The 71,584-nt window shown below is 28.7% G+C and overlaps 2 protein-coding genes across 2 annotated transcripts; both read left to right on the forward strand.

The window, feature by feature from the left end:
- Positions 1–39,083: 39,083 nt before the first annotated feature.
- Positions 39,084–42,604, forward strand: LOC127286402 (putative RNA-binding protein EEED8.10). The gene is made up of 8 exons (XM_051312813.1): positions 39,084–39,336; positions 39,401–39,489; positions 39,618–39,748; positions 39,944–40,173; positions 40,460–40,956; positions 41,171–41,438; positions 41,611–41,992; positions 42,185–42,604. Exons 1-8 carry the CDS (start codon positions 39,306–39,308, stop codon positions 42,237–42,239), a joined length of 1,683 nt encoding a protein of 560 aa, XP_051168770.1. The 5' UTR covers positions 39,084–39,305; the 3' UTR covers positions 42,240–42,604.
- LOC127286405 (uncharacterized) lies at positions 42,443–46,747 on the forward strand. The gene is made up of 4 exons (XM_051312822.1): positions 42,443–42,600; positions 43,191–43,487; positions 44,386–44,580; positions 45,376–46,747. The coding sequence occupies exons 2-4, from the start codon at positions 43,227–43,229 to the stop codon at positions 45,427–45,429; spliced, it is 510 nt and encodes a 169-aa protein (XP_051168779.1). The 5' UTR covers positions 42,443–42,600; positions 43,191–43,226; the 3' UTR covers positions 45,430–46,747.
- Positions 46,748–71,584: the final 24,837 nt, after the last annotated feature.

Raw genomic sequence — 71,584 nt, forward strand, 5'->3', positions numbered from 1 at the left:
TAATGTAAATAAAAATTCTACTAAATAAACATTTGTTCAAATAGATACGAATTCTGTTTAATGAAAATTTGGTTAAAAAAATTGAAATAAAAAGTCTGTTAAATAAAAATTCAATTAATAGAATTTACATTCTTAAATTCTATATATTTATCTATAAATAAATCAATAAAAAATGAAATTAACTTTTCAAAAATCCAATAAGAATATAAAATGTTGTTTGTTCAAAAAATCAATAACACTTCAATTTCAATAAAAATCTATCACACACACAAAGTAGAAAATTTGGATTTCAATAAATTTTTTAAAAATTCATAAGTATGTTTTACAAATAACATAACGAGAGAAGATTGTACTGGCGAAGTACAATATGTAACCTTGAAGATTTTCCTTGTCTCTACATATATGGAGTGGAATAAAAATCGAATAAAAGGGAGAATCAGAGGGGGGAGGGGGGGGTTAAAAAAGAAAAAAAAGGGATCGTCAAGGCAGTCCTCGACCTCAATTTTCGAAACGGTTCTGACTTCGAGGAGGCGAGACAAGGGGGTACATTCATTCAGCCATTTCAGGGTAGTATGGCTTCCGAAATAAATGACCGAGCATCGAGCAGGCATTCATAGACGGGCACCAAGTGCTTTGCTCTAGTGCTTTTGGAATTCCGATTGGTGCCCTCCGCCAACGATAGAAGTAGGTGGTATAGGTACACTGTTGGTGGAATGTATTTATATATATATATATATATATATATATATATATGTTGGATGCTATATACGAAGAGATGTATTTCAGGAGGGAAATCTTCTTTCACGTGTCACGTGGTGAGCGATCGACCGTATCGCAGGTGAGTGCTTGATGGTCGTCGCGTAGAGCTATAGCAATGATTTATTTATACCGTATGAACGTCAAGCCATCACGTTTATATTATTAATGAACTGTGAAGACCTCGGTGCCATTATTGGATTTTCTGGACGTGAACTACATCAAAAGAAAACTCAAAATTCAATTAGTTTCGACTTTTTGAGTAATTTTCATTTAATTACAATTTTGTTATTTTATATACATATATATATATATATATATATATATAGTATACCTTCAGAAAAAATCATCTATTATAACTGTACAAATTTTAATACAGACATTTATTTATATATTTAATATAATGAATTTAATTAAAATAATTTCAACTTATTATAAAAATATGGGGTAAAATTCCTGAAGTATGTATACCACACAGAAAAAAACTGAACTCAGAATGAGCCGCCTAGGCTTTTTTTTTTTTTTAAAAAAAATTTGCACCATTCGAATGAACAGAAAAACATATAAAAAATTTTACCTTTTTATACAATATAGTTATCCCGAGGTGAAATTTGAATCCTCTTTAGCTTCCCTTAGAACCTAAATAGGCCCTCTTTACGATCTTGTAGACTCCCGTAGGCCCTCCTTTGAATCCAAACGTGGAAGAAAGGTAAATTTGCGACTGGTTGAGGAAGCTAAAGAGGGTCTAGTTCGATTAAAAAAGTACAAAAAAATGCAAAAAAAAACTCTTTTAATTATTTTGATTAAAGCAAAATGAATTTTTTCTTTACACAATATTTCTTTAATTACCCTTTAAAAACTGGAATTAACATATTTTGAAGCGTTTTCAAAAAATTAATAGAATTAGAGCAATTTCAAAATTTTCAATATTTTAATCAATTTTTAGACCCTACTTTAAATCCAAACATGGAAGAAAGGGAAATTTGCGACTAGTTGAGGAAGCTAAAGAGGGTCTGTTTAACTCTACTTTACTCCTTGTAAATTAGGGCTTAAATTTCGCCTCGGGATAATTTTTTAAAAAATCTACTGTTCATATTTTTGACCTCATTATATTAAATCTGTCAAACTGTACTTAACTGCGCAATTCATTCCAAAAATATCAGGGGAATAATAATACCGCAGAATCTTCTTAAAGAAGTTTATTTATTAATATACAAAAGAACATTCTACCTTATGTAAATTATTTTTGTCTCACGATTGTGTTTCTAATGGTTTGTCATTAACACAAAAAGGTTTCTATAAGAACAGATTTGATTGGCTGGAAATGAATCTCGAAATTAAGGAAATTTTCTCTTCTATCTAATGTAAATAATATGAATAATATTCTCGAGGGAGATGGGGTTTTAAATTGAAAATGCCGTCTCATCTCTCCTGTCAGTTCAGAGTGTTTCTGCTGGTACAGAACTGAACGCACCTGCTTTCACCACCATTGACGGGTTGAAATATAGAGGTCCCTGAGGAGTGTCCGAAACAGGACACCTGGAATTACCTTCGTCCCTAAAATTCTCAATGGACGAGAAAACCCTCGATGTGGGGGAGGGTGTCACTGTCTTCGCATTCTCTTTTCTGTCATTGCTATTCTATTCAATGTGACAAACCTAAGAAACTAATGCCCCTTTACGATTTTAAGCAAAACTTTTGACTTTAAAAAAAAAAGAGAGAGAGAGAGAGAGAGAGAGAAGAACTTTTGCGGTCCTTGGGATGCAAGTATACGTTGCGTATTTCTTATACATATATACTAGTACCTTCATTTGCATGAAAAAAGATTTTGTTTCTATAGGGAGGACGATTCTCTTCTGAGATGTCTCAGGATTAAGAATATTTTCAAGTGATTTTTCAAAGCTTTCACTCAAGATACTTAGTTTATAATTCAAGGATCATTGAATTTTGCGGATCATTAAAATAATACGTATTATTATAATCTCTAAAATTCATTAATTACGAATTTCCAATGGATTATCAAAAATTTTATATATTTAAAATTCACAATAATAACGAATTTTAAAACTGTATAATTTTTATTTAAGCAAATAAGTTTTATTTAACAGAATTTTTTATGTCCAATTCTCAACTTAACATTATAATTGTTCTTTAATTGGTTTTCTATTCATTCTTATACACGGAAAGAAAGTTTGTAGCAATATTTGATATTATGGTGTTACTTTTTAGCATATTTGGTTACAATTGCGGAACATTTTGGCATGATAACGATTTTCGATACTACATATTTTTAAGAATGATTGAGATTAAAATAAGAATATTTAATATAATTGGAAAGAAAATTTGATATAATATTTACGAAATCTGAAATCTTTTTATTGAAATACAAAAATGTTAAATTTTAATAAGCTCTTTATCAATTTTTCTAACCAAACAATTTTTCATTTCCACACGCATAGAAAAAGTTTGCTGTGTGGTAACGAATTCTTTCGCTATCACAGCAAACTTTGCTGATTAATATACAAGGTCAATGAATAAATTTTAGTTTAAATTTTCGGTTTATGTCGTAAATTTCTATTTTGAAAAATTCTCGAAATTAACAAAATTTGTATTTTAACAAAAATTTAATTTAACTTTAATTAAAGTTCCTATTCGACAGAACGTTTGTTTAGCCGAATTTCCATTAAGCAGATTATTCATTTATAGATGAATCTTCATTTAATAGAATTTTTTAATTTTTTGAATGGTAAATTTTTCTTATTAGCAAATCTTCATTTGTCCAAAATTTCACTGAGATGAATTATTTGATAGAATTCCATTTATCCGAGAAAACATTCGTCAGAAACATTTTGGAGAGAAATTTAAAAATGAAGTTATCATAATTTAAAAATTCTGTTAAATGAGAATTCTGTCGAATAAAAATTTGTAAAATAAAAGATCTATTTAATGAAAATTCGATTAAATTAAAGTTAAATAGAAATATCGATAGAAATAATTCTATTAAGTGAATAATGAAATAAATATAGACATTCGCATTCGATTTATAGAAAGAATAAAATTCTATTAATTATGTTATGTTAATAAATTATGTTTAATAAAAAAATTTCGATATGAAAATTCAGTTGAATATATAAAAATTCACTGAATTTTTATTTAACAAATATTAAATTGGGTATCCATTAAATTCTAAAATACACTTTAATGAAAATACAATTAAATAAAAGCTTTATTATACAAATTTTGTTAAACTTACTTTAGTTTAAAAATATTATTACATCGAATCAACAAAAATATATATTTGAAATAAATTTAAATATGTTTAGCAAACATAATATGTTTGGACCAAAAATATCGTTTTATCGCAAGTGTAGAAATTCGAAACATGTGAAAATACGGATTTATAATGTTTAATGAAATATTTTTTATCCTTTTTCTTCAATATTTATTAACAAAAATCTATTCTATTAATATCAGTGACTATCGTTGTATTTCAAAAATATTTATTCTTTAATTATATAAATTATTGTATTTTATTGTAAAAAAATACATACATTTTTAATCTCGTTTAAATTCTTTTATTTTTAAATTAATTCTAACAATTATTTTTAGAAAATAATCGTTATTTCATGTGTTCATGACAACTTCAACATAAAAGAATAAGAAACGGAAGCAAAGAGAAAATAGAATTTAATTCTTAAGAATGATTTCGTTATCAATTGTAAACGAGGAATTGTTAACAATATTGATCGAATTGTTGAATAAAATCGATAAAGAGAGAACTGACTGTGATAGGTTTGGTGAAGTCAGCCAACATAAGAAGCATGCCGCGAAGGCAGAATCCTCGCCTTGACTAACTCGACACAATGACAAAGTAACTCTCCTTTGATGCTATATGTATATATGGGGGGGGGGAGAAAGCTTAAACCCACCGCGTCATCTCGCAGCACAATGGCGCTTAGACATGGCGCATGATATTTTAATAAGTCCTCGGGGTCAGGAACGCAGAAGATATATATATATATATATACTATTTTTAAGTAACAACCACAAGAAGGCGCGTTTTTAGAAAAGAAAAAAAATGTCCTCTTTTTTCTGCAATGTAACGTCCGAAATCGATTATACAACCCAATAATGATGGATGTCAATGATTGTAAAGCATTCAAATTTGTCATCAAAAAATTTTCCACCTCTCATAAATAAAATGCAAAATGCTTCGTCATTTTTCATACAAACATTTTTATTTTTCATTTTTTTCAATTTTCCCTTATATATTCCTTATATAATTTTCATCGCGTAATCACAAATAATATTGCACGCTTATTTCACACACTATAATTGAAATGCTTTTTAAATTTTCTTTTTTAATTTCATCAAATCTTCAAATACTATATAATTAGCTTTTTATATTTTGGGGATGTTGACAGTAAAATTATATGGGTTATTATTTGAGTGCGCGAAGCAAAAATTTTTTTTTTTTTTTTTTTGTAATTTTTTGTATATAGTAATTTTAGATTTAGAATATTTATTTAAATAATAATTGTAAAAGAAAAGTCATCAATATCTCTTCTAATTAATTATTATATTATTATAATTGATTAAATTTTTTTTTGACCATAAAAATGTTGATAATAACGTAGAAAATGAAATAAAGAAACAAATTTAGAAATTTTCCGTAGAGGAAAAAAAATTTTGAAAAAGAAATTTATATAATTCTATAATGCAGCCATCAAGCTTGTTATGAAATTCCAACTAATTCTTTTCGTCAAATTTAATTATCAATCAACGTCTCTCACTCTATGTACACGGAGAGAATCCTATTTTTCAGTGTAAAAAAAATATATCTTACTAAGAATGACAAATTTCAGAGTAGATTATGAAGTATCGAAATGCAGAGGGGATTTTTTGGTTTTTAATCATGGTGGCCTCTGAACACAGGACGTGGGTCATCAATAAAAATCATCTAGGATTATAGAGGGATGATCACCGGAATCTCCGTGGCCGATGAAACTTGTTTATTTTTGCGTTGTGTCGTATATATGCTGACCGGGAATAGACGCATCATAGGACAGTTTCAAGCTTTGACTATATTTTACTTCCAATAGCTTCGGGGGATGCTGGATGTGGAAAAGAGGGTGGCTTCAAAAGGGACGAAAAACCAGGTGTCACTCTTGTAGTGACGATACAAAAGAGGTGATGGATGTCTAGTATAAGCTTCCCTTCGTAATCGCGACCTCGGCACCTCAGGTGTTACACGCGGTCCACGCCTCGTTATCTTTTCGTTTCGAAAGAAAAAGTAACACTTTTTTTATTTTTTTTTTTTTATTATTTTATTTCCTCTCCCTCTCTTATTTGAAACGATTATAAGAGCTATCTCTCCGTTAAATCCTCTCCTTTAACGCGCGCAGTCTTCTTAATGATAGTCTACGATCGATGAGCAAACCTATATATACACACTGATTTATCCCCTTAAGGTTTCTTTCAATTTCTCTTGAAAATAATAATGTGTATATACTTTACAAACTCATTTTTTTTATTATTAAAGCGTAAAAATAATCCTAAACAGGAAATACGATATAACTTGTTATAAGATTTTCTATAAACATCGTCACAGAAGCGACGATAATGTTACTACGGATAACGAATTAATCGCAAACTTTATGAGGCATAGTTATTTTACGAAGAAAAAAATAAATCGTTTTTTCTAGAAAAACAAATCGTTTTTTTTGAGAAAAACAAATCGTTTTAGGGAAAAGAAAAATAAATCGTTTTAGAAACGCTTTATTGGAAATTTTTTAACAAAATTTGTTGCATCTGCCAATAATAACAAATGTAAACCGAAATTCTTTAAAATAATTTACTTAAATTATTCTTAAATATATAGAACAAAAAAAAGGCAACAAAACTAATATAAAAGTAACGAGGGAGAATTTACTCTGGAGATCAATTACGTATCTTTTTCCGGATTCCACATTCCGTATTCCGATTTTCACATTCCGGATCCCACATTTCACATTCCGTATTCCAAATTTCAGATCCCACTTTCAAAATTCCGTATTCCGGATCCTATAATCCACATTCTACTTTCAGAATGTGGGATATATGTGGAATCCAGAATGTAGAATACAGAAATTGTTGATTCAAATACAGTTTATTTAATTATAACAAAAATTATTTGATTCAAGTAAATTTTAATTTGGTAATTAATATAGTCAACCGATTATTTGAATCAAATAATTTTCTTTCAGTGTATTAATAAAAATTAAGTTTACGAGTTCACAATAAACGAACATCACTCCCCCGCGGTATTTAATTTTTGAAAAATATATCCAATAACCCATTAAGAAATATTTGCGGTCAAAGAAATGAATTTTTTTTCTTATGTACTAAAGAAAAATTAATGATGTAAAATGAAAATCAATTTAAGAAATATCCATGACTCGATAAGTTTTGTCGCAATCTTTTGAAGCGCACGTACCAATTATACGGTGCTGGTTACAATTTTCAATATACAGTGAAACCAATGAGATTTGTATGCTATTCCTGCGGTCATAGGAAAAAAAAGAAACCATCAAAATTCCAAGAATGATCATAACATCCCCGAAACTGAATGGGTCAAAAAACCGGTGACTTTTAGTTGAAATCTTTTCTGGTTACGGCTGAGCGTATATATATACATACACATACATACATATAATATTTATGTATGTATTTTTGGCCGGATGCCGCCAGTCAATCTCGCGCCAGGGGGTTGGCAAGGTGCGAAAGATTTTCAACGCATTTTCCCGGTACTCGTCTTTTTTTTTCATCACAAGTCCCCGAGAGTTCACCAGTCACACTTTTTCGGCAATTCCCTCTCTTACCTGAATGAGAGGCATAATTGCAGGTAAACCCATACTAGATTTATATTTCCGTTCATAGTTCTCCAATATATGCTATATACTATTTTATTGCTTTTTAAGCAAGTGAATTCAAGGCGGTCTTCAATCTACCTCAATTTCCATTCTTATTTTCTCGTAAAAAAAAGGAAACTACACACTGTGAGTATATAGTACAGAAAAAAAGGAAACGAAACTCGAATCTTTTGTAGTTTATATAGTTTTTTTTTCTCAAAAGTATATACACATGTCTTTCGGATTCTAAACAAACTTATATAATGTTCGAAAAACTGTTCTTAAATGTTTTCCGACAAATTTTTGTGTTTGAATTTTAACATCTGCAAATCGATTTCCTCCTCCTTAGCACGTATAGTAATTATATTGAATATATATATATATATATATATATATAATTTTGAAAAATGTAGAAAAAAAATATTGCGAATTAATTAAATAATTCTTGATTTTGTATATAGAAAATTTAATAAATTTATAACAGCAATCAATAATTCTTTACAGTTAAAATAATCCTATACTGATATTTTATCAAGGGGACTAAATTGCAAGAATTTAAAAAGAAATTTCATTTTTGAGTTGTACGCATAAAATATCTATAATCTGAAATATTTCAAAATTAGAAAAATTAACATACAATAGAACTTTTTAATCGAATTTTTAAAAAACAAAATTAAAAATTTTTAATTCTGTCAAATAAAAATACACTGAATATGCTTTTATTTATAATGTAGAATTTACCAGGGAATTTACGGGACGCATGCATAAGCTCTAAAAATAATTTTTTAGAATTATGATTTGATAGAATCTTATTATGTTAGAATATTAATTTTGCAGAATATTTATTTGTTCGAATATTAATGTTTTAGAAAATGCAAATAGTCGAAAATCAATTTGATAGAATTTTTATTTAGACGAAATTTAATTTGCCCAATTATAGATCGAATCTCAATTTGATCGAAACTTTATCTTGTAGAACATTAATTTGTCAAAATTATAATTTAAAAGAATATTAATTTGCCAGAAATAATTCGACGGAAACTTCAAAATTAACCAATCACAATTTTCTTGATAATTTCTGATTGATCAAATTTGAAGTTTCCGCCGAATTATTTCTGGCAAATTGATTAATATTAAATATTAATGAAATAATTAATATTTTCAAAGTACACAATTTTTATAAAGAAGAATATTTATTTAGCCAAAATTTTATTTAATAGCATTTTTATATAACAAAACCTTTATTTAATTTTTAGAAGTGAGAATTTTCATACTTAAAAATTGTTAATTAACTAAATTCTTATTTAACATAATTTTTATTGGACAAAATTTTTATTTAACTAAATTTTAATTAAAAATTTTAATATAACCGAATATTTATTTATATCAGAATTTCAATTCACTGAATTTTTATTTGTCTGAATTTTCATTTGCACGAAATGTCATTTGACATAAATAATTGAAAATAAAACACAGTAGGGGAAGGTGGTGGAATTGGATCCCCTTAAGGACAATGATTAAAAAAACCAACTTATTGTTATAATAAAATAATGTTTTGGCAGGGACTGACACGGAAACGAAACAAAACGCCAAATCAATTTTGTGTAGTATCGTGTTCAATCACAAACACATTTAATAATTTATAATGTTTTCGTGTCCTGACCGGACACTTTTAAAAAAATTAAATGTTTTCGTGTCCGGACACGACACTTTTGAAATTTTAAAATGTTTTCGTGTCCGGACACGACACTTTTAGAATAATTAAATGTTTTCGTGTCCTGACCGGACACTTTTGATAAAATTAAATGTATTCGAGTCCAGACACGCCACTTTTAAAATAATTAAATGTTTTCGTGTCCTGACCGGACACTTTTGAAAAAATTAAATGTTTTCGTGTCAGGATCGGACACGACACTATTAAAATTTTTAAATGTTTTCGTGTCCGGATATAACCCACTTTCTCATTGTAAAATATTCTCATGAACAAATTTACTTGTTACGCCATATTAGATCCGCTACTCTGATTGACCGCCATCTTCTTTTGTTATAAATTAAATAATATTAAGTAATTTTTGTCAAAAATCGCGTTTGCGTATAACTTTCTCCTTTCAGTGACTAAACATAAAACATTAAGAAAGAATTATGTCTCGTGTTTAAACACGAAACGTTATTTAACACGAAAACATTTCTTTATATCAAAAGTGTCAGATACAAACACGAAACGATATTCGATGAGAAAATGTGTCGTGTTCTGACACGAAAACATTTATTTATTTCAAAAGTGTCGGGTCTGGACACGAAACATTATTTGACGAGAAAATGTGTCGTGTCCAAACACGAAACGATAATCAATGTAGAAATGTGTCGTGTCAGGACACGAAACATTATTCGATGAGAAAATGTGTCGTGTCAGGACTCAACACATTAGTCAATAGGGAAATGTTTCGTGTCAGGACACAACACATTAGTTAATGTATAAATGTGTTGTGTACACAACAGAAACGAAAACGACACGAATGATTCGGGCAGGTCCCTGTGTTTTGGTCATTTTTTACTCCTTTTTTGTTATTTATCTTTTATTATAATTAATTAGAAATTAAGAACAAAAAAATAAGTTTGCAAAAAAAATGTTTTCTAAAAAAATGCATTTTCTCCCATTACCCCACCTGCGTGGGGTATTGGGAGCTCTCACTTGAAATTTCCAATAAAATGATATAATTTTTATTTTCTTTAGATATTTTTCTTATTTTGTCAATAGTTCTCGACAGATGAACATTTTACAAAATATTTAAAACATAAAAAAGACCTACAGCTTCTTTAGTATTGGAATATCTAATAATAACACATTTTAAACAATAAAACACAAATATTGATTCTTAGCAATTAAATATGCAACAATATCAAATTTTATAAATGAATATTGTTTAATTTTCAAAAAAAAAATAAGAAAAGCCATATCGAGATAACGAAACTCTGCTGGCTGGCACAATTTTCCCATTACCCCAAAGAATTTTCACAGGCTTGGGGTGACCCAAAGTTTATTTTCGTATGACATTTCAAAGTTTCTGTGTACTTGAAATTTAAAAGCTCCCATTACCCCACCTTCCCCTAATCCTATTTTATATAAGTTTTCTTTGTCCGTAACAATCAGAAATTTGTTTTTTGTTAATTTTTAAATCCGCACCAAAAATTTTATTTCATGCTTGTTCCGATAAAAGAAAGTTTTATTAAATAAGAATTTTATCAAATGACAATTTATGAGAATGAAAATTTAATGAAATAAAAACATTGTTTAATTTGAATGTTTGGTATTGAAATAATGTAAAAATAGAAAATTAATTCAACAGCTTATGTAAGCCATATAGTGAAGAGGTAATATATATTTTCTTTTTAGACCCGAGACATTTTCGAGAAATAAAAAAATTGACCATGAATTTGGAACCCGCATGTTCTATTGTAAAAGACAAGTCCATATAAAATTTATGACTCAAAAAACGTGATTTCGATTGGGTGCAGAATCAAACTTTTATTTCCGAGGATTACACGAGAATTTACTGCGAGTAATCTTCAAAGGTGGTCTTGAAAAGGTGAATTCTATATATATATAAAAGGAGAATAAGAATTATGTCTCACTTTTTGGGGTGGGAGCTACATTCAATGTTATTTTTCTATTCGACTTTCCGCAACACACACACATACATATATATATAGGGAAGAGGGATAATATATATGATTCGCGATCAGAAGAAGCGTTGACTTTACTCTTTTTTTGTGTCTGTAATAGTGAACTCGTGGTCAATAAAGAAGCATTAACTGTATATATGATATAGCAACATGCTATCAAAAATGTGATTTTATTATTTATTATTATAAAATTAAAAATTTTTATATTTCCCTATATAACCAATATCGAAACATTAAAAAAAGAAAATGAAAAAAGTTCAAAATTTGTTTCTTCTTCAATATATAAGAAAAGTCATGAAAATATAAAAGTCACAAGCAAAAAATAAAATAAGAAAAATTGCATTAGGTATAAAAAAAATGAATCAAATAACAAAAAAAAAAATTCTAAACAAAATAGATATAAAAAATAATTTTGAAAATCCTAGCAATTTATTTTCCTAATCTGTATGGTAAAAAAAAAACAAAAAAACATTTGTCGAGTCATCAACTTGTTCATATACAGCTATTGAAACATTTTTCTTTTCTTTGCTGGTTGGTAATATGAAATGTAAACATTTCCAACAAGAATGAAGAACCTGAGGAGGAGAGTATACGATTTGAATTCACACAGAAAAAGTTTGCCAAACGGAGGTTATTTTTTCAAGCACGAGACGCAATGTTATAAAGAGAGATAGAGGGAGACGAGGGGTTGTTATTGAAAGGTGCACGCACATGTAGTTCCCCTCCCCCCATGATGCCGCACGAGACTCGAGATACTTTGTTCACGAAAAATGTCTTTAACAAAGGATTTTTGAGACATGAAGGTTACACCTGGACAAAAAGGCATTTCTCTCGGTCTCGGGTCAATTTAATCGTAGGTGGCGTGAAGATTGAACGATGCTCGTGGGGACAGAGAAAGAGAGAGACAGATTCTTTTGAAAAGATTTTGTCGAGCCAGGGTTCAATATGAAAACCCGCAGTGCTTCTGATGCACATACATACGCACGCGGTGGAACCTCCAAGGATGCTGCGCGTGTCTTTGCACCTGGCAAATTCACGACTTCTTCTTTTTCTTCTCATTCCAATCTTTACTCGACTCTCTTTGTCGCGTTTATATATATATATATTCTCTCTTTTTCTCGATGACTTTAGTGCCTTTGTCCCGCGCCGAAAGTGCCACGCGACCATCCGATGAGGATCGAAACGCGTTTATAATTTATCGACCATTCCCTCTTACTTTGAATCTCTCCAAATATATATCTTCAAAATATAACTCGATGAAAAAGAATTTTTATCTTTCATCATATTATAATCCATGAAAATCATCTAAGTATATAGCCCTCTTATAACACATCTCTAAAAATTATTTTTCAAAATTTTTAATATTGTCCATAAATTTTATATTTTGACGCTCAGTACTGTATTTTATTTTATTTTTAGGATTGGATTTATAATTTTTAGTATCACCTTTTTTTCATTCGTAGAGTAATTCTTCAAAGATAAACTTCTCTAAAGTTGAATCAGTGATATTTCACTCATAAAATAATTGGAATTTAGCACTTCAATAAAATTTTTACTGAAATTCAGTTATGTTTCAATGGAAATTAGTAGATTTCTTTACTGATTGAAACAGTCAAATCTATTTTACCGATTAATGATAATGCAGATTTGACTGTTTAAATCAGTAACAATTTTACTGATTTTCAGTGAAATGTTTCTAAATTTTAGTGAAAATTTTATTGAAGTGATTTATTTGCTAAATTCCATTTCGTCAGTGAAATCTCATTGATTTAAATTTAGAGAGAACGATGCAATTTTTAATTTTTAAATTGTCCGGTGGAAAAAAATATTGTGAACAAATTAGACTTGTTTGAACTACGTTGAAATTTATTTGATCTACACTGAGAAAAAATTTATTTAATTCAAATAATCGATCATCCATTATTTGACTATTATCAAATAAATATTTGAAATAAATAAATTGTATTTGAATCAATAATTTCTGGAATTTTAAACAAATACCATTTAATTGACTCGAATAAAAATTATTTGGTTTAAGTAAATATTTATTTGATAATATTCATGTAACCAATTATTTGAAATCAAATAAATTTTTTTCAGTTGTGATATTATTTTAAACAAAAAAGTTAAAATAACAAGTTTCAAGCAAATCTGATATTTTCAGAAAAAAAATTTGCTACTTTGAATTTTTATAATCTGAATTTAAAATTGAAATCAACAACCTAAAAAAAACATTTTAATATGCAAAATTATTCAAAAATTGCTTTGTTACCGTAAAGGGTTAACAAAAGCAATAATGGTTCTTCTAAATAATTCTTTGTGAATCATAAAGTATATTGATGGTATATAAAAAGAATCTCAATTCGGGAAATTTTCCCTACACGGAGAAAAATGGAAAAATGAATAAAGTAACTTTTACTATACTTTAAAAGTAAAACCGGAACTATCCAGAAATGCGCAGAAACTGCGGACAGTTTCGGTTTTACTTTTAAAGTAGTAAAAGTTACTTTATTCGTTTTTCCATTTTCTCCGTATAATTTAGTAAAGAATTTTCATTGAATTAAAAAATGATTTTTCACCTTAATAACAAAAAATTTGTTACTTGCAATTGTATAAAAAGCGAGGTTACTACTTTTCTCAAAAATAAACACTTCACTGTTTTCTTAAAGCAAATAATTGATACCGTATTGGATCAAATTGATAACAATATTTGGAATTATTATGTTTTATCCTGATATTCAAAAATAATTGTATAAAATAGAAAAATATATTATTCATATTTCCTTTATATATAAAGTAGAAAATCTCACCTATTTCAAATATGAGAAAGACATTTAAAAATTATTCTTCACATTTCCCCTCGCAAATGATAAATAATGTTAACCACATTCAACTTTTTAACATATCTGAGACGTCGTGCGATATGCTTTGAAGAAAATTCCAGCATTACTTTTGAATATATGTAAATTCGAGCTATTCTATTTTTCTGGACGTCCAGCGTCTATTCTGACGTGTCCAGATTTGCAAAAGCGTGTATTTATATACATATAAAAATATAACTCAAAATCGTGAGAGGAAAAACGAAGAAAACCAGGATGGAAAAAACGTCAAGAAATCTACATCGTCTAGGCTGTCCAGCACACGGGAAAGAGAAGTTTTGCTATATACGCTTCGGCAGTTACTTTTGATACAATGTTAAGGTGGGTCATGTTCAGGGTACTTCATTTCCGTTTTTAGAGGTCTCTCACCGTGCTATATACGATTCAACTGTGTGGCCGCTACTATCATCCATTGAGTGTAAGCGGGACAATGGATTGTTGAATCCGCAGCCATGGTGAAATCCTGTACTGAACAGGAACACGTATCAAAAATTCCATTCATTCACAAGTTTTCCTTCTAAAATCTTATAAAAACGAATCATTCCAAAAATTTTTTTTATTAATTATTATCAATAAAAGAATAAACCATATTATTCTTGATAATAACAATTAGGAGTAATCGAAAATGATTGCGATTTTATCGGAAGATTGAGAAAAAAAAAAAGTTTTGCGCAAGAAATTGTAGGATAAAAGGAAGCAAAAGTTGGTACTTGGTGAGATGGCATCTGACTCAATATGAAACCGGGCAACAGGCACGGGGTGAATGAGTGACCTTGGTAAAATATCGCGGCCACGAGCGAAGCCGTTGAGCCGCGGGAACAAAGAGATTCTGTCGTCCTTTGTCAGGCAGGGTTCCTGCATCTACCACACTTTCTCCTTTCTCACTCTCTCAGTCAGTCTCTTTAGTCGACAGTCGGTCTTCCATTTTTTTTTTTTTCTTTTTTTTTTGTCTAACAGGGTTAAAACTATAAAAGCCTGAATCGTCACCCCCAATTCAATGCGACAATCTTTTCTAACCCTATATTAAATTTTACACCGTACGTGTAAAAGAAAGTTATTTCCCCAAATGAATTCTTGTATAGAATATTTTTTAATATAAACAAAAGAATTAAATTCCGCAAATACACACAACTTTTTCATAATAATTACAGAACTGAGTATCATAATGAGGGCGCCACCGTCTTTGCACTTTTTCTGTGAAGGTTTGGCATTTGTTACAATGACTTTTTTTCGTTAAATTAAAAATAAAAGATATTTACTAAAATAGAAATATATATTATTTCAATTAATGTATTTTTCTTAAACGTATATATATATATATATATATATATATATATATATCTTGTAGAAAATATTAAGGGACATAGAGAAAGATAATTTGTTGATTATTTCAAAAAGGATTCAGAATAAACTTAAGGGATGAAGGATGCGCTGCCACTAAACAAGTTGGAAAAACACTTAAACTGGTGTCTAATGCTTTTAGCGAGACTTTTGTTTCCCCCATTTCCGTACAAATCAAGGCATTTGTCCTGAAACGGTAAATAAGTTTTTCTACCCTTGAAATAATCGGTGTGTGCACGCGCCATGGAACAGCACTCACTTATGCCAAGAGAGGGCGAGGGCTATAAGAAAATATGACGAAAAAGGACACAGACAGCAATATATATATATATATATATATATATATATATATATATATATATATATATATATATATATATATATATATATATGTAGTTGTCGAAAAATGTCAACATTAAAGGGTTAAAATTAATTTCTTTCAAAAATAATAATAATAGTAATTACCCCAACATTCAATCGATAACATTAATAATAATTAACCATAACTGAAATTTCAAATATCATTATAATTGAAATTAATTAACAGTTAACTTAAAAGTATTAAATTAATTTTAAAAATATAAATATCAAATTGATCAATTTTTAATTATAACTGTGAATATCATTTAAAGTATACCATTACTGGAAATAAATAACCAAAACTTAATAGAAAGTATAGAGGTATACAATTGATTGCAGCAACGATTAAAATTAAAGATTTGATTTTATACAATTAAAAATAACAAGTTATTTTATAATTAAAAATGTAACAATAGTACAAAATATAACATTTTGGATTTTAATAGTTTTACAAACTCAGCTAGAAACAATTTAAGATGAAGCTTTCTTAAATTAAGGTCAGTTATATCTCACTAAATGAAACTGTACATTAGTCATGAAAAAAAATATATAAAAATTAAAAAAATTCTCAAAAAGAATAATAATTTCTTTAAATTTCCCTTCTATTTTATAATAATTTTCAAGTAATGTGTAAAGTTTTAAGAAACGTCCGTGACTCATGGAGGGCAGCACCTACCATTCTGCGAAGCAGAGAAGACTTCTATTCTGTATATATATATATATATGGGGATATCCAAGTTTTTGGGATGGAGAAAAGAGGAGAAAGCTCTCCATCGCAGTCCGTCGCCTCGACCATCAGAGAGGGTTGGGAGTTGGGAGGGTAGTTTTCCGAGTGTTTTACGCATGTGCAAAACAGAACCACCCCCACGCGGTTCCCTCCATTTCAGCCCTGTGATTCCTCTCTCGCGCGCCACCCCTCTATTGATTTTGTTACATCCAGCCTCAACCCCGACGCGGCCTCAACGACCCTCGCGAAACAGGGACGTTGGTACGATACGCGCCGATGCGTACATGCCGGCATACGTATGTATGTATATTCAAAAGTAAAAAAAGAAAAACAATAAATATATCACTATTGCACGCGCAAATAATATACCTATACTTTATTATTATTATTATTTTTTTTTTTTGTTTAATGAGCATTTAAAAGATCACGATTTTAGAAAATTTAACTTTAAAATTATTTCAGATTATTTTAAAAAACAAAACACGATGAATATGAAATAGATAATTTAATCGAAAATTAAACATGCGAGTTAAATATACATTAATGAAAATAATATACACATGGTCAGTATGTTATAATTCCACTTCATTTTCGTCTCAGAGAAGAAAAAACAACAGGAAGCAAAACCCAATTTATATAATAATCAATCATTATTGGCAAAACCAATTCTAAACAAAATTAATCCAATGAAATAATTATATAATTTTATAAATGGTTTCTATATATTTTAGAATGTCCTAAAAATTATTTTATTCAAATAATGTGTTACTTGACTATTATATATTATCAAATAAATATTTACTTGAAATAAAGAATTTTCACTTGAATATAAATAAAGTATTGAACCATAATATCACAGAAAAAATTTTATATGATTTTCGTTGTGGGTAATTTTGTCCAATAGACAGAGGGCGCATAGACGATGGCGCCCTCAACTATGGTAAAATGTGTTACTTTGTTATTTTAACATCAATATTCTGGGTTACAATAACACTTTGTTTTTCCTGTTTAATTTTTATTTTTAAAACAAAATTTATTTAATTGATTTGAAAATAATGACTATTTGTATAACAAATACATATAAGAAAAAAATTTGTTTGAAACAACTAAATTTTGGTTAAATTTACTCAAATAAATATATGCGTATATTTGTTTCAAATAAAACTTTTCTCCAAGTGTACATTGAAAAAAAATTCTTGTTAGAATAACCAGAATTCTGGTTAGGGTATATATTTAACATTGTGATTCTGGTTAGGTTAACCAGAATTCTGGTTATTGTAATGAGAATTCTGGTTAATTTAACTAGAAAGTAATGTTAAATATAGTCTAACCAGAATTTTTTTCAGTGTATATTTGATAGTATAGTATAGAAAATTATGGTGAATTAAAATATTTCAACAGTCTTATTATTACTATTTTAATCCAATCAAGTAACAGATTATTCAAATCAAATAATTTTTTTTCCCAAACAAAAAATAATAATAATAATTTATAATATAATTTCAATAGTGAATATTGTTTAAAAAGCGCTAATTTGACACACACACACACACACACACAGAATAACAGAAAGGCAAAAATTGCAAATTCATAGTGAAAATATTGAAATCTATATATGTATACATATATATATATGAAAAGAGAGTTAAAAGTTTGCCGAGAGTTCTCTTTCTATATATATATATATGTGACGGTCATAAAATTCAAGTCTCGTAAATCAGAAAATTTGGATTTTCCACTTTACGAACGGAACCATTTGTATTCGAAATGACGAGTATTGCGTAAATGACTCGTGTTACCAGAAATTACCTCATGCCGCTGTATATTTGCATGTGCGTCACACACGTCATTTGCCAGTGACGCACATGCAAATATTAATCCCGCACCCCCTGTGTTCATACACCATCCAATTCGAGATGAAGCTTTAAAAATACCGAGAGTATCCACAACCAAAATTAATAATGCAAATGGCAGAGTAAAACTTCAATAATAAAAAAATAACATATAAAACCAGATATTTGCTTTCAATATTTCATTATAAATATATATATATATTATTTATACATATCCTGTAAATATTTCCAAAAAAAATTTATCTCCTTTATCAAATTATAATCACTTTATGTATACATCCTATCATTTTCAAAATTAATTAACGATCCCTTTGCGAATTGTATACAACAAAAAATTCAAAAAGTATACAAATAAAAAATAAAAAGAAAAATTATTAAAATGATAAAAAAAATTAATATAAAAGAAAATATAAATTTTTGGATAAAAAGAAATTTAAAGAAAGAAACAGATTGTAAATTATATAAATATATTTTTTGGAGAAAAGGTGAAATTATGTGGAGTTTCGAGTCTAATTTTTTATTTTTCTTCATATCTCTCGTGAACTTTTTTTTTTATATTTTTCTCCTTTAGAGCTGTATGTACTTCGCTACTTTGGCCAAGTCTGCGTGCAGCGAACCAACCACCAAGCCACTCGGTGGTCCCCAACTAGTTCAAGTACTCGGTCCGCCCTTGCGCTCACGTCCGACCAAAAAGTATACTCAAGTGGATTTGCGGTGGATTGGTGGTGCTCGGCACGCCAGGACTCCTCTTCGCTGGTAACCATGGGGTTCTCAAGAGGCCCCATATGATACCCTGTGATAATTCCGACTATCAAAAAAAAAAAAAAAAAAACTTCACCTAACACTAACCTTTCAATTTCACCATACGAATTTTGTCACAGAAACAATCTCAAAAACAATTGAGTTCCACTTTCATATAAAAAAAAAACCTATATTCCAAAAAGCTTCAAAAATTCTTAAAAATCATAAATAACATTTATAACTAAACACACAAAAAAGCAAACTCCGAAAAATACTTATTTTTGAAAATAAAAATTTATTCTTCATGAAACTGGCTTCGGCGCTTAGTGTCAAAAAATTTTTTTACAGAACAAAGTAGATTAAATCATTTTAAAAAAGGTTTTGAGGTACTAAATATATTTGAATACCCAATTAAAATCTTTGAAAAAAATGATTTAATTTTTTTGATCCTAATGATTTTTGACGCTGAGCGTCGAAGCCATATTTATGGAGGTAAAATTTAGTTTACTTTTTGTATAAAGAAACACAACGTGGAAATTGTAGAAAATGGATTTTAAAAGATATTCTGAAATCATCAAAAAAAAAAGCCAGAAGAAAAATTGTGTCAATGATAATTATTATGAGGATGAATAGAAAAAGAAAATAACCGATAATGAGGAGATCAACATTGTTTTCTAAATGAGAAGACCGCATAAAATATTCAAATCGACATCTGGTAGCTTCGTTTGTGCAAACTTGAGTCGCCGTTAAGCCGGCTTTGGCGTAAGTCAGGCGTGCGAAGACTCAAGAGCCTTGTTTCGTGGGATTGTCGGATCACCCTGTGATATTGCGCTGTTTCGATTCAATTGACGACTTCTCCACAAACTCATCTAAAAGGGGTGTCCAGCTGATATATATAAATGACAAAAACGTATATAAGAAGTAGAAACCCAAACATATATTACATATTTAAATTCATCTCGAGTCACAAAAATATATACCAACGTGAAATAAAAAATTTATAACAATCGACAAAATAATGTAAAATCACAAGCTGTTAAACGGCAGTTTACTCTCTAAATTTGAATCAGCGACTATTCGGTTATTCGTAGCTGCATACTCAGGGCTGATTAAAATAGCGACTATTCGCTATATAAGTAATAAGCGAATTTTCAATGAGTCATTATTCACTTATTCCCAGCTGCATACACTACCGTCCGAAATTGTGCGAACTCTGCTTTTTCAACAACTATAAAACTGTTCAAATCTTCAAAAATATTAAAACTAAAATTTTTTCCTCTTTATTTTATTAAAGCTAATAAAATTCTGAAAGAAATGACACCTTGACAAAAAGAATATGTTAATTTTTCAATTAGATATCTAAGAAAAACCCAATTTTCAATGTTTTTACTATTTTTTTTATTTCTCTGGCAGAAATTAATATTTTTAAACGTTCTTAGGCTCATTGAAATCGTATTTTGTTATGCAATTCAAATTATATAAAACAATTCATGTACACATTCTTCGCTAGCGTATGCAAACCCTGAAAGTTGGCTCATAAAATGTCAAAAAATTGTGATTAATATTTATATGACAAAAAATGATCAGTAAAATGTATAAATCTTAAATTTGCTTACATAAATCAGAGAAGTTTAGAATGATATATTTACTTGATTTTTAAACATTATATTTTATTATAGAATTAAATTTAAATTTTTTGACATTTTATGAGCCAACTTTCACGGTTTGCATACGCTAGGGAAGAATGTGTACATGAATTGTTTTATATAATTTGAATTGCATAACAAAATACGATTTCAATGCGCCTAAGAACGTTTAAAAATATTAATTTTTGCCAGAGAAATAAAAAAAATAGTAAAAACATTGAAAATTGGGTTTTTCTTAGATATCTAATTGAAAAATTAACATATTCTCTTTGTCAAGGTGACATTTCTTTCAGAATTTTATTAGCTTTAATAAAATAAAGAGGAAAAAATTTTAGTTTTAATATTTTTGAAGATTTGAACAGTTTTATAGTTGTTGAAAAAGCAGAGTTCGCACAATTTCGGACGGTAGTGTACTCTGCGCTAAGAATAAGCGAATAGTCACTAATTCAAAGCGAATAGTCGCGCTAATTTATATTTAGAGAGTAGTTACACAGTTTTCTGAGGATATCAAATTGAGACCATAAACAGCATCAAAACGTTGCATTATCAACAATTTGATACACTTTATGGTCTCAAATTGATATCCACAGAAAAACTGTGATAAACTATACAATTCGGTTAATTGTATGGTAATTTAGTTCAATAATAAATACAATTTCGACCTGCTAAACAATTAATCTGTGAAATGTCAATTCGGTTAAATGATAATTTGGTTAAATGAAAATTTTGTTAAATGGTACTTGGTATACCTATATAATCCGATTAAATACCATTTTGACTAAATGAAACTACTGCTAAATTATAAATCCATTGAATATCATTTTGAAGAACCTCCTTCGCAGGCTAGTAAAAAAATCGTTTGTGCGGGCCCAAAACGATTAAAAAAAAGTTTCCAAAAAAATATCATATCATCGTATTAAAAGTTTTTGGGGTTATAAATCCAAATTTGAGGTCAAATTGAAAAAATTCAAAATGGCGAACCAATATGGCGGAAAATTTTAAAATTGATTCGATTCATTCAAAATTCGATACTCGGAATTGTTTTTGGGGTCTATGAATCCAAATTTTGAATTTGTTAAATTTGACCTCAAATTTGGATTCATCGACTCCAAAACCACCCGAGTAACAAATTTTGAACGAATAGAATCAATTTTAAAATTTTCCGCCATATTGGGTCATCATATTGGATCCGCCATTTTGAATCTTTTAAATCTGACATCAAATTTGGATTCAGCGACCCCAACAAACCTTAGTTAATGACATTTCGGTTAAATGGAAATTTTATTACATAGGGTAATTGGGTTAAATGCCATTTCGACTATACTAATTACAATTATGAGTAAAAGGGAAATACTATGTTAAACGTCAATTCAGTATAAAGTTTAAATCAATTAAATAACATATGTTAAATGAAAATTCTTTTCAATTACAATTTACTTAAACGACAATTTACTTAGCAAGTAAATGTGACTCTATATACACTGAGAAAAATATGCTATTGAATCAATAGCATTTCTGCCAAAGGTATAAAAATGATTGATTCAAAAGCATATGCTATAGAATCCATAAAATATTTTACAAATTTTATAGCATATATGCATTTGAATCAATAATTTTTATACACCTTTGGCAAAAATGCTGTTGATTCAATATAGCATATTTTTTTTAGTGTACTAAAGAAAATAATTCAATTAAATGAAAATTAGGTCAAAAGCAAAATTGCATCATAATATATTAAAAAATATCCAAATGGGAAAAATACCATTGGCGTATTAATGGCTCAATAATGGGAGCCAGGGATGCCAATATAATTTCAATAATGGCACCCAATAATGGACCATTATTGGTAAAATCATGGGCTGTCCACGCCGATGCCAATGATTGACAACCATCATTGACAAATTATTGGCAACCAATAATTATCCAATATTAAAAATTTTAATAATAATTTAAAAAATCAGTAATTTAAAAAAAAATTTATTATTTTTTAATAGTTATTATTATTATTATTATTTTATTTTTAATAATTAAATTAAAATAAAAAAATGGTCATCAAACTATTAGTGAAACCATTTTTTCCAAAAAAGAATTTGTCTCAAATCCAATAAATAGGACAGACATCGGGCAGAAAAAAATTTTCAATCACTGCTTATATATCAATCTAATGGCACCTCAACTGCGAGAAACAGTTATGATGTTCGCCCTCCCTGTGGCTTTGAGCGAACTAAAGTCCAGAGCTAAGCCATCAGCGCAGCGCAGGAATATTTGAAAAATTTGATTTTATTAGAATTCCCTATGAAAAATCTAATAATAATTTCAAGATTTTTTCTATTCAAAAATAATAATCATTGAATGTGAAAACAAGATACCATTCTCTCGCGATTTTGCGCGCGCAAGAATCAGATATATATATATATATATATATATATATATATATATATATATAATATATTCAACTTTTAAAGTCCCGCCATTGTTAAAGGAGTTCCCGTTCCCGTTGTCGTCGTCAGAAATTTATGTAAAAGCATGCATAGAAGATTTGACATCAGCATGTGTGGATCATTCGGTGTGTAATAACGTAAAATTGAAGGTCGCGGATAACAGACCATCTCTTGCATCCTCATAACATGTAAAACACCAGGATTAGAGGATAATAACGAGAATACCCTGGTTAGTATATATACATATGTGTGCAGAAACTGAAAGGTAACTGAGTGTATATTTTCGTGGGTGGTTACTATTCGCACATACGTGTATGTCCCTGAGAGCAAGCCCCGAGTGATAATGAAACTCCATGGTGGATCCAAAGGGAAGAACGATGTAATTCCCCGGTAGCCCATGGCCATAGCCGAGAGTGGACAGTGGGGATCTCTGGCTACCCCCTGTGGCTTTAATAACGCTTTATTAACCCACTTTGAACCCCGCGTATAGTCCAACGTCGACCTTAACTTTATACGTCGACTATTTTGTAAGATTTCACAGGTGAACAAAAACGCTTCAAAACGATGATTTTCAAAAAGAATTTTTTTTTTTTAAGCTTAACCGCAAATTAGAATTCTAATTATAGAATTCATTTATTCAAATTATAATTTGAATTGTGTAAAAAAAATTGTAGAATTAATTTGAATTTAAAGTATTAAACCTACTTGCGCGCAAATATAATCCTCTCGAAACTTATAGATGTTTTTAAATATTAATTATAACAAAAATGTAAATTACAATTAGTTTAAGAGCATTTGAACCTTCGTGACGTCACAAATCATGGTGCATGACACGCAAACTTCTCAGGTATGTGAAAAGCACAATTTTGAATATTTTTTAAAAAAACCTTTTGGAAAATGTTCAGAATAACATAGACTCTGTCTGTTATGTGCGGAAAATTCAAAATTTTGCGTTTAAAACGTTTTTTAAACAATGTTAAGGTCACAAATCATGGCGCATGACACGCAAACTTCTCAGGTATGTGAAAAACACAATTTTGAATATTTTTTAAAAAAACCTTTTGGAAAATGTTCAGAGAAACATAGACTATGTCTGTTATGTGCGAAAAATTCAAAATTTTGCGTATAAAACGTTTTTTAAATAATGTTTAAGTTGGTTGTCACAAGTAAGGAAAAATACACGAATTGCTTATATGTAGGCATTGTTTAAAAAACGTTTTAAACGCAAAATTTTGAATTTTCCGCACATAACAGACAGAGTCTATGTTATTCTAAACATTTTCCAAAAGGTTTTTTTAAAAAATATTCAAAATTGTGCTTTTCACATACCTGAGAAGTTTGCGTGTCATGCGCCATGATTTGTGACGTCACGAAGGTTCAAATGCTCTTAAGAAATTTTGAGCAGAATGAAAACTAAACAACATTTCAAATATAGCGGCGAATTATTTATTTATTCTTAAAAGAAAATATATAAAAGGGACATTCTGCATGATGCAGCATCAAGTAAAATTTCCCAAAAGTGAAATATTCCGCTTTTAAATTGAGAATATATTTTATTTCAATGTTAAAGGGAAAATAAGTAGACATTCGTCATATGTATATACTCTTATATATGTTTTGACGTGCTACTCCACCCACAAATGATCTCACGCAAGCAAAACACATATATAAACTCGTTTACACGCATTGCACGAAAACTCGCTATTAAGTGCATTAACGTCTGTTAAACGTCATTGGGGGGATATTCGATGATCCAGAGATGGTGTATCTAGTTTCATTTTCGACCCCAAGTAAATAGTCACGTGCGAGCACACGAGTTGCAAACTAGTCTTATCTTGCACTAGAGTCTCTTTTTCGTTACTATACATATATATTAATAATACACTGGTATAGAAATTGCCACACTTTCAATTTAAGTGCACGCGGCCACATATACAATTCACAATTTCAAGGTGAAAAAAAAATGGTCGTGTGTTTCATGTAACGAAGTTCAAGTGACCTCCTCTTATATATATAATATATAAATCGTAAAAATAACCAACCCAATCTATTTTAAATGCCTGCCTCTTTATCAAACCCTTTGAAAATAAAATTTCCCATCAATGATTTGCTATTCAGAAAAAAATTGCCCACATTTATTAAGGTGACATTTATTATTTAGATTGTATTTTGTGTTGAACCAAAAGGGAGTTACTAATTGAAACTAATAACTATAGAACCAACTCTCCAAATATAATTTTGTGAGATAATTCAATCATATAATTCAAAATAGTAGAAATTTTCATTATACTCTCTAAGTCTGAATTATAGTAAAAATTTTAACTAATAATTTGAATTAATGACAAACTTTTTGCTTTTGATTTAGTAATATTTCTTTTTACTAAAGTTTCAGTGAAAAATGAATAAAAATTAGTATAGGTTCACTAAGAATTACTATATATGCTTTTGAGGTAATTAAATAATAATAATAATTAATAGAATGCTTTAAAAATTTACTGAATTTAAGAAAATGAAATCTCAAAACCGGTATCTTATGCTGAATTTCATAAGTTCGGCTTTTTTAAATAAAGACTTGCTTAAAAAATTTGGTCGGTATCATTTTCACACAAAACTTGTCTTCACTGAGAAAAATGTTTAGTCAGAGCAACCAAAATTTGGTTGGGCCAACAAAAAATTTTTTTTGCTATTTAAGAAACCAAACTATTTGTTTGAGTCAAGCAAAAAATTTGATTGAATGTTTTTTGTTGGCATAACAAAATGTTTGGTTAGCCCAACCAAATTTTTTTTGTTAGGTCAACAAAAATGTTTAGTTGGTCAAACAAACAGTTTCTTTTGTAAAATTAAAAATTTTATTCTACCTTATTTCTTTTCTTTTTATCTTTTTTATTTATTTCATTATTTATTTATTATCAATTTAACATTGAATTTATATTTATACAATTGAAATATTTGTGGACTTTGAAGAATCTCATCACCGTCTGGGATCGAACCTCTGTTTTAAAACTGAAGGTTTTAAAGCTCTGACCACTGGACTATACCCATCCTTGTGAGAGATTTAAACTAACAGTTATCTTAAGCTATGAGCTGAGTGCGAATCAAATTATTTGGTTGTCGCGGGTAAATTTTGGTTAGGACAACAAACGATCATTTGGTTTTTTAGACCAAACTATTTTGTTGTGTTAACCAAATTATTTTGTTGTCGTAACTGAATTTTGGTTGGAATTTAAAAATATCAAACCAAATAATTTTGTTGGCCTAACCAAATGTTTGGTTGAGATAACTCTACGACTTTGTTTCAGCTAACCAAAATTTGGTTACAAGAACCAAAATTGCCTAACCAAACAATTTTCTTGCAAACACTAAATTTTTTTCTCAGTGTAGAGATTGTTATATTTTTCACCTGGTTGTAAAGGATAGGGACAGCGAACAAATTTGCTGTAACAGTAAAATTTTTCCAGCTCTAGAAAATATTTATAGTTGCTGTTACATATTTTGACTGTATAAAAATAAATTTGCAACTGCAGCAAAGTCAATTCTTTCCGTAAATATATATTGCAAACTGTTTTTTTTTCCTAAAAATAAGATTTTTTCAAAATTTTCAAAATTAACCCTAATTTTTTGCTAAGTTTATCATATTATAATATCAGTAGAGTAGTAGAGAAGTGAAAATCCTTTTTTTTTTTTTTTTGTAAACATATATTATATAAACGATTACACAACAAAACATTAGCTTATATTCTTGTCGTGAACAACAAGAGAAGAAAGTTGTAACTTTTTTTTTGCCAAGAGGCAACTCAAGTACGGTCAATTAATAGGAGCTATTTATAAGGACAAACTGGGGAATCTGGAAATCCGCAATCCACCCAGAGGCAATAAATCTCAAGTCGCTGTTCGGAATGGAAGCGGAACCCCTCTTGTAAGCTGGTTGTATTGTAGCTATTACCAAGCCATGCATCACTACGTAACAACCACACGGTTTTACTCGTCTCTCTTTCTATATATAACATAGTATCGCTCTTTCTCCTTGTCTCACTCCCTAAGGATTCAAGAATCGCGGCTTGCGCGAGTGAAGGAGCGCAAAGGATATATACATATGAGGAATATATACGCAGGACATATGTGGGAAGCACCACAGCTGATATCGTGACGCGTGTATGGACCACCCAGGTGTTCCACACTAGCTCTATATATACTCTATAATACACTATATATATGCCGCATCGAGTTTTGGCATATTATAACCAAAAATATCATTGTAATAGAATTTCACTGGCTTCCCATATTATATATCCCCCAAAGGGGCGGCGGCGGCTTGTGAATCGTTACCGAGATGACAAATGTTTCCCACCCGGAAAATAATTACTCGAATCAGACACTTATCGAGTAAATGAAAGAGTAATCGTTGAACACTTTTCCAATTATTAATGGGCTAACAACACGAAGATCTTTCCTCCTCTATTTTAGTGTGGTCAAATATATAAGGTTTCTTTGATAAACTGTATAAATAACAGTTAATCGACTGTCAATAGAAGAAATAACGAGAAATATTCAATAAATGAAAAAAAAACTATACTGAGAGAAAATAAATATTAAGAAGAATTATTGCCTGTGCTTGAAATTCAATTAATTCGCATAGATTCTTCGAATGAAAATACCGCCTTCGATTATAATGAATCATACTGTATATCAAAAAAATTCCCTTTTATATTATAACATTTTAACTAACTTTTTACTGACTTAGTTAAATTTTACTAAGCGCATGGATATCCCATAAAAATTATTAGCTAGAATTTTCCTTTGTATGAATTTCATTTGAGAGAATTCCTTTTTAGACGAATTTTCATTTTTCGAATTAGCATTTGAGTTACTTTCTTTGTAAACGAAATTTTATTTAAAACATAATTTTTAGGTATTAAATTTTTATTTAACATAATTTTTATTTTAAGAAATTTTTTATTATCCAAATTTTTATTTTAAAGAATTATAATTTATTAAACCAATTTTAATTTCTCAAAATTCTCATTCAACAAAATGTTGTATGTTTTATTTAATTGTTGTTTGATAGAATTCGTAAAACAGCGAATTTTCATTTGATAGAAATTATTATTATTATAATTATATTATATTATATATAATTATTATTATTATTATTATTAAGAAAATTGTGATTGGTCTATTTTAAAATTAGCGCCGAAATCTTTCTGACTTTGTTTGTTCGGCAATGTGCAATTTCTTTTAAATGAAAATTAGCTGTTTTTTTTAAGAATTCTATCAAATAACAATTCGTGTAAATAAAAATTCGAACAAATGGAGATTCGTTAAATTAAAAATTCGAATAACTAAAATTCTGTTAAATGAGAATTCTGATAAATTAAAATTGAGTTAAATTATAATACTTTTAAATAAAAAGACGATAAAAAGAAATTCGTTAAAATAAAAATTATGTCAAATAAAAATTCAGTACCTAAAAATTGTGTTAAATAAAATTTCGTTTGTACAAAAAAAGTAACTCAAATGCTAATTCGAAAAATGAAAATTCTTCTAAAAAGAAATTCTGTCAAATGAAATTCATACAAATGAAAGTTCTCTAGCTAATGATTTTTATGGGATATTCATGCGCCCTCACAAAGGAATATTCTAAATTATTAAAAAATTAAATCTGCTTAGAAATTCAACAGCTCAGAAAATTAACAAAAGCAGTTTTAAAAATATTGTAACTAAAAATAAAAAAAAATATACTTAAACATTAAAATTGGCCCCTGTACCGACATATACCTACGCTTAGACAAAAATCAATGTACAGGGGCAGACGATTATCAATGAGAACTTTCTTGATATTTTTTTCTATACAAGAGTGTTAATGGGATTAAGAGAATGTTTTTGAAATAACAATGTTCAAAAACAAAATTTTTGAATAATTGTAATACCGTTTTTATAATATAAGTTTAAGGGGAGGCACCATCTTTATTTCGCAACCTCTTTAAATTTTAATCATCGCACAATTTCATATTTTTTTTATTGCATCATTTGAGTATATCCGTGTAGAAATCACCAACGTATGCCTAAAATGATTGTTGGCCCAACATTGGTCCTACCTTGGCAGCCTCTGTTTATATATTCTAGACTGGTCCTAACTTGGACTTAGCTAGAACATCTATAGTTAAGTGTTAGAAAATTTTTTATGAAAAAATTTGATTGAATTTAGGATTTGTAAAATATTCTCAGTTAATACTTATTTAATTAATTGATAATTATTTACATGGTTTTAATTATTTATTAATTTGCAATAAATTTTTAAAGAAATTTTTCCATAGTTATATTTGTTAATTTATGCAATTGTTATATATATTGCCAAATAATATATTTCAAAAATATTTTCTTAAATTTTTATTTGTTTAAACAACTTATTGTTCATAATTTATAACTTTTTTAAATACACATAAACAGTAGCACAATTTTATAAATTTGTTACCTTCTCTTAGTAGTTATTAATTTAAAAGTTATATATAAAATAAAATATAGAATTAAATTTGCAACAACTATTTTATTAAATTGTTTAAACAAATAATTGTTTTTATTTATTAACATTTTTCATAATTTTCCTAAAAAAATGCATTATTTTTTCCTATTGTAAAATTAGGAAAAAGCTGGATCTTTCTAGGTGCACTACAAAAAAGTTAATAAATAACAACAATAAATTGTTTAAACAATTGTTGAATTAACAATTTTACATCAAATCTATCTGGTTTTATATTCGATTTGACAAATTGTAAAATTAGGAAAAAAACTGCACCTTTCTAGGTGCACTACAAAAAAAGTTAATATAAATAACAATAAGTTGTTTAAACAATTAAACAATGCAATATAATGTTTTAAATTCATTATTTGACAACATAAAACACTTATAGTTAAAGTTCTGGATAATTTCAAGTATTTTTGTAAAATAGAATGAAAAAAATTTTTAGTGTTTAAGGATGTATTTGGGTCCAAAATAAAGAAGTTTCAATTTAAAAAAATGGGTTCTTGGTCTTTAAACTAAACTGAAAATAAAAAATTCGTTCGTTGATTCGTCGAATTAACCGTTGGTAACTTCAGCGTCCTTAAAAATGCTTTTAAAAAAATTGGCGTTGAAAAATAGTCAAAATTGTGATAGTTCCATTTTAAAAAAATCTTAATTTTTTTAAGACTGTATACTCTAAAAGGGTCAAAATAAAGATGGCGCCTACCTTTTTGTCAATTCTAAACCAAAAAGTCCCCCTAAAATAAGACATTCCTTTTGCTGTGTAATTTTAATTTTATCTTAAATTCGGTATACATTAAAAACACTGAAAATCATCAAGAAAGAAATTTGCCTGTAAAATCAAGAAATTCATTATCAAAAATATTTTATTATCAGTAGCATGACTATGCGATTTTAATTTATTTTAAAAACTACGATTAAAAATGATTGCAGTATAGAAAATTTGACATCGTGCCACTAATAAAATACATGAAACATAAGTAATTAAAAAAGATTGTAGAATTAATAAAAATCATTGTATAAAAGAAATGTTGCAAATCTTGAAAATATGTTGGAAAAAGGAAGATCCGGAAGAGAATTCACGTCCGTCGACACGTCGTTGGTCGGACCAGGAGGAATGGAAGTAAGGGGGTGGTGGAAAAAGGGGTTGAAAGGGAGGCGACGGCCTCATCCTACTCGCGCCCTCGCTGGGAGCTATAGTAACAACACGGGGAAACATAGGGAAATCAATATGGCTTCCGTTGCCCTCTTCCACTCTCTCACTTGTCCTTCCGCACTCAGACTATTTCTGTCTCGATTCCTCGTCCCTCTCTGCCTCCTACCTTCGCGTTTTTGGTCCTTGTCCCACGGATGCTGCGATCCTCTTAGTGTCTCACTCCCGGCCTAGCTCGGACGGGTGAACCCATTATGAGGGGGTGTTACTCCGGGCCAATCCCCGACCACCCGAAGCAGAGAGGAAAGTGCAAGAAGGGCGCATGTGCGTTGCTAGGGCTGCTGGATGAGTTGGTGAGGACGCACCAATATACGCGCGTTTACAACGAGAGGAAAAAAAAATCTCATTTCAACCCGTATGATGAAAGAGAGCAGACGCTGTTTAACGAAAACCTTGAACTGTTTAAATATCCATGTATGTAGGGAAAAATTTTATCTATACAAATTACAGAATTGCTATAATACACCAACAGTTAGTATTCTTCAGATAAAATGGACAAATTCATTGTAATTGTTGAAAAAAAAAATTCTGCTTCACAATTATAATATGAGTTTAAGTTCTTTTTTTCAACAAACCGTAAAATAAAGAAAAGCTTATAGAAATGCTAAATTAAAGAAAGTAATTCCAGATCGTATAAATAATATTTCGGTTAAAAAAATTATTTCATTTTAAGGGACGAAAGGGGTCTTATTTTTAGTTGTATCATTTTTAAGACAGACGCCTGATTTTATATACTACCAAGCACTTAAAATTTGTTGAATTTAAAATCCCATTCAAAACCCACTAACAAGTTGTGATTTTCCATACAGAACCCATAACAAAAATTTATTTTTCAACTAATCATAAAAAATAAAAAGCATGAATAAGCTCTAAATTAATTTGATTTTTTTGAACTATTACCAATAGATTGCGTTCACCCAATCAGAATCGCTTATAACCTTAGTGGCGAAAAAGGTAACTACTACGAGTAGGTCAAAAACATAAACCACTCCCCCAAGAGAGATCCCAATACTAGAGAATTGTTACTTCAATTAATTTTCATTTTACACACTTTTTAACTTATTGAAATTTCATGAGACAGAACAGTCAATTTAGAAGAATATTTATTTTAAAGAAAGAATATTAGAAAGAATTTTTTTCTTGAAAAATTTTCATCTTTTCGAATTTACACAATTCTTGAAACGCTGAATTTTCATTCTACAGAACTTTCATTTGTCTGAATAAATATCTGGTTCTATAAAATAAGAATTCATCGATTTAAGAATTTGAACAAATAAAAATTCGGCATAGAAAATGAATTCTTTCTAATATTTTTTTTATAAAATAAAAATTCTTTTAAATTCAACTATTTTTTTTAATGAAAAATCGAGCATAGGGATTAGTTGAACACTTGAACTTCCTATACTAAACATCAAATTTTGGTCAAATGTTATCCATTTGAAGTCAGATAAATGTTAAATTTTCATAAATTTAATATGTTTTTGGTATATCTAGAAAGGAGTTGATTCTAATTCAAACTGTTTTTTCATAACTTCACTTTTCTTTCAAATATTCGGGTTGGGGTTAGTTGAGTAATAGTTGTTCAATCACAGCGACAATGATAATTAAGTTCATAATTCATATCGAATTAGGGGCCATTCATTGATTACGTAAGGACGATTTCGGCTAATTTTGACCCCCCCCCCTACCACCATGTTTAGTTCGTTTAAGTATAATTTTAAAAAGAGGAGTTTAAGGAATTATTTAATTATTAAATTAAATAATTAATACATTTAACATTAGGTAATAAAATTAATAATATTATTATTTAATTGATAAAAAAGAAACTTGTTTACAGAGCAAAAAGGAATGGTCTGTGTCACTACTACAGTTATAGAGAAATTATATTTCCCAAGTGACAAACACACTGCAAGGAGGTTAGCGACCTAGCCTAGGCTATTTCTTCCTGTCCATGTTCTCAATCAATTTAGGATTTTTGAGAATTCCTACCAAGTACTTAATAATTGAAGTCCTTGGCAGGAAGCTGTAGCGGCATTATCAAATGCCCTGGAGCGTGAGAGTCGTTGAATCAATGACATCAAGGCGTAATTGAGTAACGATATCCATAGTTCACGTATAACGTTGTGTTAACGCGCGTGTGCGGGATTAACCGCGAGTTACCAGAGTTTCCTCTGGTCCATTCGAATGTAAATGTTTTTACGTTCAAATGCTACCCAAATTGTAGTCCATAAAGACAGGAAAATCACCAGTCCAGCATCCTTCCCTCCTTACAGCGAGAAATGTCACCAAGTTTCCTTTGAAGACGCCAGAGAAAACTTTCCTGAGTAGTGTCGGACCATTCCTAATCTCCAATGAGACTTATTGTTCTTATATATTCAAACTAAGGTGAATAACTGCTCATGTGAGAAAACCCATTTTATTAATTAATCTTTTAAGAACTCTAAAATTCATCAATTATTCTTTATTTTTGCAAAAATAATAGTTCCTAAGCGTAAGAATTGCAAAAATATTTTCCTTAAAATCAAAGAAACAATCATTTCAGTATAAAATGATCAATAAAATATTAAAGTAAATGTACTATTTTCTTTAAGTATGCATTCTAGCAGCAAAGTTCAGAATCAACGATTCATTCAACTTGCTCTTCAAATGGAAATATAATCTATAGTGTTACCATTCAACGATACGAGTCAAGCTCGGTCGGTAAATGCATCTCCAAAAGCTACAACTTTAAAATGTTTATATTATTTTTAAAAAAAATATCTATTAAGAAAATAAAATGCCTTGCAATTAACTACAGTTCACATGTTATTAATACCCTACACAAATTTAGATATTCAGCCTTCAGTTTTAAAAGCAATTATTTACAGTCGATAAGGTAGTTTTCGTTAATATCTTACAGCATTCAACTTTATCCATAAATGGAAGTTGAACCTAATAAAAAGTTACCATACAAGAATACGAGTCAAGCTCTGTCGGTAAATACATCAAGTTTTCAAAATCTAAAAATAATATTTTAATATTATTTGAAGGCATTGATATTATTTATAAAAATAACTATTTTTTAAGAAACTGATGTTTTTACAAATTAACTATCAGCACTTAATGTTATCGTACAGAAATTTAAATATTTATCATAAATTTTATGATATGTAATATTATGTACTGCCGATAAGGTAGTAATTTTATTATAATTATGAAAAATGTTCTTTGTCACTTATGTATACTGTATACGAAAAGGTAGAGATTATACATATTATAAATATTTCGTTGCAAATGAAAATTTTAAATTTATATTTTTTTTCGAAAAATTTAATTAATTGATAATTAATAAATATTAAAAAATTATGTAATCAAAAAGAAAATTAAATTAACTGAAAATTAGTAATTATATTTTAAAAAGTATTAAGCAATTAAAAAATATTTAAAAATTTTGAAAAAATAAAACCTAATAAAAAACTTTGTAATGTTTTAAACTTTAAACTTAAATTAAAAATTAAAATCAAATTGAAAATTTTTTAAAAAATTAAACTATTTTTATATTGTTTACAGATAAAAAAAATATAACAATTTAATAATTAATAATAAAAACAAATTAATAATAATAAATTAATGAATAATAATATATAATAAATAATAATGAATAATGAAAAAATAATGAAAAAAATAATTATTATAAGTTAAAATGTTCTAATTATCTGTAATAATCATTATATAAAAAAATGTATATATAATATAATAAATTTATAAATAATAATAAAAATTATATTATAAAATTGAAACTTTTTTTCTATAAATACCAAGTAGGAAATATACTGGTGCTGCACACAATAAACAATTTTTTTTTTACTTTAAAATAAAAAAATTTTTTATTGAAACTGTAGATTTAAGTAAGATAATAAATAAGAAAAATTTGAAAGAATAAAATACTAAGAATCCAATTTCAATAGTGTTTTTAAATCGAACAAAAGGTCTTTTATCAATTTAAGTAAATAAAATAAAAATTTTATTAAATTATGATTGAAAAAATAAAATAAAAGTAACAACATTTTTATAATCTTTTTCCTTACTAATTTTCCTTGTTTCATTGTAAATTGTTTAATAATTTTATAAAATATATATCTATAGTATACTTATTTAAGCAACAATAGCCGTTATGCATTTTGTTTGATTTAAAAACATTGTTATAATAATATTTTTACAGTTTTATTCGACCTCTTACTGACTATATAAAAACGCGATTTTTTTATTTATTAATTGAAAAAAATGCATTTTTCAATATTTGCAATTTTTGCACTTTTGTGTGTAAGTTTATTGGTGCCAGAAATTGTTGGTCAATGTGTAGAATCTAATAAGCATTGTACAAAAAATGAAGATTGTTGCAGTAAAATATGTAAAAGAAGAAGACGTAAGTCTGAGTATCCTAATAAAAAAATATTATTTTTTAACATATAATATATAAACAATTTTTGTTTTCTTTTACAGGACGCAAACTTTGCACATAATTTGAAAACCAATATTATATGTAAATTACATAAATAAAATGGCTAAATCATGAAGTGAACAATGTTTTTTCTTTTTAATAAATTCCTATAATTACTTACGACTATATTATTTTCATTAAGCAAAAAAGGACACGGAAATCTATTGAAATTACCGTTGATTCTTATGTTTATCTTGATTTTCTTAAAACTTTTTAAACCCAAATTTTTACATCTTAATTCTGACCCTGATTTAAATAAATGAAATATGTAAAAAATAATTCGATTACAAATTTAAAAAAAAAAAAAAAAAAAATATTAAAAATTTAGTGTTTCCAAAACAAAACTAACTTTATAAATAACAGAAGCTTCTAATATTAAAAAATTAAGAAATAAAATTTCTATAAAATTTGTAATTAGGTTTAAAATTTGTAATATTTAAAAAATAAGAACAAAAATTAAGTGTATGAACAGTTGGAAAATTAAAAATTATATAAAAAAAATTCTTAATATATTTCCTTAATAATTAATATATAACATAATTTTAAATTGTAATTAATTATAATTTTTTTTAAGCTTACGAATTTTTAAAACTTTTTAACAATGTTCCCTTAAATGAAAGATACATTTAAAAAGTTTATATAAATATTTTCTTCACAATATTTGGGTAATGATTAATAAAAAATGTTTAAAAAAAAAACAAAAAAAAGAAAACAAAAAAAGGATGGTCGATTGTCACTACCACAGTGAAGGGAACTTAATTCCCAAATGACAACCGTCGCAGCAAGTTCTCAGAAGATTTAGGCCGTTGTTATGCAAGTGTCCCATCTTTCTAATTCCGGTGCTAAGACACTGGATTTTTTCGATTTCTTCCATGACAGGAGTCCTCAGTTTGCGCTCGTCTTCGTGGCGACCCAACACACGAATTATCGACAGAACGACTTTTTTGCTTTGAGTTCCGGGTGTGGACACACTAACACAACCCATTTTACTCTCAACGATTTGACACACATAGCATCGTATTCATCAATATCTGACGTGGCACGTCACACTTTATACGTGACCAACGTCTTTTGAATTCACAACACCAGAGCTATGACTGCTACCAGAAGAAGATCATGAACATCCACTGCCTGCAAAACTCCAACCATCCTCCTCGTCCTCCTTGCTGCGAGCGGTTGTCACATCCCTGCCGTCAAGACGCCAGAGTTCCTGAGTAGTAGCGGACCATCCTTGCTTCATCTCATTCTCTCTGCCCTTATATACTAAAAGTGTACTATTTGTCACCAATTGCGAGAAAGGTCCAATTTTCAAATTTATATTTTACTGAAAACATTCATAATATCTTCATTTTTTTTCCCGAATTAATTGTCCTTCAATGTTGAAATAATAAAAAACATAATTTCAAAATGAAATAAAGACATTATTTTGTTATATAATGATCAATAATTTTACAAAGTTCAACATACTACGATGCGATCTTAGCCCTCTTACAATTGATAACTGAACTACTTGCGCAAAGAAGAACGATCGATGAAAGAACTGTATTTAAAAAACTCTTTAATTTTCAATATTAATTCGAAAATAGCTATTTGTTTTTATTAATAATTTAGTTTCTCAACTTTGACAAGTATTTAAACAATATAATGTTTAAAACAGAAATTTAATTGAGAAATCTACTTTATCAACAATTCATACTTATCTACGCAATGGGTAATTTTTTTTTAAACTTATCCTTCGACTCAATATCAAAATTACCAGTTTTTTTTATTCTATTTAACAATTACCTAAACTGCAAAATAACAGTATTTAATAATTTTTACAAATAATTGTCTATTAGTGCTTAATATTTATATAAATCATTTTAGTCTCACTATTTCCTTTTTGACTCTTTGGATAATTTCCTCACAGGTAAGAAATGTACTGATTTACCGTCGGTAATACAGAAAGTTACTCCTAAACTTTAAACTGTAATCCGTAGGTAAATTTATACTGTTGGTAAATATCACATGATAACAAATTTTTAAAAATGATTTACCATTATTTATCTATTTTTGTTTTCTTATATAAATATTTACTAATTAGGGTAACGGCACCAGTGAAAGAACATTTAAGGAAATGCATACTTTTATCATTTATTATTTTTGAATGCAGTTATTGAAAATTTTTTTACCAATTTTTTTTCGATAGCTAATTAAGTGTAGAATCCGAAGGTCACATTTAATTTTCATAAATATAAGATGTTAATTAAAATTTTAATTAATAAGTAAAACATACCTATTTCACCAGTGAAAGAACAAATTGTCTAATGAAAGAATTTTCTGCATCCAGTGAAAGAACGATGTGAAATATATATTTAAAATATATTTAAAAAATATATTAAAACAAAGATAAAGTAATAAAATGTTTGTAATATACTAAAATAAAGGTAAATTAATGATAATTATGAATATTTTTTAACTAAGTTTGCAGAATCTTATTTTTAATTGAAAATGCATTTATAACCTACAATCAATCATCTACTTGCAATTTATTTTGACAATATTATTGTAACCTAACAGTGTTAACCTATTTGATTTTGTCATTTTTTTGTTTGACTTCAGACTATTCGTTGAAGGTGTTCCTTCATTGGATTGCATTGGAACCAGTGAAAAAACATTTCTGTTCTTTCACTAGTAAATAAAAAAAAAATAACCCCAATGACGGAATTTGCTTTTCTTATGGCAAATTAATATTTTATTAGCTTTTAAATGAAAAGAAGTATTTCTAATACACAAGATAAATTTAGTTTAAAAAAGACCGACGATTTAAGGCAGTTTAAATTAGTTAAATGTGAAAAAAGAAATAACGTGTCAGAGAAGAGTTCTTATTGTTGAAGATAAATTTGCAACACAACATTTTTAAAAAAATTTTTTTATAAAATTTACGTGTTAACTCTCTAGGTATCTTAGATACTAAAGACGTAAATTAAATAAGGAACATAAAAACATATAATTTATAATACCAAATTGCTTATTACACTAATTAGAATGCAAAACATGAAATTTGTTCTTTCACTGGTGTCAGTTCCTTCACTGGTGCCGTTACCCTATAATGATCATGCTGAAGTCCGCAACGTTTTTAAAACGAAAACGAAAAAATAATTAGACAATATTAATTACTTTGGTTTAAAATTAAAGTTATTTGGGAGTAGCTGGTTTTTATATAAAACTATTAATTTCTTGAAAGTTTGTGCAAATCAAAATTAAAGATAAATTGACTTGAAAAAATAATTCTATTTTAATTTTTCGTTTTTGAAAACGTTGCGGACTTCAGCCTCATCTATAATGAAATAAATATTTATTAATAACTAATTAAATAAAACATTCGTTGACAAAAATTCTTGTAAAATAATCTCCATTGTCTATTGTTTATAAACGATATTTAAAAATATAAACACATCGAATGTAAATTGAAGACAACTTCCAGTTAAAGGTTTTTTTTTTTGACAATTTTATATTAAAATTTTTTGTGTTTTAAAAAATTTATGTAATTAACTCAATGTTTCTGTTGTCATATAAAAAAATTTTAATCAATTTACGACACGGTTATTTTTTCTTGTAGGATTAAGTTGATACATCAAAAATATATTAATTTTAATTAACGTTTTTTCCAGGTTATTGTAAATATAACCAAACTTAAATAAAAAAAAAAAAAAAAAAATCAATTTAATTAAAAGTGTTGTGAAATGAAATGATTCAATTCTACAATTTCATCTCATTTTCTGAAGTCGAATCATGAATAATTCTCAAGATTGTTTTAAAATTTGTAAGTAATTATATTGTTCAATATTATTAATCTTAAAAAAAATATTATATATTATTTTTTACAGCTGAGAGTATTAAACATGAGCCATATCTATATACGAGAAAAAATGGTATTGCCATTAGAAAGCTTGTTGTCAGTAATTTATCCTCTGAGGTTAGTAAAAATTTATTTGAAAATAAATAAAAAATTTTACGGTTAAAATATTAAAATTAAACTGTTTTTCAGTAAAAATGGTAATTAATTATTGTAAATTTGATTAATTAATAAAAACAAACTTTCAGACACAAGAAAGGGATATTAAATTTCTTTTTTCAAAATATGGTCAAATTGACAAATGTTTATTAAGACAAGATTGCAAATCTAATTGCACTCGTTGCTTTATTACATTCAACACTGCTGAGGATGCTTTACAGTAATTTAATTTTTGAGTTTAAAATTTTTTTCACCTGTCTAAATAAAAATTAAAAATATATTTAATCGTGCGAAAATTTATTAATTATTTTTTTATTTTTAGCATTAAATTTCAATTATAATTCAACCTAAATTACATAAATTTTAAAACGAAAACTATTCAATTTTTCTCAAAATTAATAATTTTGTTTTTAAGAGCAAGAAAAGCCGGATATGAAAATTTTATTCAATTGAATAATCGAACTTTAACAGTGGAACCAGCATATTCCTGGCTTCAGACTGACAAAAAACGAATTAATTTAAAGAGAAAACGAGAAAATATAGCAGAACCAGATGAGGAACCACCAATCAAAAAATTAAATGAAGATTGTCTCATTCGAATTTTTGAATATCTTCCAATTACAGATAGGCTCAGAATTGAAAGAGGTATTACTATTTTATAATTTTAAATAAATCAATTTATTTAGCTCTGAGCCAAGTGTATTTTTTCTCTGTCTCTCTAAATTTGAATTATAGTGAGAATTCGTTCACTAATTATTCAAAGTAGTAGAAATTTTCACTGATTTTTAGTAAAATATTACTAAAATTAGTAATATTTTTTTATACTAAGTTTTAGTAAAATATGACTAAAAATTAGTAGAATAATTAAAATTTAGAGAATGGGTGTAAAATTCTAAATTCAATTAATTTAAATAATACATCCATATTTTAGTATCAAAACAATTTCGTTCAGCAAGTTACAAATCCTGGAGCAAAATTAAATATTTAAAAAATTCCTCTTTCAAATCTGACAATACAACACGAAGTATCATAGCATTTAATAAAATTTTACAAAGATGCGGACGTTATGTAACACGAGTTAGATTAAATTCCAACAATAGTGAATATAATGAAGAATCACTTCGCATTCTACCAATTTATTGTCAAAAATTGCATTCAATTTATGCCACTTCTCTATCGTCATCGACAGCATTAAAAATTTTAGCTCTTCGTTGTCAGAATATAACAAAAATTGAATTATCATTAGAAAATTGTTTCGAAGATTCAGATGATGATTTTGCTTTATTATTTTCTTTAAACAGAAAATTAAAATATATTGATATTTGTTATGGCTACATGACTGGCAATTGTCTACTGCAATTATCACCTGAATCAATACAATCAATAGTTTTGGATAAATGTTTAGCATCTGCTGACTATTTAATAAAAGTAAGTATATATAGTTATTTAATTCATAAAGAATTTTTTCAAAATTTCTTTTTTATTTTATTATTTAATTATTTATTTTCACTATAATTATTTAGTAATTACTCACATAGAATTGTAAGTAGTTTAATTTAGAAAAAAATAACTTTAATTGATTACTTAATAATTAGGTACTAAAATAATTATCAATTAATTTTTATTATTCAACGATAATTAGGCTGTGAAAAATTTTAAAAAATTATACGAATTGGATTTGACTGATTGCGATATTTCTGGCCTCTTACCAGCATTAAAAAATTGTGCCAATACTTTAAATACCCTATTTTTTCAAGATTGTATTTTGAGAAATAAAAATGAGGCCGATTGTATCAAGTTTTTTGTGAATCTTCAACAATTGTGGCTTGTCACAAATCAATGGATTACTGATAATTTTTTTTATCATGTTGGCCAAAATTGCCATAAAATTTCTTCTGTATGCATTATAGGTATAATATTATTTAAATTTAATAATGAAAAACCTTTATATTCAAAAAAGAAATCAAAGAAAATATTTTCTCAAAAATTTAAAATCATTTTTGTCAAATCTAATATTTAATATTATTATTATATTGTGAGATTTTCTTTTTTATAAATATAAAATGTAATCAAATTCGATAGGTTTAAATGAAATTACCGACATTGGAATTGAAAATATAGCGCTATTACCAAAATTAGAATGGTTAAATATTAAATTATCAATCACTGGTTCAGGATTGGAAAAGATGTTTAATTTAAAATACTTGGAAATTAATAGTGAGGGTTCGTTAACAGTAGAAGCGTTGTGTAAGGTTTTGCGAGGAGCAAAAAAATTAGAAACACTCAAAATTAATGAAGAAATGTACACCAGAAATGATTTTAAATTAATAAAAATCGCTATAGAAGTTAGTGAAAAGAGAGAAAATAATTTACCACTACGTTTTATTTTTCAAACACCATCTGAAAGAGAAAAAATTGAACACTTGAATGGAATTTCTCCAAATCTTTTTTTTGATTTAATTATGTAATAAAAATAAACAATTATTATTCTTTAAAAATTCATTAAATAAAATTAGTTTTTCGATATTATTTTTTTAATAAAATAAAAACAAGTAAAAAAAATTAAATATTTCAAATATATATTGCAAAGAATTCTGGATTAGCAGTGTTTAAAAAATTGTTAATTAAAAAGAATTTTCGTCCTTTTATTTTCAAGGCTCTTTGCAATATTCATTTCTTATCTGAATTTCACATATATGAGATATCGTTAATGAAGGAATTAAAAACACGATAATAAATTGAGCCAACGATAAAGAAAAAAAAAGAGGTAAATATTATACGCTAACAATCAGCATTGTTCTAGAGGAAGAAATTAAACAGCAATCTACAATCTAAAAAATGTAACATTTGATGAAAATCTGAATAAGTATATCTTTTTGGGGAAGTTTTCTTTTTCATTATGCTTATTCAACAAAAATGATCAATTTAAACACTATGTGGCGCTGCTGTGAAAATACGAAACGTGTTCAAAGAATATAATTCATAATTTTCAGTAGTTTTCGTACAACGTGCCAATACATGTGTTCGGTTTTTCAAAAGTGCCTTCAATTAAACTTCTAATAAAATATTTATGTAAGTAATCTATTAAAATTAATAAAGACAATTTTAATAATTTATCAAATTTAAAATTTATATTTATTGAAAAAAGTTTATATACTTTTATACTAAAAGAAGAATGCAATTTTTTTCAATATTAAAAAAAAATACCTTGAAGTGAATTAATAAATAACATGAAATAATTTAAATCAAATTGATAAATATTAATCGTCATATTTATGAAATAACACAAGATTCGTGAAATAATAGTCAAAATAAATGATCAGTTTTCTTTAATTTTTTCTTGACCTTTGTTTTCAAATCGTTGGAAACTCTGTTATCATAATATTGTGATTTAAAGCAAGAAATATTCAGATTACAATTGAGACAATAAATTATTCTCGTGAATTAAAAATAATTAAAGGGAACACTATGGGACTCATTAATCTGATTCAGTAAAATTTGCTTACTTACGATATAAAAAAATAAATTTTAATTAATTTTCCAAAAGTTCAAAAATAATCTAAGAAATTTTAGTTAACACCTAAAATGTTATCGAAAATTAAAATATATAAATAAAAAATTATTCTTTAAAAATGAACTAATTGATAATAATTTTTATATAGATAAAACAAGGGAAAGTAAAAGAAAGAAAAATAAATATGGCACTATCAGTGGTTATGGCTGTTACAAATTCTGATATTAAATCAATGAATATGATTAAAAATCGTTTAAAATTATCAGAAACTTTATGTATTAAAATTCCAATTCAAGAATATCACGATACTACAAGTACGTGTGGATTTAATAAATATTCTCCATCATCAAAGACAACATTATCATATAGCACAGATTCTAATTCAACTAAAAGTACAACATCTGATTCAATTAAATCGTCAAAACAAAACAAAGATTTATCAGAGGTATGTTTTTGAAGATTTTTTATTTTAGCAATAGTAAATTTTTCCAAGATAAAAATTTCTTACAATGCATTAGGGTAACTGCATCAATTATGGCGCGTTCATAAAAAATAACTATTATTATTATTATTATTATTATTATTATTATTATATTTAATATAATTGTTGCAAAATGATTTAAAAAATTATTTTAATCTTTGTTTGATACAATTACTAATAAATATTTAAACAATTATTAATTTAACTATTTGAGATTAAATTTTTTCCCTCCCCGTAATTTGAAACATTTTTAAGACTTACATTGGCTTCAATTACGGCGAGCAAAGTATTTTCAAAATACACGTAATTTTTGTCACCGTAATTGACACACTGAAACTGATACAAACGCGCCGTAATAGAAAATTACGATATTATTTTCTATTTCGAAGATGTTTTGACTCAAATCGCGCCGTAATTAGTGCATTTACCCTATGTTTCCTTTAAACTAAATTTTCATCTATTTCCCATTAGTAAAACTTTCCTTTTTCTCTAATTATAGTGAAACCTTTCATATATTTACTATTTCTATAATATTAGTAAAAATAAATTAAATGTCAATAATTTCAATATGTAGAAATAATTAGTTGAAATGTTCACTAATTTTAATAAATGACTCATAAATTTTGTTTCACTAAATCAAAATGTAAGTAGTGCAATTAGCACTTTACAAAAACTTCAGTATAAGCCATAATAGAGTTTAGAATTATTTAACAATGTTTTAAATTGTTTTTTAAATTTTAATATGCGTACACCCAGAGAAAAAATATATTTGTCTCGAAGCTAAATAACCTAATTATTTAGCGTTATTTCAAAAAAAAATTTTTATAATTATAATTAATAATTTATTGATATTGAATTTCAGAAAACTTTAGCAATGCGCGTCACTTACAGGAATCGTGACATCTTGAATTTAGGAGCTAATCTTAGAGAACCATCCTGGCACAGATGGAATCCAAGAAGACCTCAATACGATTCATTAGATAACATACCAGTAACATGTAACTCGGTATTTTACCGACTGGACATGAGAAATGATTATAAAGAAGACTTTCCTGTGGTAAGTTGAATAGTAAATGTAAATATATAATAAAATTATAAAACAATAATAAAAATTTTGCAAAATCTAACATTCGAATTTAAAAAAAAATTAAGCTAAATATTTTTTTAATATAAGACTTGAAACAATTCATCTGAATCAAATACATTCGAACCTGCATAAGCAAGTCTCAAAAAACAAAAGTTACAAATATTAATATAAACAAAACATATTCAATATGGAGTAATTTTTAAAAATTTATTTTTGAGTGAGAGTTTTTAAAAATTATAAATTCAAATCATAAGAATTATTCTAAATCAAAAAAATTTTTTTTTTGCATATTTAACTCAACAATATTCCATGAAATAACTTTTGAAATATTTTCTTTTTAATACTGTTTGAAATTTATTTATTTAAAAGTATAGTAATAAACATTTAATGAAATATTTTTCAACTAATTAAATTTACTTATAAATTATTATGAAATGTCATTTTTTTATTTTATATATATAAACGTCGTTTTTTAATGCTGTAAAAAAATTGCTTATATCCAGGTTCGATTGTAATTCGTTACTTGAATTATAAGTGATAAATAAATATTTCCCTGAACCAAATAACATTTATATGAATCAAATAAACTAAATTTGAACTTATTTTTTCAAAAAAAATATTTATTCGATAGTCATAAGTAATCGAATATTTTTCAGTGCAATTATTACATTAATCTTTTTTGAATCAATAAGTTAATTGTAAAATAAAAGAGAAACATTATTTAGAAAAATTTTAAAACAAATATTAACAATTTTTGTTTTTTAGAAATTTTGCAGAAACTGCGAGTTTCCTATTCCAATTCCGAATATATACAGTTAAACGCACATGGTACGAATGACTTTTTGACGATTGTATCGTCAATCCTATACTGTGATAAAGGACTGAAGCGGTAGCCGACTATACTGAATTTCTCATTGATATAAAAAAAAAGAGAGAAAAAATGGAAAAACCAAGAAAAATTTAATATCTTGAATTAAAATGATAAGAAGTGACAAGAATTCTTATACATCAGTCGGAAACGGACCGCATTAATCATTAGAAAAAAAAAATTTTTTTTACGTAATTCTACGCACTAATTGTATTTATAATTTTCTAATTATTTGATAAAATCGGAAATATTTTTCCGATGATGAAGATGACATTTAGAAATACTTATTACTAAATTCATAAAGTATAAAATAATGTCTCATTATGTAATTAGTATTTTTATATTTTTTTCTAATAACGTACGTATGGCAAAAAAAAAGTGATAAAAATATTTTAATATTGTTTTAAAAAATAATATCAATTGACTAATTTTTAATATTTGTCTTCAAAAAATCTTAAAATGAATTTTAAAACTCTAACAAATACTAAAAATTAGTCAATTGATATTATTTTTTAAAACAGTACCAAACAAATTTTTTTAACACTTTTTCTTTCCGTGTATATATAAAATTGAATCGACACAAGGAAAATAAATCTGCTATGATTATTGAAAAATCACAGTTATAATTTCCATCAATGTTACAAATTTTTTTTATAAATTTACTTATTTCTATTGCTGTAAAAATAAATATGCAATAATTGTAAGAATATTATTATGCAACAAATTATTTTTCTATCATTATTAAAATTCATAAATTTAAAAAAAAACATGTGATATCACTATATTTTTAACTGATTAGTTAATTATTGTAGCAGATTTTTTCTCCATGCAGCAGGAGAAAAGTAGTTGTATACAATCAACAAACAAGTTTTTATTAGAAAATTTCCAGTATATTAATATAATTAACAGAAAACTCTCATTGTTGCATTGGCTCATATAATGAAATGTATAATCTAATTATCGCCTTTAATTCAACATCTTTTTTCCTGCTGAATATGCGCGAACAATTTTATTTTTAAGCCAATGCAGTATTTCAGAAATACGAGTAAACAAAGCGAATCTAATTTCTGCAGTATGAATTTTTGCGGAAGTATCTCATGTATACAATAGCGAATGAAAATATTTTGAAAAAATAGTAAACATATATTTGGTATAACTTTAATGTAAAAAAAATCTTAAAACGCATTGTCTAAACATAAAAAATATACTCGACATCTATGACTAATGTTTATTTAAAAAATAAACTCATTCAAAAAAAAAAAAAAAGAATTTCAGGTCTTTTATATATTCAACAAAATATCACGATTTTTGCATTTAACAGCATATTTTTTCAATTTATTTAATATTTTAAAAATTTAGGTTATATGTTTCTGATTTTTGAGTGAAAACACTCACAGAGAATGAACTCTTAATATAAAACATTTATGTTTTATTCTTCATTACATTAAAAAAATTCAATAAAAATTAATTTTGATTTTATCTAATTAAAAATATATACTTTTTATCGAGTCGTGCTTAGTTAGCGATACTAGCGCTCTTGCGGAGAAACAGTTGCAACTCAGGTGAGAGATGAATTATTACAAATGGCGGACATGTGAATTTATTAAATTCAAAGAAGACCACATAGATCTGCGCATGCGTTTTGTGTTTAGTAGACGAAATAGGTTAAAATTCTTCAGTTGCAACATTTTCACGTTAGGAATATTCCAATCGCTAACTTAAGCAATACGTCAAACAGAAAATAAAAAATCACTAAACGTAAACTACAAATTTTTTGACTTAGTTTAACTGTGAATTTTTGTAAAACATTAATATAGACCTATTCAAATATATATGAATAAAAGTGCAAAATTCTTGCAAAATATAATCAGTACTTTAAATAAGAGGTTTCAGAGAAGTATTTGTCAACCTTTGTCAACACTATGGTACATCTATTCGCTCTAGTGAGTATTGTTTCAGCTTGAGCATAACACCCAGCATGTTACTGTGGTTGATTCGGTCCACAATCCCGTAGGACGATTTTTCTATCAGTTTTGCATATGTATATGTATGTTTGTATGCGAGTGAATGAATACTCCTTTATAATATTGTACAAGCGCATGCAAGTATATATATATATACACTTTTGCATTTTCACACCAATATGGATATACATGTATGTATACTATATACACATGCGTACGAGATGTGTACGACTATTCAGATATTGTTGTTATTGTTGAGGGAACAATCGGCCGTCAATAGGCTGCTCCGGCACAATGTATCTATTCAGGTGCGGCCAGAGGTGCTCAATCGATCGGCAAAAGTCGCGAGACTTTTCAAAACTTCGCGCGCCCGGCGAAAACTACTATTCGCCGATGACAAAGCCCTTTTCAAACCCTCTAATTCAGTGGGTGGAGTGATATTAATGTACTCTCTGCCTCTGCGCTTTCAAACGCCACCTCTCAACTTAAAGAATACATTGAAAATGTTTCCTCACCAATATTTACACATCACTACTTCGATTATTGTTCAAAATTTCTTTTCAATTTTTCTACAAAAAAAAAGCAAAACTAAATCCCGCGACCTTAATGTAAAAATTTTAATTCTTTCTTTTTAGTTATTTTAATAGAAAATAATATTCCTGCAATATCCTCTCGAAGATTATACAATATGTTTTTGTAAAAATATTTTTATATATAATCTTTTGTTATTGAAATATTTTTTTTATTCATTAATCAAATTTTTTTTAGGGACCTTAATTTTTTAATACAAAAGTTGGAAACGAAACAAAGGCCATACAAACATTTTTTTCTACACCAAATAACTGTATATTTTCATATATATATATATATATATATATATATATATATTCCTAAAATTTTATTAAAACATCTTTTGTTTTTAGTTCCATTGATATTTGTATACTTTTCAAACGAAATAATAAAGATAATTAGAATTGGGCAATACCGCAGTTATGCTCCCAGTGAATACACTGAAAACAGTAAATTTTCTCGTTATTAAATTCAAATAAATTTTGAAAAGTTGAAAAATGTCTAAAATAAAAAGTAAAGTGCTCTCACTTAGTGACAAACAAAAATGACAAATTTTTTTAAACAAAAATAATCTAAAATTATCATTTTTAACCCTAGAAGGATTATATGAATTTTCTCACCCTCTAAAGGGTAACTGGGGTGTCCAGACACCCCCCCCCCCAACTTGAAACTTGTGTAGATTTTTATTGGTTTTTTAGTAAAGAAAACAATAGTTTTACTGATTTTTTGATAAAATAAAAAAAGTCAAAAAAACTTTCAAAAAGGAAAAAAAAACAAAAAATTAGCCAAATTTGTCTTTTTTTTTTTAAAAAAATGTTGTAGTTTTTCGAAAATTTGAATATTTTAAAAATATCAATCAGATTTTGAAAGGTGAATAGATACACTTTTAGATAAAAATATTGGTTTTTGCATTATTTAAAAAAAATATAATTATTTGAACAAGTGAAGTGCAAAAAAAAAATTGAAGAAAATTGACCCATTGAAAAAATCACAAAAATTAATTATAAAATAGATTTTATCAATTAATATTTATTAAAATGGGTGTTATGAATATAAAATTTTACAAATTGAATATGCACATAATATATGTTAATATATTATTATCAGTAATAATCCTCAATTGAAATTTCATATGAAGGTATAAATAAAAAATGTTTATTTTTTCTAACAATATATAGTTTGATAAAAAAGGTATTTTTTTTTTATAAAATACAACTTATTCTCATGTATAGAATAATCATGTATAATAATTCTTTTGCCCTGTTTAATTTGAAATAAAAAAATTTATTAATTCGTAAACCTCTATAAGCGAGAAAAATCGCCCCTGGATCTTTGTAAGTGAGAAACTGAATAAATGAGAAACCTCTATAAGTGACAGAAAATTGTCCGTCCCTTGAATTATCGCTTATCCAGGTTCGACTGTATATGATAAAAATGATAAAAGACGAAGAAGATTTACAAATTCGTGTACCATCATCAAATTCACAAGAAATAGAGAGATATGAGAGAAGTGCGCAAATAAAAGCTGAGAGAAAATGAGAAACACCTGCACTCTTGCATTGTGGGAGGATCAAAAGCCTTCGCACGAGGACTGATGAGAATCACTGGGAAAGTATAGTCCGGAGTCCCGTGACTATTCCCAATGATTATAAATGTGAGAATCATCGTCGAGCAACTCGTAATGCACATGGAAAGGCCAAAAATCGTGGAAATCAGTCGAGTTCAACATCGTCATTGTACGTGGGCTTTGTCTCTATCGCATTGTTGTCCATACTCATCGTCAGTTCAAAACCCACATACATATATACATTATACCAATGTAGATATAAACACACACACACACGTATATGTACGACACGAGCACAAAACACACGCCAATGAGAGATTCACGTGTGGCTCTTTATGTCACGAGATCTAGAAAATCAAACTATTGTTGTATACCCAACAGACCTGGTCATCGTGCACATATATATCGATTACAAAACATCGTCAATTCAAACCTTTCCAAACGAAACTTTAATATTTATATTTTCTATGACACTACTGTTTATTAAGCTATACCCATCAATAAATCATTTTTTTAAATAAATAAATAAATATATATATATATATTCTTATAAATCTGATGCAGTTTTACGATTTCAAAAAATTATTGTTCTTTCATTTACATTTCCGAAATTTATTGATTGTCAAGCTTTTCCAATTCTCATTAATCACTCAAATATTTCAACAAAATTTATTCGGAATTTAATACAGTGTTTTGTAATTATGAATAAGAAAAACAAATATTAAATATCGTTGAAAATTTATTTAATGAGAAATTTTTTGTAAAAATAAATTTTCATTTAAAAATAGTAAATACTTTTAATTACTTAAATTTTCATTATATTTTTTATTAAGCAAAATTTTTATTTAACAAAACTTTTATTTAATTATAAATTTTTCTTAAAGGGAGGTACCATTACCAATTTTGACCTATTACTTAAATTTAAATTGACAAAGAAGAATATATTATTTTTCTTGCATTAATTTTACCATTTTTAAATTTTTTTTTATTTGAAAAAATAAAATTTTTGAAAATCCATGCAAGAAAGTTTGAAGAATCATTAAAAAAAGCGTAAAAAAATTTGTCGATGAAGAATAGTCAAAATTGTGAGAGAAATGAAATAAATACTTAACCCTTGCGTGCCTGAGCTGGATCCCTTGGACACAGACAATTTGCTTTTTCATCAACTTTTAATTAAGAAAATATTGTTTCAAAATCGTTATCCAATTAGATAAGCTGATGCTATAACGTACATTTTAAACAATATGTGAGCATAAAATATTGAATATTCTGCTATTAAAATCTTTTTTTTTTTTTATTGAATTAAAGCAGCTGGGTCCCTCGGATCCACCTCAGGCACGCGCACGTCAAAAAATGAACTCAGGTATGTGAGGGTTAAAATAAGAGTGTCATGAAGTTTTAACTCATCTTTTTCTTTCTTTTTTTTTAAATTAAAATTTTTGAAAATCCATGCGAGAGATTCTTAAAAATCATAAAAAAAAAGTGTGGAAAAAAAATTGTCGAAAGAAAATATCCCGTGTAGAAATTTCCACTTTATATCCAAGTTACCTATCAGGTCCTGATCAGGTTTTCCTAATCCGGTCCATACTAATAAAATATTCTGGCCCTGAAAAGGGCCTGAATAAGAACAGTACCTACTCAACGTGTTAAGTTGCATCGTGCATTTAAAAAAATTGAAAATATTCCAGATCCCGTTCAGAGTAAGTAAAATTCAATGTCTATAATTATTTGCAACTGTATTATACTTCAAAAAGAGGTTACGTTAACTAGTAGATGTGGTACAATTTTATTGATTTGTCGATTTTACGAAGCTTTTTAATAACAAAAAAACATTAAATTTGAAAGATCAAAACAAGCGTTACTTTAAGTAATTATTTTAATGTCAAAAACAAGTTTAAAAAATAACCTCACATTTTTTGTACAGTATTTTACATATGACTCTTATTCATTTTGACAAGCAGTATTATATTTTTTTTATAATAACACAGGCACACAAAAAAAAAGTTGTCTGTTTCTTGAACTAGACATATATTTCCTATAGTATTTTGGCCCGCTGAAACCGAATCTGAGCTCAGAATTGCTCAATCACCCTCAGTTTTTTTTTAAATCGACCTAAACCACCCTTAAACGGACAAATTCACACTTCGAAGATAAAAATTAAATCAACTTATTTTATTAAAAAACTGAATTTTACATCTACGAAACTTTGCTCCACTAACTCAAAAACAAAGCCAGCATTGATCCAGCACCCACTGAATTTTTTTAAATCGAAAAAACTACCACACAGAAAAAACCTGAATTCAAATTGAGTATAGATTCTATACTCAATTTGATTCGCAACAAAAATGAAACTGGTTGTTTCATTTCGAGTTCTAAGGTAAAAGTATCAAAATGAAACAGGCAAGTTTCATTTTGAGAAAAAGAAAAATGGAAAAATATTGTGAAATAACGAATAATTTTGCACAAAAACATGAAATATAATAATTACAAAGAAGTAAATAACACGCTAGACTTAATATATTTGATTAAAAATTGCTTGTAATCGCGTAATAAAATAATAAAGGAAATATGTTTTTAGGTTAGAAAAATGAAAACATGTGTTTTGACAACAGGAACGGTACTGCCAACTTAAATAATAGCGGTAAATTTAAAAACTTATAAAATTAATTATTATCTACGTAAATAATAATAAATAATTTTTATTTAAAAACTTCTAAATATTCGTACTGGTCAAAATAATCTTTCTGGTGTTGTTGAAATATTAGAAACAATAATTGAAATACAAAATTACTCTGCTTATGATGCCAACTTAGAAATCTGAAATTCCAGCCAATATCATTTTGAATAACATGAAGTTTGTCCCATACTCATTTCGATACCCAAAAGAAAATGAGTTGCAACAAAAATGAGTCCAAGTTTTTTCTGTGCATAAAATGGGGTAAAGTCGGCGTTTGAGGGTAAAGTCGGCCGGCGCTTTAAATCATTTTAAAGTTTAACTATTACTTTTTTCCAGAAGAAATCCGAGTTTTATTAAAAATGTAGTTAGAATTAATGTAAATTAATAAATGAAATACAATATTTAAGTGTTTAAAGCGCCGGCCGACTTTACCACATTTTACGGTACCTCTAATCTGAAGAATCAAATTCAGGAGGTAAAACAAAAAAATAAAAAACCGGTAATACAATATTTTTTACTTAATAAATTTGAATTTTTCTATTTAAGGGTGGTTTTTTCGATTTAAAAAAAATTTAGAGGGTGAGGGAGCATTTCTGGCTTTGTTTCTGCCTTACTTGAGTAAAAATACATGGTTATAAAATTTTTTAATCAGTTATTGCTTCTTCGTGGAGGAAGCTTTGTAGTCCTTTCGTTTATAAAACTTTTCAAAGTGGTGGAAACAAATTTTTTTCTTTATAGAAACATGTTATATGAGATCCTGATCAATTGACCGGATGTATGTATGTATGTGTGTGTGTTTGTGTGTGTGTGTGTGGATCCCTTTTTTGTTTAGAAGATAACTTTAAGAGGTTTTAATAGATTTAAATAAAATTTGGTAGGCTCATTTATCATATTAATATCTCAAATCTGACCAAAGGATTTTGAAAAATACCCCAAAAAAAATATTTATCGTCTTTTTTCCAAAAATTTTTTTTTATTCCAAAAAATTTTTAAATAGAAAAATTTAAGGTTATATATAATAAAATCGTATTCTTTACGTCAAGACGAATCGATCGATATATATATATATATATATATATATAAAGTATTCATTTGAGGTAAATTTAAAGAATTAATGAAAGTTAAAAAATCAAAACTTCACATTTTGGTTATAAAATTTTGTGATTTTTTAAATTGAAGTTTATATATGAAATAATTGTATTCCTTACGTCAAGACGAATCGATCGATATATAAAGTATACATTTGAGGTAAATTTAAAGAATTAATGAAAGTTAAAAAAACCAAAAATTCACATTTTGTCAATAAAATTTTGCTTTCTCCACGAGGAAGCAAAATGTTCATGTAATGAACATCTGAATTTACAACTTGATTTTTCGTTTTACCTCCTGAATTTGATTCTTCAGATTAGGGGTAGTTTTTTCGATTTAAAAAAATTCAGCGGGTGATGGATCAATGCTGGCTTTGTTTTCGAGTTAGTGGAGCAAAGTTTCGTAGATGTAAAATTCGGTTTTTTTAAAAAATAAGTTGATTTATTTTTTATCTCCGAAGTATGAATTTGTCCGTTTACGGGTGGTTTTGGTCGATTTAAAAAAAAAACTGAGGGTTATGGAGCAATTCTGAGCTCAGATTCGGTTTCAGCGGGCCAAAATACTATAGGAAATATATGTCTAGTTCAAGAAATAGACAACTTTTTTTTTTGTGTGCCTGTGTAATAATTTTACTATTATGAAACTCTGACTCGATAAATAAATATCAAAAATTTAAACAAAACTACAATTTTGTATATTATGTTCGGAATCCTTTGATTTAATTTGAAAGAAAAAATTATCTTCCGGGCCACATCAGTGCTCTATCAGGCCCCTATTTAGGGACTTCCATATGTGGACCTGATCGGACGGTATGTTTCATCCTGATCTGGTCCTGATCAAAGTTTCCACATCAGGCCCTGACTAATCCCTAACAGGCCCTGATCGGGATCATGACAAAATTTCTACACGGGATAGTAAAAATTGTGGAAGAAGTACAATTTTGAAAATTTTAATATTCTTTTTTTTGACCACGTTGTAAGTTTTTAGGACCCAAATGATGTAAAGAACATAATCTCATTTGATGATTTGAATTTAAGTGGACCAAAATTGGAGGTGGTCCCGATGCGAAATTTAAGGCCTACTTTCCTAATAAAGTAGGATTAAACAGCCCCTCTTTAGCTGTCTGGAATGTGAGAAATTTTCTTTTTTTTCCACTTTTGGATTCAAAGTAGAGCCTAAAAATTGATTTAAAATGTTGAAAATTTTGAAATTGTTCTAATTATATTAATTTTTTGAAAACACTTCAAAATATATTAATTCTAGTTTTTAAAGGATAATTAAAAAAAAGCCTACGAAAGTCTAAAAGATCCAAAAGAGAGCTAATTCAGGTTCTAAGAGGAGCTACAGAGACAAATATACAAACCTAAATACAAAATAACACAGCCACACAAAAAAAAAAAAAGTTCTGATCTGGGGGTCTGACTATATATTTTCTATGTCTTTTGGGTCGCTGAATCCGAATCCGAGGCCCATTCAACCCCATCACATCAGGTTTTTGAAAAAACCTCAAAAAACCAAAATGGCGGACACTTTTTTGGAAAATTTATCGGATTCGCTTGAAACTCGCTACTCGGGGGTTTTTGGGGTCGCTGATTACGAATTTGAAGTCAGTTTTCAAAAATTCAAAATGGCGGATCCAATATGGCGGACATTTTTTTGAAAAATTTGCCGGATTTTCTTGAAACTCGCTACTCGGGGGTTTTTGGGGTCTCTGATTACGAATTTGAAGTCAGTTTTCAAAAATTCAAAATGGCGGATCCATTATGGCAGGATTTTTTGTCAACTTTATTAGATTCGCTTGAAACTCGTTACATGAGGGTTTTTGAAGTCGCTGATTACGAATTTGAAGTCCAATTTACAAAATTTAAAATGGCGAATCCAATAAAGATGTTCTTTTGAGAAATCAAAAACTTGAGTGTTTTAATTCACCCGTATTTACTTTGTATCTTGCGTGTGCCTGCGTCCAGGGCACCTCCACGTGGTGTACATTGGGTAACGCAAATGCCGACGGTACATTATATAGTAAAATAGACGTGATAACATAAACATTGAAACTAAAGATATTACGCGCGTTTAATAGCACAAATTGTATGTTTTTTTAGATTATGTCCGAATCCTGATATGATAAATTTAAACTGACTTCAAATTCGTAATCAGCGCCCCCAAAAACCCCCGAGTAGCAAGTTTCAAGCAAATCCAGCATTTTTCAAACAAATATCCGCCATATTGGATCCGCCATTTTGAATTTTTGAAAACTGACTTCAAATTCGTAATCAGAGACCCCAAAAACCCCCGAGTAGCGAGTTTCAAGCGAATCCGATAAATTTTCCAAAAAAAGTGTCCGCCATTTTGGTTTTTTGAGGTTTTTTCAAAAACCTGATGTGATGGGGTTGAATGGGCCTCGGATTCGGATTCAGCGACCCAAAAGACATAGAAAATATATAGTCAGACCCCCAGATCAGAACTTTTTTTTTTTGTGTGGCTGTGTAATTAATCGGATATGATTATTTAATTCTTATACAATGATTACATAATCTCTTAACCCGTTGTCTGTCGCTGACATATACATACTGCCCTGCTGATGACGAAAGTCGGTAATCGACATTTTTATCAAAAATGAGTATTTTATATAACTGGATTCGTTATGAAAAAAGGTATCTAGCTGTAGTAATCTTAGTTAACAATATTAATTAATTTTGGAGATAATTAACTATTAATTATGTATCCTACTTTCGCGAAATCATTCTCACAGAGTCGGTACTTGCAGAAAAAATAGTCGGTATTTGCTCTTACTGCTTCAAAATGATGACGTATTTACGTACTTTCCTTGAAGCACAGTCTGCATTGGCAAATACTGCCAGGAAATGTGGTCTGATTTGATTCGACATACTAATGCCGATGGGCAGTATCGCGAATACCGACTCTTGCCTCAAGGATTTCAGTCGGAGAAAGACCACACTGTAGAAAGAAAGGTATTAATTTAATACCGACTTCAGGTACTAAATTGTCATTTGGTTCTATTTTGATACCTGAAATCGGTACTGTTTTAGAACTTTCTTTTTACAGTGCAACTTTCCTTGCAAAAAGTCGGTACTTGAATTTCTACATAATAGTTATATATAATAATTTAAGTAATATAATTTATTTAATTAAATAATTATCATTAATCTAAAATAATTAAATATATAAATGAAAATATTAATTTTAATTAATTTATTTGTAACAATTATTATTTTTTACAATTCTGTATTATTAACTAATAATAAACAAAAAAAATGGAAAATAGAAAAGCCTAATAGTTTTTGGATATAGTCACAAGGTAAAATATACGTAACAGGCTGCAAGTACCGACTCTAAAACAGTGACGTCACGCCGGCAGTAATAGCACATACCGACTCTTGAGCAGTATATCAAGGATTTCCAAATCAATTTTTGGCAGTAATCGACTTTTTTATTATAAAAAATAAAAATTTCATAAAAAATTTTAGCACCATTGAATAGAGCATACCCAAATTAGTTAATATCGATTGTAATTATTTTATTATGTTTCAAAAATTAGTGCTGCTCGTTAAAAACGCGTTTCTTTATAAATATCTCAAAATCACTCTGAATGCGAATAGATACCGACTTTCGTCATCAGGACGACAGTATACTCAAATATTCCTGAAAATCGTCGCTGGAGGGTTTTCGAAATCACTGATTATGAATCTGTGCTAAAATATTATAGCATTGTAATGTATTTATACAAAATTGTACTACCATTTTTGTAAAAAAAAATTAATGTAATATTTTTTAATTTCTTAGTAAAAAAAAACAATTGCCTATATTTATTATTAAACTAAAATATATATCTACCTTTAGTTTGCAACCGATGAATAATATATTTTGGATAATATTATTTGCCAAAAACACACATAATTTAAAATTTTCAAACTTTTTTTTACTTTAATGGGTATAATCAAATTCTAAACTAATTCCCGATTTCCTTTGGCCAGTGACCACCCTAAAAACTTACTCTGCAGTTACAATGTGCATTATTATGCAAATTGTAAATTTTTTAGAGTGACAAATTCCAATTTCGAGCACAAAATTGAGATAATTATTTGACGATGTCATTTTGTAGAGAATAGAATACAGTAAATGATGAGGTCAAGGTCATATAAAGTAATCCTGATTTTCAGGCATACACAAGGCAAGCAAGGATATTTGGCAAATAGAGAAGGAATGGTAAAGGAAAGGAAAATGGAAAGGGGGTTGCAGAAGCAAGAGAAGGTGGTAGTGATTGTAGTGGTGGTGGGAGAGGGCATAGAGCAGCTGAATAGGAAGCGACACAATGGACCTGGGTGGCTGTGGAGGCGTGTTATCAAATGGGTTCCTCATTCACATACTGCGGCCTGAGCTACCTGTATCTGTCTGTACCGGTGTCTGTCTGTTATACTTATTCATACCACCCATTGTGTCTCCACTGTTGAGTCGAGTTCAGTTCAGTTGAGAACGCGATGGAACGTGCCACAATGCACGAATATGGGCTGTGCTTCTACCCTCTTTCGCGTCTCCTCGTCTCTCATCTCCTCAAACTGAACCAACCCCCCCTTGCCATTTGCCACCCACCGCTATGTGGACTCGCAAAGCATATAGACGAGTGAAAAGAAAATTGTGTTGGGGGAAATTGTATCTCTGTTGATAAAGCTTCATCTCCTGCTGCAACACTAGACCATAATGTCTCATATGCTTATTTATCACCTGTACTATATATATACACACACATGAGCTAATTTTCGAAACTTTTGTCATACATTCATTCATATGTCACACTATAATGTCCTCATTTTAAATGAATTGTCATTTAGATTTGATTGAATATGTCATATCAGTTGCACTAATTAATCTAGAAACAAGAGCAATCTATATTGAAATCAGTTAAATATTTGTATATGAAAAATATGTTATCAACCAAAAAAAGTAGTAAATATACTTCAAAATTGCATAGACAGAATAATATATTTCAAAGAAAATGGAAAAAATATATATTCACCCCTTGCAGATGATAAATTATGCCTTTAAAAATCAAATTTTCTAATTGAAGTCTCATTAAAATTAATAAAACGAACAATATATTAAATTCTCAAAGAAATTTGTCACAGTGTGACTTGAACTAAACGCAATAACGAAGAATGTGGCGAAGATTGAATGGTTAATTAAGCCCTGACGACTATATCAATTGCACGTTGGTAAGAAGACTTTCTGAAATACCCTCATTAATTTTCATGGACACACTCCTTTTTTCAATAAGCAAGCCAATTAAGGCACATAGACTAATTTTTGAAAGAATAATAATCAGATCTCACCAGACCTCTAGTGTGTATATATATATGCATGTATATCTGCGGCCTCGAGAGTTAACGCATAAAGAATGGACTTCGTGAAAATAAAGAAAATCTCCTTGAGCATTGACGAAGGGGTGAGGAAGGGGGAGGGAAGTGTAAGGGAACGGATAAGCACGAGTTACACGCAGACACGGCATACAAAACTCGCTCAATACGTCATTCAGTCGAAGAATACCGCTCGTTCTCGCCATTTTGCTACCAGAATGAGAGTTTCAAAGGGAATTAAAGATTCAAAGGCATCTTTGCGCGCTGCGCACAAAACACTCTTCTGTCTCTAGCTTCTTTCTTTATCATTTACAAGCTTTTATAATTTTCATCTCTGTCTCTTTTTATCTATTTCGCTTTGTAGAGTCAGGACATTCAAAACACTATACACACGTTCAAAGAGTAATGTATACATCAAGGTCATGTATACAGAAAAATAGAATTTGTAGTCATCTGCTGCTTCTCACATTATAAGATGGAATTTAGAGTTGAGATACCTATAAGTGTCTATCTATTTTAATTTCCTAAGCTTTGCCGTTCGTTCAACAAGTTTATACCAAAAATGAATTATAGAATTTTTAAGGTCAATGATTTTGAAATTGATGATACATTCAAAATATTAAAAATGGCCTATCCAATATGATGCCCAAAATTGAGATAGTATATGATTATTAGGTCAGCTAATTGCCACAATATTAATTTTTTCAAGCACTTTTCTCGTAAAATACTAAATGGATTGAGCTGAAATTTTATAAAGTCCAAAATGTAATTACAGAAAATTAAAAGGCATTAAAATAAGCTGCAACGCTTATTATTTTAATCCAATTTTGCTTATTTTAATCCATTTTGGTATTAAAATAAGCAAAATTGGATTAAAATAATAAGCGTTGCAGCTTATTTTAATGCCTTTTAATTTTCTGTGATAAGGAAGGGCTCCGGACTGCATTTATAAATTCATTAAGTGACATAAAAAATAAGTCAATATTGTCATCTTCCATTTGAAAATATAGATTATTTATAAGAGAACCCATTCGATATACTGGTGACTGGTTATTGAAAACTGATTGTAAATAAAAAGGAGCATAATTACGTATAGTATATATTGTGGAACATTGAATGGGAGTAGTTGTAATACAAATGGACAGTAAATTAGACTTTTTAAAGCTTAAAAATGAATAGAATATTTGAAAATGTTTGTCTATTCTTTACTGTCCAAAATTGCATGAAATTTTCACTGATTTAAATTTAGTGTAATATCCAAGGTGAAAGAGTTCCCGGTACCGCTACCTGTACAGTCACTACCGGTAGCGAATACAGGTACTTTTTCCGGGAATCGCAACTAAAATTTGTTGTAATTCCCGGAAAAATTACCGGTAATAACTACCGGTAGTGAATGTACAGGAAACGGTACTGGTAGTTACTACCGGTAGTCACTACCGAGAACTTTTCCACCTGGGATGGTCTTTCTCTCTAAATCTGAATTAGTAAAAATGTTTACTAATTGAAATTAGTGACTCACTTTTTGCTTTAGAATTAGTTAAATTTTACTAATTGTTAGTAAAAGTTACTAATAATTAGTAAAAATTTTACTAATTCAGAAGCAAAAAGTGAGTCACTAATTCAAATTAGTAAACATTTTTACTAATTCAGATTTAGAGAGTTAAAAGATAAATTAGGTAAGAATGTAACTCTTAGGTCTTTAATTCTAAAAACCCTCTCAATTACAGTATTATTAATTTTGTTCTTATTTTCTCATGTGACATTACAATCACATTCTGCTAATGTGATTTGCTTAAACATGTTATTCTCTAAATTTTAATTAATAAAAAATTATCTGATTTCAAATCAGTGGATCTAAAAAATCTAATTCCAGCTATTTGAATTAGTGGTGTTTACTAAACATTAGTGACATTTTACTGATTCAAATAATTGAAATTTAGCGACTGATTTGACAACAATGACTTTTCAATGAATCAAATTTACAGACTTAGGTATATAACGTACCTAATTTTAGCTTTAAAATATATAAACGGAGTCAGATTTAGTTTCTCCTGTGTACACGAAAATTTTAGGCTTGCTGAACCCGAGTTTTATATATCAACTTTTAAGAAATAATAGTAAAACATTGAAAAATAAAGTATAATAAAAATTAAATTTTTCCGTGCAACATTTGTAAAAATCAATTTTTTTCCGACATCTGCGTGAAAATCAACGTTTTCTAGTATTTTCAAAGAGCGAGAAAATTAGGAATTTCATCTATATATGCCATTGAACAAACATATTCGATGTGTGTCTCATCTGCCATTCAAACTGTCTCATATTGCCGAGATTCGCCCTAAATTCCGTGCACCCTCAAAAAAGCTTTACGATCGAGTCTTTTTTTTTCTTTTTCCCTTTATACGGAACAAATTCTAAGCAGCAATTTTTGTTTGATAAAAAGTAGGATATATAGAATAATATGGCACGCACCCTGAAATGGCGAGCTGGTTAACATAAAAATGCCTCGCGCTCATAAAGAGAATGTTGCACACGACTACATATAAGAGGGTTATACGGTTTTTGATTGTTATTCATATGATATGGGGATGTTGAGTCAATATAAGGTCAGCAGGAGGGCCCAGTCCCCATTGCTGACAATTTTTTTTCAACTTCACCCATATCCCACACAGCTAAATGCTTACTCATCCATTTAAAAGACAAACAAAATGAATGAATATGAAAGGAAACACTCACCACTTGCCTGTTGACTGGAAGCCAATCCACCTGTCCACCTTCTTTTTCACCTGTAACAGAAACGTTTCATTATAATAATAATAATAACATTTTTTTTGTACTGAAAAAAATTTAGCTGAGATCTTCAACTACCGTTGGATAGTTGACTGCGGAAAGTAGTTAAAGTATCTACTTTTATAGTTAGTTTAATTCTGTGTGTGTAATTAAATTAACTATTTTTCATGGAGTTAATAATTAGCAGTTCAGTTTACTAAAAATGTAGTTGAATCAACTACAAAAACTTGAAAACTTTGTGCATTGCTTATTGGTTTATATTTATCATTCTATAAGAATGATGTTACTTTTACTGTTGAGTATATAATAAATTTATTGTTGACAGCATTGTAAAATCTTTATGTAAGACAAAGAGAAAAAACAATAAAAAAAATAAAGGGGGAGTTTTTAAAAGTGCGAAATTCAAGACACTTAACCTTTCTTTTCGATTTCACACTCGACGTATACATCATTTCTTTTATATCGGCACACTATCACAAAAATCAATATATATATATATATATACGATTACACACACTTGCAGCAAAGCTCTGGTGTGCTCTTATCGGCAGTTATCGGGTCGTGATGTCACACAATAGGGCCAGACAATGCGCGGGACAATACATCCCTGCTTCTAACCCTCACCTCCTGTCGCCACCCCCACAACTTAATAAACATAATAGCTGAATACGCCGCCCCGCGGTCACAATGAGATCCGCACTGAAAGATACCGAAGATATGAGGATGGCACCCATTATACAACCCGAACAAGTTTCAATTTCAAATGGATTATCCAACTTATTTTTTCTTCTTAAATTGTGGTAATTTGTTTTTTTTTACCTTTGCTGGTCCAGATCTCATTCAGGGTGGTCAAAACCATGTTAATTTTGCAATAATAAATATCAAAACTAATTTCTAATTCATTGCGAAAATTTTAAAAATCTTAAAGAAACTTTTAAAGGATAATGTGACAATTCAAAATTTATTCTTGTTAGAAACGGTATATATCGAGGGAGAAATAATATAATGTTTCAAAGGATGTTGAGGGAGTTGATTACAACAAAAGGAAGACTAATGAATAAAATAGAAAGAAGTCGATCGAACAATCATGAAATTGTGGCAGGGTCATGAAGCGTGGATCCCTTATTATAACAAGAGAAAAGTCGAGAAAGCGAAAAGAATAAGGCACGAATGGACCCTTTTTGACTTTATACAGATTTCAAGCGAGTTGCAGAATGGATGGAGAGGTAGGAGTGGGTGAAAGCGGGAGGAGGGTGAGTAAGGTTCGGTGAGCTGTAGAAAACCAAAGGGTGAGTTAACGCACCATCGGATCTACTCCACGCCCCCGTTCGTCCTCCCAACTTTTGCTCGACCTGCTTTATACCAACGTCGTCCAACCCCTATATACATACTACTGAACAATATGCACAACTGTATAATCACCCTAAACCACGTGCCACCACATATTAATAACCACTGCAAAAATAGCTAAACACCTTTTGTTTATCAAACTTTTTTCAAATTCCACTTTCATTACACTCGTTATACACATTGCATACAAAATTTAGATTTTTTGTAATAGTTACAAATTTTATTAAATTATTTTTGTGAATTCATCAACTCACTAGTTTTTATTTACTACGAGCAATGAGCCACATACATTCACGGTAAATTTAATTTTAGATGCATTTTAAAAAATAAAATTATATATTATATTTTTACTGTGTCTATATGCAACTTTTTACCGATCAAAATTTTCTGCTTTGATAATAATTTAAAGTAACTGTTCCTTTTTAAGTTGCTGAAAAAAATTATCTAAGAGAATATTACGATTTAAAATATATTATCTGAAAGCACACATGCATATGCGATGATAATTAACAGGACAGATGTGAGGGAAGAAGTAAATCATGTAATCTCTATAAAGCGAACAGGTCGACCGAGTCATATGTTTGATATCTTCGATAAGTTATCAGGCTGCTTATAAATCACTATTTCGCCCTCATATCGCGGCAAAACAATATTCCCCTCAACCCTATATTTTGAATGAAGGAGTTGATGACTGTATAATGTAATAAGCACACAAGTCCCTTTCAATGTAAACTATAGAGAAGCTTGATATACTACAGGGGTAGAAACACGTAAATGAAGATGAAAAGGATAAAAAGACTAAAGCAAAGCTATATGACATTTATATTTAAATCATAAAGTTTACTATGCAGTATTTTGAAATAAGCAAATGTTACGAGTCTATTTTGCACTCGATGAAATTTACCAATTCTATTTCTATACCTTTTAACAAAAACTATTGTCAATCACAATTCTTTAATTTTATTTTAAATCCTTATATTTAACATTTAAATATTTTTTTATAAGTTCTTTTACATTAATTTTAACTCTTGACAATTGAAAAACACTTGTTAACAATTTTTACTTTTAAATTACTACATACTTGAAAAAGAATATAATGTGGATATTTTAATTAAAAATTATATTTTTTTATTGCATTTTCATTGTATTCAACAAAATAAAAAAGTTAAGAGAGGCCACATATATATGAATGTAACATTGGTAACATAAAGGACTTCAATTTGAAAGAGATGTAAAATTGTAAAGAGTGATTATAACAGCGTCATTGACAGGTGTCGGATGCGTGCAATATTTCACAAGTCAAGAGTGATAGAGTGGCCTAATGTTAAAAAGAGAATGAAAGTTGTAGCATTTGAAGACTGGAAGGAAAAGGAGAGGAAAATCAAGACAATAGAGTGTCAGAGAGAGATTCGCGAATCCCACACAGCCGTATTGTCACTCTATTCGCAGAGGGTTGCAAGGCCGTGGGCGGTGACACCCTTGCCACTACCACCACAGCTACCACTGATCATCTAATGCAGCGAGGGTTGTTTTACTACCACCTTCCGGACAACCTATACCGAAAGGGTTAATTATTTGTTGACGTCTGGATGCTTCTTGGACAATGCTTTAGCCAAACGAAATGTTAACTCGTTTTAACGTCAGGAGAAATTCCTTTTATTGTTACTATCATAAAAGGAATACTGCTTAATGTTATTTGGAAGAATAACCTTTTAGCCGTAAATGATTTTTAGTTGAAATTAAACTACGTATTCGACTTCTATATTGTATCCTATAACTAAATCCAAAAACTAATATAGAAACTTAACTTAACTAGACCAAAATTAAATGAAATCATCATCTTTTTAAACTACTTCTCAAATTATACTTTTATAATATCACATGTTGTATTTTAGGGAAAAAGCAATAAACAAAAATAAATACAAACAAATGTTTTCCTGACCAAGTCATTACACAATGAAATATTGATATTAATTAACAAAATAAAAACCGAAATGAAAAATGCTTGACTGAAAGAAAGGAGAAACTTTGTTAAGAAGATGATACACAACTTGATAAAGAAAAAAAGGGGGGAGGATCAAGACGATAGAAAAGGAAACAGCTAAAAGTAACTCACAAAACTCTTGAGCTGATACTGCGTCGACGACGTCTCTGCTTTTCGTCCCTCTACGTCACAACACCCGCGCCATCATATCAGATCGAGTCCCTCTATTTCGCGTCCTCTATTATTTCTTTTATCAATCTGCGCGCTTTCAGGAAGCTTTGAACCCTGAGCTGAAAGCTGCGTGATAAATCATGAAATGTAAGAACCTATACATAGAAACATATATATATATAGAATATATGTATATACATATAAAACCTCTGCATCTAACGGTTCAATAGGCGGCATTGCCGGGGCGAACGCCATCCATACAGCCGCCAGATGAGGTCTTCTAGCTTCCGTCGAGTCCGCGTGAAAGGATGCCCCAATAATATTCCATTCAGTAAACCACCCCCGAGCGTCACTTCACCCCGCACCATCGCTGTCCCGCTTGATCGGGACCTAGTCCGGTCCGCGGTGCCCGCGCGCCACCCACCATTGATTTTTCATTCGTCGGCCTTTCAATAGTTTGTTATGAGCTTTCCTTCGGCGACGTTTCACCCACCCACACCATCCGACCTTCTTTGAATGCCGATTGCACCACCCAAGAGAAAAGAATCCTGACACCCGCACGAGTCCTCTTTTCATCACAACTCCTTTACTTCGCTAAACCCCCCGCGCAATGGCCTCAAACTAAAACCTCGAATAAAACTTTCTTTTCATCGAAATTTATCTATACAATATATATTGCATATAAAAGATTAATTTTTTTATCAATATATTCATAATTTTTAAATTGTGAAGCTAAACTGAAAGACTTTTTGTTTCAAAAATTAATATAATGTATTTTAAAATGGCGACATCTTTGTTTTTGGTATAAATGTATCAGTTTCGAACCAAATAATACTGAAAATTAGTTTGGCCGCTACAACAAATCTGCATTGTTGCACTAATAATTGTTTTATTACTACAACAAATTTTTATGTATTACAACAAAAGAAAGGAATTTGTTTCTACTGAAAAAATTCTGGTTAGGCTATATTTAACATTACTTTCTAGTTATGTTAACCAGAATTCTAGTTGTATTAACTAGAATTCTCGTTAAAATAACCAGAATTCTGGTTAACCTAACCAGAATCAAAATGTTAAATATACCCTAACCAGAATTCTGGGTATTCTAACTAGAATTCTGGTTATTCCAACTAGAATTTTTTTTCAGTGTAGCGATCAAATTTTGTTAGTACCAGTATTCGTGTACCGTATTAGTGGCGCACTAACTTAAAATATATTTTTCTAAAACTTAAACAAAATTTGGTTATAAGGTTTTGTTAGACTTAATATTTGAGGTTTAGTTGAACATAAAATTTAAAGTTTAAGGTATAAACTTTACCAGGTTGGAAGCTTGGAAATAAAGAATTAGAAATAAAGTTTGTAGGTTCAGCATAAGCACCTATTGATGCAAAATTAAATCACCTTAGTTAAAATTACGTTAGCGTTGACTTAAAGTTATATTTAGTCATCTAAAATTGAATCATAAGCATTATATGTACAGGTCAAGTCACTTACTCATTTATTTACAACACCAGATCCCGCGATCCATATGTACCACAAATGGGTAACGAAAAAAGAAAGAAATTATCTCAATTAAATTATTTACATATCGAAAAAATTCATAAAGGAAAAAGGCAAAGCGCGTAAAAAGCAGAGCATTTTACTATTTCACCATTCATTGCAACTATTACAAGTTCCAACATTTTAAAATCTAATCTTTCCCAACAACCTGTTTTATGGATGCAATTCGAATTAGAGCGAAAGTAAACCATATCTTTAATCAGGGTTGAATAAAAGCAAACCCCCCCCCTCTCCCCCTTTGAAATGGCGCAACGTCAAGTCGAAGAATGGAGATGAGGATGTAGCCGAAAATCGGCATTGTTTCCAAACAAAGCACGACTTTCCTATCCCATACCTCTAGTAGTGCCTTCCGTTTCACCCCCCTCCCCCATGACGCCACCCAATCCCTCTAAACTAAGCGAGAGCCTACCACCCATGCACTCTCTACGGCTTTTCAGTCATTTGACACGCAAAGAAGTCAAACAACCCAGCATTGTAGATACATAGCTCTACCATCAACCAATTCCCTTTTCACCCCGTTCCATCTTCGTGTACTATTGTTGCCCCGCACCAATACTATTCATCTAACAAAACCTTTCCTTTTCGACTTGCAAGTTAACTACCCAGTTATATTTTATATATATATATACTGACAACTTTTGCTCTTGTTCTCTTTTAATGGAAAACTTATAAAAATAAAAATTGGAAAAACAACTCTAAACTATTTCATAACAAAGACTTTTAGCCACTTTTTGACATTACAGCATTTTAAAATTACATTCAAGCGTAAATTCAAGTCATATTTTAAAAATTTAAAAACCCCTAAGTAGGGGAGACCGGGGCTGAAAGTGCCGATTTTGAGAAAACTAAAGAAAATACTAGTAAAATGACAACTTTTTATTTTACTTCATAGTCTATCTTTTGTGAAATTTAATGTAGTTTTTGAATCCAGTATTATTTTTTGATAATATTGAATAGTTTTTTTGTAAAAATTGATTTTCTGCAGCGAGGCGAAGCGACACATCGAGCTACGCCCTGGGGAGAGTTGTGCCGACGCCTGGGTCGGTTGTGCCGCTCAGATTTTGTAGTTGCTTAACTTGAAGCAAATGATTTTACGTGTAAGAAATAAAATAATTATTTCCAATATATGATTTAATATTATTTATTAATATATTTTTATAAACATTTAAAGGTTTTTGTGAACAATCTTAGGATTTCTAGATTTTAGTACCACTTTTAGTAGGTAAAAATAAACAATTTCTGACTTATATTCTATAATTACATAGTTAGTCAGTCACTTAAAATATAGTTTTCGTAATAAGTATTTTTATTATAAACATTCAAAAGATTTTTCCAACAATCGTAACACTTATAGATTTTTATAAATAAATAAACATTTCTGACTTAAATTTTACAATTACATAATTAATCAGTCTTTTAAAATATTTTTTCAAATAATTATTTGTATCGTTAATTAAGTGTAAAAACTCTACTTTCTGATTAATAAATAGTTTTTGAGACGTAAATACTTATTCCGAATGCGATTTATTGAAATTACAATTGACACACAATTGACCCTTTTTTTACACTTCACACATTTTAAATGTGCCCAGTTTTTGCAAACTATGCATTGAATCAACTTTTCTCTTGATTTCGGGTTGGAATAACTATTCGAACAAACGAGGCAATAGTATAGATTATGGTTATGTAGCGATTGACAGCGGCACAACCAGCCCCAAGCGAAAGGCACAATTAACCTCGTTGCGTTAACGTTCACTTTTTATCATATATTAAAAAAGTAGATAAATAAAATGTTAAGATCAATACACCATTGAATCCCTCGATAAATTTGGATCATTTTAAAAAAAAATACGTATCGATATCTTTAAAAATGCAAAAAATAGACCAAAAAGTGTAAACATGAAAACTTGCACGTAAGTAACGCCAAAGCACCAAATTACTGACAGGTAATTATTCCATAAAGCAAACAAAATCAAAATAGTTGCCAAAGATGCGCATAAGTAAAACAATACTTCTCTCACTTCCACTTTTCAAAAAAAAAAATTTCTTTTTGAGATATTCCTATCGGCACAACTTACCCCCGGCACTTTCAGCCCCGGTCTCCCCTACCTTGTTTCATTGAATGTACTGAATTTTAAATTTTTATGTTCTGTTTACATTTTTTTTTTTGCACCTAGGTTAATAGAATATTTTTTAAAACGCCAAAATTTCCATTTGATAGAAATTTTATTTGGTCTAGCAAACATACGACAGAAAGATTTTGACGCTAAAATTAACCAAACCCAATTTTCTTGATAACATCTTAGAGGTCAATTTTTTAATTTAATAAAAGTACTGTCAAATGAAAATTCGTCCATAAGAATGATTTTGGTATAAAATAGAAATTCTGCAATTTAAAAATTCGACTTAGACGAAATTCTAATAAATTCATGCATACCTTGCAAGTACCAATTTTTTTTTTTAAGTATACAAGTGTAAGAAATTAGAAAGACAAACATATAAATGCAAATTCAACAAAGAGATAATTATTCCCCTAATTGCATTAATTGAATAACAATATAATGAGAATCACAAGAAACAAATTGAATACAACATATATTATAATATTAATACACCGTTTGATAATAATCGATAATTACAATTATAATCCTGATATTGGATCCAATTGTATAAGACTATATAAGTGTATATATACATCAACAGATAAATTGATAATGATCAAATTCAGTAAGCATCATTGAATTTAACATGAAAAGCAGATGTAGAGATGTAACACGAGATCACAAACGCTCTTCCCTGATGCACCTGTCATTTTGCGACAGATTCATCAATTATCATACAATTAGCACCATTCAAATAGTTTCCTGGGATCATATAGTAGTTAGGTTGTTTCTATATGAAGGTATACACGTATAATATACAGAATCATGAAAATACATACACATATATATTTAAACAAATATATAGTTGAGGTTCAAGTTGTATGTGTATGTGTGGGGGGCGAGTGGGTAAAGGAGGATGAGTACAATAGCGAAATGCACGTGGTATGCTCGTTCTGTGAGCACAATAAAGGAACCACGGCATACCTGTATGATAATACGAGGCATGACGTCGCAGGGTACTGACGTACACGGACCGTTCGTTCCTCGTTCCACGTTCTATTCTGTTCCGTTCGGCACACCTTAGTATGCCGTAACACACACACACTCATATATATATATATATATAATATACACATTTGCGGAAAATTCGCCATGTGTACAAGAGGCCGGTACCAACCTGGAAACCATGAATACTAGGGAAACTACGATAGAATGAGAAGCATGTACCTCCTGAATAGGAAGGCTTTTCGCGAATACCTCAGAATTCGTCAATACCCATGTATTGGTCGGTGAATTTTACTTCAATCTAAGAACGTCAATTGCATTCAAATGAAGTTCTATTATAGAAAATTACACGCTGTCTTACATATATTCCTACACATTATCAAATTATAAATATTATACCTGTATAATCTTATAAATAACAAAATTCTTCTTGTGATATCCTGTCAATTTATTCTCTAAACAGGAATAATTCACTTTAAAGTAGAATATTTTATGCAGGGTGTCTAGCGATTTTTGAAAAGAGAAATACACTGAGAGAAATGGATGGTAAGATTTTGATGGGTAAAAGTATAGATATTATCCGGTACCATCATTACGCAACTCCATACCATCAAAGATGTTACAAAAAATATGCGGTTATATTTCCCACTACAATCAAGATATGTTACTCCGTACAATTTGGATTGTAACTGATAGAATCTAGATAGCTGTCCGCCAGTGCAGAAATTATGGTCTTGGCCTCTCAAGGCCCTTCCCAGTACGCCTGGATTCTGGCAAGGGCCTGACATGGCAAACTGGCAAGGCCCTAGTAATGCCTTGAGACTTGCCAGGGCCATGAGAGTTTTCCTGGGAATTACCCTATATTTTGTGACAAAAATAACAATCAGTGAAAAATGTACTACAGGCTTATAATCAGTTGTAATGAGTAATTGATTGAATCAGTAAGCAACAAAAACTTGTAACAAAACAAAAACAGAAGAATGCACAATTCTAGCCTGACAAATAATAATCCCAAAGTCGACCCAACTTCAAATATGTAGTAACACCAACACTAAACAAAAAAATTAAATATGGAATTAATTATACAATTAACACATTATTTATTACTGGATTACCTATTTTATTATTTAACGCAATCGCTTACATAAATTTTGAAAAATATTTAACGCTCGCTGGTATCGAACCCCCTAACCTAACGCTCCGTAATCTAACACGTTAACCATTACGCCAACTTAACGTGAGAAAATAAATACGAAATTGATTTGATAAGTTGCGACTGAGGAAAATGAAGACTTGGTGAGCAGAACAGTAAAGAAACAATAATTATATATAAATTATAATTTATTTTTAATAATAAATAATTTATTTAACATAAGTCAATATTTTCATTTTTTTTATTTTATTAAAACTTAGGAACATAATTTTTCTTATTATCTAAAATATACACTGAGAAAAATGTTTAGTATCATCTACCAAAGTTTGGTTCTCTCTACCAAATTTTTTATTTGATATATGTGCAACTAATCCGTTTGGTTCGGGCTACTAAATTTTTTCGTTGAATCATTTTGTTCGGTCTACCAAATTTTTTGTTTTGCACAACTAACTTATTGTTTTTAAGCAAACAAAAAATTTAGTTAAATGAAAATTTTTTTTTTGTTTTCTCAACCAACTTATTTTTTTGTTTCACCCTTTTCTCTTTATATAACCTACCTATGCCTACTTAAATTAATTTCTATCGTGGAAAAAACCTAACACTGCTGGGGCTCGAACCCTCAGACTACGCAACGCTAGTCGACAATGCTGACCACTACTCTACGAATCCTACTAATAATTTGAGATTAAATCATTTTCACAATGTATAAAAGCTGGAAAAAAACTTTCGTTCTTGTAACAAGTTTTATTTATTTA

This window comes from Leptopilina boulardi, unplaced genomic scaffold (genome assembly GCF_019393585.1).
Source record: "Leptopilina boulardi isolate dan_hultmark-lab unplaced genomic scaffold, ZJU_Lbou_2.1 LbouV2_354, whole genome shotgun sequence".
Classification (NCBI taxonomy): Eukaryota; Metazoa; Arthropoda; class Insecta; order Hymenoptera; family Figitidae; genus Leptopilina; species Leptopilina boulardi.

What these genes read in the sequence shown, in the direction of transcription:
- LOC127286402 (XM_051312813.1), top strand. Translation starts at nt 39,306, where the DNA reads ATGAATAATTCTCAAGATTGTTTTAAAATTT. An exon ending in TCAAGATTGTTTTAAAATTT is followed by an intron (nt 39,337 to 39,400) that starts GTAAGTAATTAT and finishes TATTTTTTACAG; the next exon opens with CTGAGAGTATTAAACATGAG. An exon ending in TAGGCTCAGAATTGAAAGAG is followed by an intron (nt 40,174 to 40,459) that starts GTATTACTATTT and finishes TCCATATTTTAG; the next exon opens with TATCAAAACAATTTCGTTCA.
- LOC127286405 (XM_051312822.1), top strand. Translation starts at nt 43,227, where the DNA reads ATGGCACTATCAGTGGTTATGGCTGTTACAAATTCTGATATTAAATCA. An exon ending in AAAACAAAGATTTATCAGAG is followed by an intron (nt 43,488 to 44,385) that starts GTATGTTTTTGA and finishes ATTGAATTTCAG; the next exon opens with AAAACTTTAGCAATGCGCGT. An exon ending in ATAAAGAAGACTTTCCTGTG is followed by an intron (nt 44,581 to 45,375) that starts GTAAGTTGAATA and finishes TTTGTTTTTTAG; the next exon opens with AAATTTTGCAGAAACTGCGA.